General features: G+C 51.0%; 6 protein-coding genes and 1 long non-coding RNA gene across 18 annotated transcripts; 5 read left to right on the top strand and 2 right to left on the bottom strand.

Annotated features, from left to right (window-relative positions):
- The first annotated feature begins 24,826 nt into the window (after positions 1-24,826).
- On the top strand, positions 24,827-36,504 carry ALOX12 (arachidonate 12-lipoxygenase, 12S type). 7 transcript variants are annotated; one of them, XM_089900539.1, is made up of 14 exons: positions 24,827-25,049; positions 25,646-25,847; positions 27,144-27,225; positions 27,312-27,434; positions 27,551-28,067; positions 28,780-28,863; positions 28,948-29,091; positions 29,885-30,094; positions 32,540-32,626; positions 32,848-33,017; positions 33,511-33,632; positions 35,486-35,586; positions 35,709-35,879; positions 35,995-36,504. In XM_089900539.1, exons 1-14 carry the CDS (start codon positions 24,915-24,917, stop codon positions 36,172-36,174), a joined length of 2,328 nt encoding a protein of 775 aa, XP_089756665.1. In that variant the 5' UTR covers positions 24,827-24,914; the 3' UTR covers positions 36,175-36,504. The 7 variants fall into 7 exon arrangements, with proteins under 7 accessions (XP_089756665.1, XP_022451844.2, XP_089756664.1 ...); XM_022596136.3 differs by lacking the exon at positions 28,780-28,863 and having other exon boundaries at positions 24,830-25,049; positions 27,551-27,654; positions 27,907-28,067; XM_089900538.1 differs by lacking the exon at positions 24,827-25,049 and adding an exon at positions 25,057-25,532.
- Positions 35,520-39,868, bottom strand: LOC111185977 (uncharacterized). The gene is made up of 4 exons (XR_002647713.3): positions 39,297-39,868; positions 37,984-38,747; positions 35,812-35,892; positions 35,520-35,632 (listed from the first exon to the last, which is right to left on the bottom strand). It is a non-coding gene; the product is annotated as an uncharacterized LOC111185977 (long non-coding RNA).
- On the top strand, positions 38,386-39,910 carry RNASEK (ribonuclease K). Its single transcript, XM_022596135.2, has 3 exons — positions 38,386-38,616; positions 39,314-39,390; positions 39,769-39,910. Exons 1-3 carry the CDS (start codon positions 38,539-38,541, stop codon positions 39,908-39,910), a joined length of 297 nt encoding a protein of 98 aa, XP_022451843.1. The 5' UTR covers positions 38,386-38,538.
- Positions 39,911-40,345: 435 nt separating this feature from the next.
- Positions 40,346-43,173, top strand: BACC1 (BPTF associated chromatin complex component 1). Of its 3 annotated transcripts, none has more exons than XM_022596128.3 (6): positions 40,350-40,483; positions 40,661-40,755; positions 41,396-41,497; positions 42,179-42,369; positions 42,604-42,708; positions 42,911-43,173. In XM_022596128.3, exons 1-6 carry the CDS (start codon positions 40,463-40,465, stop codon positions 42,913-42,915), a joined length of 519 nt encoding a protein of 172 aa, XP_022451836.1. In that variant the 5' UTR covers positions 40,350-40,462; the 3' UTR covers positions 42,916-43,173. The 3 variants fall into 3 exon arrangements, with proteins under 3 accessions (XP_022451837.1, XP_022451836.1, XP_022451835.1); XM_022596127.3 differs by having other exon boundaries at positions 42,907-43,173; XM_022596129.3 differs by lacking the exon at positions 41,396-41,497 and having other exon boundaries at positions 40,346-40,483; positions 42,907-43,173.
- A 5,532-nt stretch (positions 43,174-48,705) lies between these two features.
- On the top strand, positions 48,706-56,428 carry BCL6B (BCL6B transcription repressor). 2 transcript variants are annotated; one of them, XM_022596109.2, is made up of 9 exons: positions 48,706-48,811; positions 49,362-49,552; positions 49,773-49,994; positions 50,104-50,451; positions 50,772-50,896; positions 51,457-51,621; positions 51,712-51,842; positions 51,960-52,097; positions 52,488-56,428. In XM_022596109.2, exons 2-9 carry the CDS (start codon positions 49,374-49,376, stop codon positions 52,602-52,604), a joined length of 1,425 nt encoding a protein of 474 aa, XP_022451817.1. In that variant the 5' UTR covers positions 48,706-48,811; positions 49,362-49,373; the 3' UTR covers positions 52,605-56,428. The 2 variants fall into 2 exon arrangements, with proteins under 2 accessions (XP_022451817.1, XP_089756671.1); XM_089900545.1 differs by lacking the exon at positions 51,457-51,621 and having other exon boundaries at positions 48,707-48,811.
- A 78-nt stretch (positions 56,429-56,506) lies between these two features.
- On the top strand, positions 56,507-66,136 carry SLC16A13 (solute carrier family 16 member 13). Its single transcript, XM_022595791.3, has 4 exons — positions 56,507-57,347; positions 57,498-57,641; positions 58,622-59,359; positions 60,006-66,136. Exons 1-4 carry the CDS (start codon positions 57,149-57,151, stop codon positions 60,200-60,202), a joined length of 1,278 nt encoding a protein of 425 aa, XP_022451499.1. The 5' UTR covers positions 56,507-57,148; the 3' UTR covers positions 60,203-66,136.
- Positions 61,186-63,607, bottom strand: SLC16A11 (solute carrier family 16 member 11). Of its 3 annotated transcripts, XM_089900546.1 has the most exons (5): positions 63,353-63,607; positions 62,903-63,110; positions 62,491-62,634; positions 61,561-62,328; positions 61,186-61,473 (listed from the first exon to the last, which is right to left on the bottom strand). In XM_089900546.1, exons 2-5 carry the CDS (start codon positions 63,102-63,104, stop codon positions 61,244-61,246), a joined length of 1,344 nt encoding a protein of 447 aa, XP_089756672.1. In that variant the 5' UTR covers positions 63,105-63,110; positions 63,353-63,607; the 3' UTR covers positions 61,186-61,243. The 3 variants fall into 3 exon arrangements, with proteins under 3 accessions (XP_089756672.1, XP_022451494.2, XP_030619172.1); XM_022595786.3 differs by lacking the exon at positions 63,353-63,607 and having other exon boundaries at positions 62,903-63,122; XM_030763312.2 differs by lacking the exon at positions 63,353-63,607 and having other exon boundaries at positions 62,940-63,048.
- Positions 66,137-67,370: the final 1,234 nt, after the last annotated feature.

Here is a 67,370-nt window from a genome sequence, read left to right as displayed (position 1 = left end):
CCCCCGCTCGCCGCAACTAGAGAAAGCCCATGCGCAGCAACAAAGACCCAATGCAGCCAAAAATAAATAAATAAATTTTTTTAAAAAAAGGTACAGTAAGGACTTCCCTGGTGGTGCAGTGGTTAAGAATCCACCTGCCAATGCAGAGGACACAGGTTTGATCCTTGGTCCGGGAAGATCCCACGTGCTGCAGAGCAACTAAGCCCGTGAGCCACAGCTACTGAGCCTGCGCTCTAGAGCCCACGAGCCACAACTACTGAGCCCACGTGCCACAACTACTGAAGCCCGCACGTCTAGAGACTGTGCTCCACAACAAGAAAAGCCACCACAATGAGAAGCCCAAGCACCACAATAAAAAGTAGACCCCGCTCACCACAACTACAGGAAACCTGCGGGCAGCAACGAAGGCCCAACGTAGCCAAAAATTAATTTTAAACAAAAGCACAGCCTTCAGTAGCTTCTTCAGAAAGGATGCATAGGAGGGAAATGCTTTGAAATGTTGCACACTTGAAAATGTCTTTATTTACCCTCAGAGTTGATTGATAATTTAGCTGGGTGGAGAATTCTAGGTTGGAAATCATTCTGCTTCAGAATTTTGAGGGCATTGCTCTTTTGTCTTCTTGCTTCCAGTGTTATTCACTGAAGAATGAAAAGTCAAATCTGATTCCTAATCTCCATCTCTCTTTTTCTCTCTCAAAGATTTTTTAAATCTCTTTGCCCCCATGTTCTGAAATTTCATGATGATGTGTCTTGGTGGGTCTCTTTTCATCCTTTTTTCTGGGCATTTGAAGGACCCCTCAATCTGGAAACCATGTCCTTGAGCTTGGTAAATTTTTCTGTATTGTTTTACTGATGACTGCTTCCCCTAAATCTTCTCTGTTCTCTCTGTCTGGAACTCTATTATTCAGATATTGAACCTCTCAGACTTACTGTTTTAATCTTCTCACTCCTATTTTCCATCTCTTCATCTTCTTCAGGATTTCCTCAAGTTTACCTTCCAACTCTTCTATTACATTTTTTGGGCCTCCTATCCTGCTTTAACTTTTAAGGGCTTTCTTTTTTCTCTTAATATTTATAATTATATCATCCTGTTCTTATAACACGAGTGCAATATATTCTCTTACCTTTATGAGTATATTAGTGATAGATTTTTGAAGTCTTCACATCCCTGTATCCTGAGTGGTTGTTTGTTTTGTTTCACTTTGTTTTTCTTTTGTCTTGGGCTCTATCTTCAATGTCAGAAGCAGCATCTGATTCTTTTGGGAGGAAATGCCTCCACCCATATTTTCAGTCCATGCAGGTGGACTCACCATTTGCTAATTCTTTTGTCATGCATAATATACGTAACCTGCCTGGGCTTTAGTTTCTTCATCAGTTAAATGAGGATGATGACAGAATCCATTTTATTGGAGTTGTCAAGAGGATTAAGTGAAATAACACAGAGGACACTGATTTTGAGTCCTTTTCAGGCTTGGGGAGGCTAAATTGCCCAAGGTTACACATCTAATCACAGAAAATTTAGACTCAGATTCATGATTTACACATAATTAGCACTCAATAAATTTTAGCTATCTAAACCACTATTAAGGTGGCACTCACACCACCTCTCAGCTGAAGAAGAGGAGTACGTGACCCAAGCCTGGCCAAAGAGATTCAGCATTGGGATTTTTGCTGGAATGATTTGAAAGGAAAGACTCTATTTTTGTTAAGACTTTCGCATTGGTAAAACATAATCCCAGAGCTGCTACTAGCCCTCTGTGATGGTTAATTTTACATGTCAACTTGACTTGGGCCACAGGATGCCCAGATCGCTGGTTGACCCTTATTTCTGGGTAGTCTGTGAAAGTGTTTCCAGAAGAGACTAGCATTTGAATCAGTGGGCTGAGTAAAGCAGATGGCCCTCCCCACTGTGGGTGGGCCTTATCCAATCCGTTGAGGCTGAATAGAGCAAAAAGGTACAAAGAGGTTGAATTTGCTCTCTGCCTATTTAAAGTCCTGTCCTCAAGCACTCCTACTTCTCAAGCCTTCAGACTCAGACTAGAATCTATGCCATCTGGTCTCCAGCTCTCAGGCCTCTGATACACCATCAGTTCTCTTTGGTCTCCAGCTTACAGATGGCAGATCATGGGACTTCTCAGCCTCAATAATCATAGGAGCCAATACCTTATAATAAATCTCTTTTTAGTATTTATATTCATATATAATTTATAACAATATATAACTTAAGGTTTCCTAATTTACACAGACAGAGATCTGGGGAACGTGGAGGAATGGACACTAAGGGTGTGGGATAATAGTGGAAGGAACATAAAATTGGATCAGGCCAAATTTACTGATACGGGCTTGCTAGGCAGAGATTCTGCATTTAGTTTGCAGCTTGGGAAGTTAGAACAGTTTGGTTGGTTGGTTGGCTGAAACACGGGCCAAAAGGTGGCCCACAGTGGGTGAACTGGAAATGATGAACCTGCCTTGGTTTAATGTCGAGGAAAGGATTCAAAGGATTAGGGAGATTGGAATGTTACAGGGCATTTGTCATTTAAGGCCTACTCACCCACTCTGGGAGGGTCTGGAAGACAGTGAGAAGGAAGTTTGTGAGGGGAGCCCCAGCAGCCTGGAGGAGCTCTGAGATTGCTCTTCTCTGTAGGCCAGACCTCCCAGTGGGAACTGCAGCCACTGAATTGGGAACCCTAAATGTGATGGGAGTAACTGGATCCCAGGATGGTGGAGGCCAAGTGGTAGCACTCAACCACCCAAAGGCGAGATGGGCTTGGCTACCATAATGGATAGCAGAGTCAAAGTATTAATAGAAGAGTCTGACTCTCATAGACCTAGGTGGCTAGTTGATGGTGGTGTTCCAGAAGTGAAATAGATAGGAAGCCTACTAAATGCTTACTTGATCTATATGAGCAAAAAAATTCCAGGTCTGGTGAACAAAAGTCTAACTGGAATAATGGTCCCACAGTCAATTCCCAGACTTGAGCCAGTTTACAGACCCAGAACCCGTCGAATGAAGGGGAGGCCAGTCCCCTTGAGGAAGGACCCTCGTATGCTGCCAAAAATTTATGCTGTTGATCTTTCTCTCAGCCTTCCCCCAAAGGGACCTTCAGCCTTTGCCAGAGTAATTGTGCGTTGGTGGAAAGGAAATAATCAGACCTTTCAGGGACTTCTGGGCACTGGCTCTGAACTGAAATTAATGCCAGGAGACCCAAAATGTCACTGTGATCCACCAGTCAGAGGAGAGCCTGATGTAAGTCAGGAGATCAATGGAGTTTTAGCTCAGGTCTGTCTCATAGAGGGCCCAGTGGGTCCTTGAACCCACCTTGTAGCTATTTCCTCAGTTCCAGAATGTGTAATTGGAATAAATATGCTCAGCAGCTAGCAGAATCCCCCCATTAGTTCCCTGACCTATGGAGTGAGAGCTATTAGGGTGGGAAAGGCCAAGTGGAAGGCACTAGAGCTGCCTCTACGTGGGAAAACAATAGTAAACCAAAAGCAGTACTGCATTCCTGGAGGTATCGCAGAGATTAGTGCCACCATCAAGGACATAAAGGATAAAGGGGTGTTAATTCCCACCATATTGCCATTCAACTTGCCTTTCTGGTCTGTGCAGAAGATAGATGGGTCTTAAAGAATAATAATGGATTATCACAAGCTTAACCAGGTGCTGTTTCCACTAGCAGTTACTGTACCAGATGTGGTTTCATTGCTTGAGCAAAGTACTGTGTTGGCCAAAAAGTTCCTTTGGTTTTAAAGTAAGAATAAGACATTTTTCATTTTCACCAAGAGCTGTATTGAACAATGTATTCACTGTTTTGTTCCACTACCTTCTGCCATTTTTCAGGCAACTTTATAATTCCCTCTTCCTAAAACTTTTTATTTCTTTGAGCAAAGAACTGTCCAGGTGCCTTTTATAGTCTTCCAGGGAATTGAAATTTTTTCCATGAAGAGAATTTTGTAAAGACCAAAATAAATGGAAATCCGAAGGTGCAATGTCTGGTGAATACGGCGGATGAATCAGAACTTACCAGCTAAGCTGTATCAGTTTTTGTCTGGTTATCAAAGAAACATGTGGTCTTGCATTATCCTGATGGAAGATTACGCGTTTTCTGTTGACTAATTCCGGACGCTTTTCATCAAGTGCTGCTTTCAGTCAGTCTAGTTGGGAGCAGTACTTGTTGGAATTAATCGTTTCGTTTTCTGGAAAGAGCTCATGATAGAGGACTCCCTTCCGACCCCACCATATACACAACATCACCTTCTTTGGATGAAGACCAGCCTTTGGTGTGGTTAGTGGTGGTTCATTTCGCTTGCGCCACGATCTCTTCCATTCCACATTATTGTACAGTAACCACTTTTCATCACCCATCACAATTTGTTTTCATTATGTGTAAGGAGAGAATCACATGCAGAAATACGGTCAAGGAGGTTTTTTTCGCTTAACTTATGTGGAACCCAAACATCAAAGCAATGAACATAACCAAGCTGGTGCAAGTGATTTTCAGCGCTTGATTTGAATATTTTGAGTATGTCAGCTATCTTCCGTGCGGTATAACGTTGATTATTCTCAATTAATGTCTCAATTTGATTGCTAGCAACTTCAACTGGTCTACCCGACCATGGAGCTTTGCCCAGCGAGAAATCTCCAGCACGAAACTTAGCAAACCACTTTTGACAAGTTTGATCAGTCACAGCACCCTCCCCATACACTGCACAAATCTTTTTTTGCATTTCAGTTGCGTTTTTACCTTCCTTGAAATAATAAAGCATAATATGCCGAAAATGTTGCTTTTTCTCTTCCATCTTCAATATTAAAATGGCTATACAAAAATTCACCAAATTTAATGTTTTTTTTTAAAAATGCATGCTGATATGATAGCTTTCATAATACAATCTAACAACATTGTTTCCAATGAAGTTAAAGACAACTAAGTGCTACTACAGCCATCTTACGGAAAAGACCGAATGAACCTTTTGGCCAACCCAATAACACATCTCTTGGCACCTCGCATGCAGCTACTGATCTGGCAAACGCCTTTTTCTCCACCCTGTCAAGCAGTCTGCTTTCAGCTGTCAAAGCCAACAACAGACCTTTCCGATGCTACCTCAGGGATACACCAACTCTCCAGCCCAATGTCATAATTTAGTTCTCAGGAATCTTGATCACCTTTCTCTCCCACAAAGCTATCACTATGGTCCACTGCATTGATGACATTAATCTAATCAGACCTAGTGGGCAAGAAGTAGCAACTACTCTAGATTTGGTAAGACATTTGCATGCCAGAAGGTGGGAAATAAATCCAACAAAAATTCAGGGACCTTCCACCTCAGTGAAATTTCGAGGGGTCCAGGGGTAAGGGGCATGTCAAGATATTCCTTCTTGACATGCGATGCTGTTTGGAGCATTTGACAGCCCCCTATAGGTGAACTGCAGTGCAGGCCCTTAGGATTTTGGAGCAAAGCCCTGCCATCCCCTCCAGATAACTACTCTCCTTTTGAGAAACAGCTCTTGGCCTGCTACTGGGCCTTAGCAGAGACTGAACGCTTGACCAAGGACTCCCAAGTTACCATGTGACCTGAACTGCCCACCATGAACTGGGCGTTACCTGACCCACCAAGGCACATAGTGCATGGCAGCGCTCCATCATCAAATGGAAGTGACATATACATGATGAGGCCTGAGCAGGCCCTGAAAGCACAAGTAAATTACATGAAGATGTGGCCCAAAGGTCCATGGTCCCCACTCCTGCTGCCCCTTCTCTCTCCCATCCTGCACCTATGGCCTCATGGGGAGTTCTCCATGGCAGCTGACAGAGAAAGAGAAGACTCTGGTCTGGTTTACAGATGGTTCTAGAAGCACAATATGCAGGCACCACCCAAAACTGGACAGCTGTAGCACCATAGGCCCTTTGGGGACATCCCTGAAGGACAGTGGTGTGGGAAGAACTTCAGTGCACCTGGCTGTTCACTTTGCTTGCAAGGAGAAATGGCCAGACACGTGATTATATACTGATTTATGTGTCCAGTGGTTTGGCTGGATGGTTAGGGACTCAGAAGGTACATGATTGGAAAATTGGTGATGAGGAAACGTGGTGAAGAGATATATGGGCAAAAAACCATGAAGGTATTTGTGTCCCATGTGAATGCTCACCGAAGGGTAAGCTCAGCAGAGGAAGATTTTAATAATGAAGCGGAAAGGATGACCCATCCTGTGGATGCCAGTCTCTTTCCACAGCCAGCCCAGTCATCACCCACTTGGCTCATGAATGAAGCAGCCATGGTGGCAGGGGTGAAGGCAATGCACAGGCTCAGCAACACGCACTTCCACTCCCCAAGGCCAACCTGGCTGTGGCCACTGCTGAGTGCCCAACCTGCCAGCAGCAGAGGCCAACACCTAGTCGTCGATACAGCACCATCCCTGAGGCGTCGATACAGCACCATCCCCGAGGCGTCGATACAGCACCATCCCCGAGGCGTCGATACAGCACCATCCCCGAGGCGTCGATACAGCACCATCCCCGAGGTGATCTGCTAGCTACTTTCCGGCCTGTTGACTATACTGGACAACTTCCATCACGGAAGGAGGACCATTTTGTTCTTCCTAGAATAGACACTTACTCTGGATACAGATTTGCCTTCCCTGCACACAGTGCTTCTGCAAGAACTACCATCAGTGGACTTGCAGAATACCTTATCCACTCCCATGGTATTCCACACTGAAATGCTTGACCAAGAACTCACTTCACACATTAAAAAAAAAAAAAAAGAACTTCACAGCAAAAGAAGTTCAACAATGAGCCCACACTCATGGAATGTACTAGTCTTAACATGCTCTCCACCATCCTGAGGCAGCTGGTTGGATGGAACAGTGGAACGGCTCTGTGAAGACTCAGTTACAGTGCCAGCTAGGTGGCAATACCTCTCAGGGCTGCAGCCAGGTTCTCCAGGAGGCTGTATATGCTCTGGATCAGTGTCCAATATACAGTGCTGTTTCTCCCATAGCCAGGATTCACGGATCCAGGAATTGGGGTGGAAATGGGAGTGGTACCACTCACTCTAACCCCTAATGACCCACTAGCAAAGTTTTAGCTTCCTTTTCCTGTGACCTTATGCTCTGCTGGCCTACAGGTCTTAGTTCCAGAAGGAGGAATGCTTCCACTAAGAGATATAACAATGATTCCAATGAGCTGGAAGTTAAGAGAGCCACCCGGCCACTTTGGGCATCTCATGACTGAATCAACAGGCAAAGAAGGGAGTTACTATGCTAGCTGGAGTGATTGATCCTGGCTGCCAAGAGGAAATTGGACTATCCACGATGGAGGTAAGGAAGAATATGTGTGGAATACAGGAGATCCCTTAGACATCTCTTAGTATTACTGTGTCCTAAGATTAAGGTCAATGGAAAAGTACAATCCAACCCAGGCATGACTACTAATGGTGCAGACCCTTCAGAAATGAAGGTTTGGTCATCCTACAAGTAAAGAATGATGATGACCATCTCAGGTGCTTCTTGAAGGCAAAGGGAATACGGAATGGGTAGCGGGAGAAAGTAGTTATAAATACCAGCCACGTGGCCAGTTAGAGAAATGAGGATTGTAACTGTCATAGAGGATTTCCTCCTTATTTTGTTATGATTGTGTGGGAGTATCTTTGTCTTCTTTCCTCTCTTATTTCCTTATCATGCAACATAAGATGTATTGACTTTAAATCATAATATTTAAGTATTGTTAATTCTACATCATACTGTTTAAGTTAGAGGGTAACAAGGACAGTAAACATCACTGAAGGACTTTACCTCCCCTTCTGAGGAAGGGGCTAGTGCATTTTCAGTTGTATGGACAGTTGTGTTGTGTCAGGTGGAATTAAGCCTTTGTGTTTTTTTTGTTTTTTTTGCGGTACGCGGGCCTCTCACTGTTGTGACCTCTTCCGTTGCGGAGCACAGGCTCCGGACGTGCAGGCTCAGCGGCCATGGCTCACGGGCCCAGCCGCTCCGCGGCATGTGGGATATTCCCGGACCGGGGCACGAACCCGCGTCCCCTGCAGCGGCAGGGGGACTCTCAACCACTGCGCCACCAGGAAGCCCAACCTTTGTTATTCTTTACTTGGAGATTAGTATGGTTTAAGGAGATATGTATGAGTGTCAACTTGACAGGGGGTGGACTTGTGATGGTTAATTTTATGTGTCAACTTGACTGGGCAACAGGGGTGCCCAGATAACTGGCTAAAAATTATTTCTGGGTGTGCCTGAAGGTGTTCCAAGAAGAGATTAGCATTTGAATTAGTGGACTGAGTAAAGAAGACAGCCCTCCCCAGCGTGGGTGGACCTATCAAATCCATTGAGAGCTGAACAGAACAAAAAGGTGGAGGAAGGCTGAGTCCACTCTCTACCTGACAACTTGAGTTTGGACATCAATCTTTTACTCTCAGCACTCCTGGTTCTCAGGCCTCAGACTCAGCCTAGAATCTACACCATCAGCTTTCCGGGTCCCCTTGGCTCTGTTTCTCTGGAAGACACTGACTAATACACCCTCTTTAACAGCTCTCATGGAGAGTCTATGTGAAAGTAAAACCAACACAAAATACAAATTAAGAGATGGAAATAGATTTCTCGTGATGATCCATGAGTGCCTGGACCCAACTTGCCTGATGTATTACACGCCCTGACTTTCTAGTACTATGAATCAGTACATTCCTTTTCTTTCTCTTCAGCCACTTTTAGTTCAGTTTTCATCACTTGCAAAGACAAATTGCAATACAATGAGAACATACCATTCTGAACCTATGTATTTCACTTAATGTATCGTTATCATATTTTCATATGATTAAAACTATTCTCCAACATTATTTTGTTTGGTATTATAGTTTATTTTTATCAAGCCCATAGTGTGAACAGATACATTGTTATTCATTTTTCAATATTATAGATAACATTGATATTAATACCCTCATAGCTAAATGTTTGTGCCTATCATGATTGTTTCCTGAAAATAAATTCCTAGAACTGGAACTTCTGGGCCAAAAGTTATGGAGGATATTAAGACTTTGTTACATATAGTAAAAGTGACCCCTTGAAAGGTGATGCCAATTTATTCTCACACCAGAAACATATGGGAATGCCTGTTTCCTCCATCCACTGCCTACAGTGGGTAGGATCTTTCTTAAAATCTCTGCTAAGTTAATCACATACACACAAAAGTGATATCTCATTTTACTCTGCATTTCTTTACTGAGTTGCCTGCCTTGTATAGATTTTTCAATATTGTGCTAGATTCAGTTTGTTAACATTTAGGAATCCTGCATCTATATTCTGAAATTGGTTCTTCTGGTATTCTATTTTCTCAGGCTTATCAGGCTTTTCTCTAGCTTTATAAAATAAGAAATACAGAGGTTTGAAGATGGACAAACCTGAGATGGAGTCTAAATTCCATGATTAGATGTATAACTTTGGGCAATTTAATCTTCCTAACCCTGAATAGGGGTGCCCACTGGGAAAGGAGCCAATTAAACCTCACAGAACCTGGAAAGGCTCAGCCCTTGGAGACTCTAGGTACCACAAAAACAGCAGGTGAGACATGAGGCTAAAATTAGGAGGTGCTTGGACATGTGTTACTGAGGGATCAGACCACTACTACCTTCCCTCATGTTCCATATTTGCAGGCTGGCACCTTCTGTATAAGAGACGGGAAGTTTACCTTATGAAGAAATGAGATGCTCCAGATTTGGGGAGACCAGGTAGAGTAGAGGAAGTGGGGTGAGGGATGGGACTGAACATAGGGAGATTAAGTGAAACTTAACACTGAACGGTGGGGATCCCAGTCCTTCCCCAACCAGCTCCTCGAATTGTGAGCAGCTCATAACAAAGCAGGAGACGGGGCACTTTCTGCAGAAGGAAACTGCTTCAGAGGAAAGCCCTCCCTGCTCTAACACTTAAGGGTATTCCCAATAACAGAGCCCTTTCACTTACCAGTTTCCCTGTGTGAGGTCCATGTGTCCACAACCCTGCCCACGTACTCAGAGCTTCCGGTCAGAGTTATAATGCTGCACACCTGTGTGAAGAGATAGCCAAGAAACATAAGACATTTGAAGAGAAAACAAATACGAGAATTTTTACTTTTTATTATAACATTTTTATTATAACATCTTAATTATATATATTGTATATAATTATATAACATAAATGTATTATAACTCATTCTTTTAACTTTACTATAATTTATATTACGACACTATAACAAAAAGAAATAGTCAACTGAAATAATTTAGGGGGAGAGGAGATGCAGAATAAACCCTTTAAAACACCCCTCTTTATTTTTTAAATTAATTAATTAATTTTATTTATTTTTAGCTGCGTTGGGTCTTCGTTGCTGCGCACGGGCTTTCTCTAGTTGCGGCAAGCGGGGGCCACTCTTCATCGCAGTGCGCGGGCCTCTCACTATCGCGGCCTCTCTTGTTGCAGAGCACAGGCTCCAGACGCGCAGGCTCAGTAGTTGTGGCGCACGGGCTTAGTTGCTCCGCGGCATGTGGGATCTTCCCGGACCAGGGCTCGAACCCGTGTCCCCTGCATTGACAGGCAGATTCTCAACCACTGCGCCACCAGGGAAGCCCCTAAAACACCCTTCTTGACAGAGGTGAACACTTGTCCCCTTCTCCTGATATTTCTTTGATGAGGAAGAAAGTTAATCCATGCAAAAATGACATATCTCATTGGTAATTATGGGAAGATTAAAAGGGAACCCTTGACTCAGCTCCACCATTTTTTTCTTCTTGGGAGCCAGTGGGCCTACAGGGACCATGAGTTCTCCATCACTGCCCTCCAAACTTTTAGTTGTACAGAGAAGGGTGGAAGACTCAGTTTAGGACTGTGTTCTGATTACTATTGCTTTATAACAAGTTAACCCAAGGGAACTATACTCAGTTTTGTTTTGGTTTTTTTTGGCCACACCACGTGGCTTGTGAGATCTTTGACCAGGGATCGAACCTGGGTCCTTGGCAGTGAGAGCACAGGGTCCTAAACACTGGACCGCCAGGGAGTTCCCTATACTCAATATCTTATAATAACTTACAATGAAGAAGAACCTGAAAAAATATATATATATAACTGAATCACTTTGCTGTATACTTGAAACTAACACAGAATTGTAAATTTACTATACTTCAATAAAAATAAATAAATCGAATAAATATGAATATAAAGATGTGTATATGTATGTATGTATATATATAACAAGTTAACCCAAAACGTAAAGGCTTAAAACAAACATTTTCTTTTGCTCCCAGATTCTGTGGGTCAGAGATCCAGACGGGGCCAGCAGAAAAGGCCCATTTCCGCTGCATGACCCCTGGGGCCTCAGCTGGGAAGGCTCCAGGGCTGGAAGGCCTGACTGCTGGAGGCTGGATTCACATGGAGGCGCCTTTACTTCCATGTCTGGTGTATAAGGCTGACTGTCTGCTGAGACCTCCGCTTGGAGCTATTGATCGTAGCACCTACACGTAACCTCTCACTATGGCCTGGGCTCAGACTTCTTACCTTACAGCTCAGGGCTCCAAAACCAAGTGTTTGGCAAACAAGGTAGAAGCTGCAAGCATTTATTCTTGGCCTCAGGATTCACACATTCATCATTTCCATCACACTCTATTGATTACAAGGGAGTTACAAACCCGCCGAGGTTTGGGGCAAGGGAAAGACATAGACCCGCACCTTCCAAAGGATAGTCTCACAGAATTTCTGGGTATCTTCTAAAACTGCCTCAGGGCATAATCTTAAAGACCGTAACATCTGATGCAAGGGACAAAAACATTAAAGAAATAAATGAGGAGGGGCTTCCCTGGTGGCGCAGTGGTTAAGAATCGCCTACCAATACAGGGGACAAGGGTTCGAGCCCTGGTCTGGGAAGATCCCACTTGCCGTGGAGCAACTAAGCCCGTGCACCACAACTACTGAGCCTGCGCTCTAGAGCCCAAGAGCCACAACTACTGAGCCCGCGTGCCACAACTACTGAAGCCCGTGCGCCTACAGCCCGCGCTCCACAACAAGAGAAGCCACCGCAATGAAAAGCCCGCACACCGCAACAAAGACCCAACGCAGCCAAAAATAAGTAAATAAATATTTTTAAAAAAGAAAGAGGGCTTCCCTGGTGGCGCAGTGGTTGAGAGTCCGCCTGCCGATGCAGGGGACACGGGTTTGTGCCCCGGTCTGGGAAGATCCCACATGCCGTGGAGCGGCTGGACCCATGAGCCATGGCCACTGAGCCTGCGTGTCCGGAGCCTCTGCTCCGCAACGGGAGAGGCCACAACAGTGAGAGGCCCGTGTACCGCAAAAAAAAAAAAAAAAAAAAAAAAAAAAGGACTTACTCCTTTATAAAATAAATCACTGAATACACATATAGTGTTGACGCTGTGGCCTGAGCAGGAGTTGTGACATTTTTGGAACATGAATCAGTGAAACCTTCATGATGTTACCGGCTTTACATGCCACTTTTTGATGTTGGGTGGAGACCACAAAACTGCTCACAGATTAGTGCTTTAGAGTGGATTTGTGTGAGATTTAGAAAACCACACTCAAAATACACCCCCCAAAACATACTGGTTAACTATTGTCACTGCCCACAAAAATGTTTCCAGATGCCAGGAACTATGGGAAAGATAACAAATATTACTATGAAATTAACATAAACTAGTTGGCCAGTGGACAGGTGCTCTCTACCTAGTGATGAAAAGATTTGGAATATTATCTGTGAACAAATACAATTGGAATGGGAGAGGCCACATCCCAAAAAAGGAGACCTACTCTTTTTTTTATTGAAGTATGGTTGATTTACAATGTTGTGTTAATTTCTGCTGTACAGCAAAGTGATTCAGTTAAACATACATATATTCTTTTCCATTACGGTTTAATTACAGGATATTGAATATAGTTCCCTGTGCTATGCAGTAGGGCCTTGTTGTTTATCCATCCTATATATACTAGTTTGCATCTGTTAACCCCAAACTCCTAATCCTTCTCTCCCCCACGCCCCCTCCCCCTTGGCAGCCACAAGTCTGTTCTCTATGTCTGTAGTCTATTTCTGTTTCGTAGATATGTTCATTTGTAAGAAGACCTACTTTAAAGTAGTTCCTCTAGGACAGCTGGTGGACAGAACTGCCTTGCCACCCCTCCTAAGCTTAGCAGGCAGGCACCAGGGCAAAACCTCACCACCGCCATGCCCCCTCCAAAAACAAAAAACAAAAAACCCACCACAGTTGTCCAGAAAAAAAAAAAAAATTTCTACTTCCAGTTATATATAAGGGGGAAAAAAGAAATATTAAATAGTGAGCCAAAGTGAAAATATAAGGCCAGTCACTGGGCAGTCTTCCCATACCCAAATGCAGTGGCTTTTAAACTAACAGACTCACCCAGAGAGGTTCTAGAAATAGGGAAAAGGCCAGGAGATGCCAGGCTCCCGCCCCTGAGAGGAGAAGGTCCCAGCAATTAAGAAAAGAGTACCATCTGGAAAAGGACCCTAGGAAGATAGTGAGAAATCCACATCCAAACTCACACAGATCCTGGGCTGCCTGGGGAGAACACCGCTCACAGGCTGGCACACTGTTTTAAGTCACTATCTCTTAGACCCAGATCACAGGCACCCAGGTGCTCCAGCCTACAGACTGTGTCACTGTCTTACCCCTTGCATTTTCCAGGATTCTTTATATCCATGTAACAGAAAGTCAGTTCAAAGTGGTTTTTAAAAAAGAAAAATCTCTCTTTGTGACTTCCCTGGTGGCACAGCGGTTAAGAATCCGCCTGCCAGTGCAGGGGACACAGGTTCGAGCCCTGGTCCGCGAAGATCCCACATGCCACGGAGCAACTAAGCCCATGCGCCACAACTACTGAAGCCCACGCCCTAGAGCCCATGCACCACAACAAAGAGTAGCCAGCCCCCGGTTGCCACAAGTAGAGAAAGCCCGCGTGCAGCAACAAAGACCCAACGCAGCCAAAAAAAAAGGAAATGACAGGACTTCCCTGGCGGTCCAGTGTTTAGGACTCCATGCTTCCACTGCAGGGGGCATGGGTTTGATCCATGGTCGGGGAACTAAGATCCCACATGCTGCGTGGTGCGGCCAAAAAGATAAAAAAGGAAAAGACATGGATGACATTGATTCGTTCCTGTAATTTGAAAAGTCAGGAGCAGTCATGTGGCTGGATCAAGGGGTTCAAACAGTATCATCAGGTCTCAGTCTCTCTCTCTCCCTCCACGACCCAGCTTTGCTTTCCTCCATGTTGGCTTTAGTCTCTGTTAGGGTTTCTCTAAGTGGAGCGCACTGCAGTCAACAGGCCTATAGTCTACAAGCTTGGGAGCCACGGTGGAAACACAGAGACTTCATTCTCTGTATTTCCATCCAAGTCCCAGAAGTAAGCATCTTTGGCTCTGATTGGCCCAGCTTGGGCCATGTGTCCACCTCTTAACCAATCACTGTCCAAGAGGATATGATACTCTCCTTGACTGGTGTTCAATGGGTCACTTATCAGTAGACAAGGATCAAAATCATTAGGCAACCTGAGATTCACCAGCAATCCATAGTTGATTAAGGGCAACAACAGTCAACACACACACACACACACACACACACACACACACACACACACACACAAAACACACACCGAGGAATCTCTGGCAGACTGAGCAGACTTTCAGATTTTGCTCTCCTCAAGATAATAATGACAAGTACTAACCCATTACACTTAAAAAGCTTCCCTGAGGAGTCTGGAGTTATTATGAGCTAATATATGTAAAAAAGCACTTAGAAGAATGACTGGCCCAAAGTAAATACTACAGAACTGTTAACTGTCATCGTGGAAGAAGGATCCTGGAGACGGAAAAACATCCTAATAGGCAGGGTGGAGGTAAAGAATAGTTTAATCTAAATATTGAAAGGAGGGACTTCCGTGGTGGTCCAGTGGTTGAGACTCCACACTTCCACCACAGGGGGCACAGGTTCGATCCCTGGTCTGGGAATAGGATTCCCTGGTCCGGGAATAGGATCCTGCATGCCATGCAGTGGTGTGGCCAAAAAAAAAAAAAAAAAAAATTGAAAGGGGTGTAACCTAATTTTGTAACAAACTGGTAAAACAGGATATATTGGTTAAACTACTTTTTGCTTCTTTGATCAGAGTTTAAGAATCACAAGACTGTTTTAAAATACCTTTTTGGTCATCGCTACTGGGGGATTTGGTAGAGAATAAATACACAATACTGATTACAAGACGATGAACTGATAGATGCTGGTGTCCACCCTCCTACAGCAAACTTAACCCATAATGGAAATGAATCTGAAAAATACACACACACACCCCTGAATCACTTTGCTGTATACCTGAAACTAACACAACATTGTAAATCAACTATAGTCCAATTTTTTTAAAAAAGAATAAATAAAATAATGGATGATTAAGAAAAAATGTCAAATGGCTCCTGGGTGTGCATGGGGCAATCAGCACAGATCCCCAGAAAGGCTCAGAAATTAGAGTACCAATGATCCCTGAAGACAGGGGTGTAGGTAAGACTGAACACAGTAAGACTGACTGAAAATCTGTATGAGAAGCAAGCAAACGGCCCCCATTAATCCTGGGTTGGGTATGAGGGTACTGGGGGTCAAGTTAGCCAGAGAGCAATTTCTGGTGGCAGAAACAACTGCAAAAACTTTTCAGCGGACTTCCCTGTTGGCACAATGGTTAAGAGTCCACCTGCCAATGCAGGGGACATGGGTTCGAGCCCTGGTCTGGGAAGATCCCACATGCCATGGAGCAACTAAGCCCGTGTGCCACAACTACTGAGCCTGTGCTCTAGAGCCCGTGAACTACAACTACTGAGCTAGTGTGCCACAGCTACTGAAGCCCATGCCTAGAGCCTGTGCTCCGCAACAAGAGAAACCACCGCAATGAGAAGGCTGTGCACCACAACAAAGAGTAGCCCCCGCCCCCCGCAACTAGAGAAAGCTGGTGCTCAGCAACAAAGACCCATCGCAGCCAAAAATAATAAATAAATAAATAAATTTATTAAAAAAATTTTTTTCAGAATATATGTAGATGCCTAGTAGTAAGTCTTACAACTGATCCTGTCTTTAAAATTTTAATATTTTGTTGATTGTGGATTTTTTGCATTAATTTTTATTTTTTCAAATATTTCATTAAAATACTATTTACCTTGATTACCGGGTTTTGGAGTGCACCTTAAATGCTGCACCCAAGGTACGTGCCTCACTCACCTCACCCTAGTCCCTGCCCTGGCTACCGCCTTTTCAAACCCTCAGTACAAATCTGTTACATGGAATAGCTTTGGGTTAGTGATCACTTTATTTATTTATTTGTGTGTTTATGTATTTGGCTGCGCCGTGTCTTAATTGCGGCATGCAGGATCTTTTAGTTAGGGCACGTGGGATCTATTCCCTGACCAGGTATGGTACCCAGGCCCCCTGCACTGGGAGCGCAGAGTCTTAAGCACTGGACCACCGGGGAAGTCCCTAGTGATCGCTTTTTTTTTTTTTTTTGCGGTACGCGGGCCCCTCATGTTGTGGCCTCTCCCGTTGCGGAGCACAGGCTCCGGACGCGCAGGCTCAGCGGCCATGGCTCACGGGCCCAGCCGCTCCGCGGCACGTGGGATCTTCCCGGACCGGGGCACAAACCCGTGTCCCCTGCATCGGCAGGCGGACTCTCAACCACTGCACCACCAGGGAAGCCCGTGATTGCTTTTAAATATGGTTCAGCACAGGGTAGAGCAAAGAGCTTCATCAGCAGTAGATAAGACATGAAAATTATCTGGTAATCAGTGTGATTAAGAGATCTGAATACTACAGGATTATAAGGTAAATGTTAGAACAAAGAGTTTAGGCTGGTTTAGGGATGTTGGCAGGGATCCCACAGAAGGAGTAGAATTTGTGTATCCCTTGTACCCTCTGATGAACCCCACAACTCATTTGTCCCTTAACCTTTGTTTCTCTAAGATGGAGTGAGAAGTCCGAGACTCCATGGGTCTGGCCTTGCAGTTCAGTCCTGAAAAGAGAGGCCAGAGGTTGGAGATTGGATCCCTGAGAAACAGAGATTAGCAGTGGGGTCTGCAGGAAGGCCCAGGATTAACCTCTCAACCTCTTTACAGAAATGTTGAGAAGAGCCAGCTTCAGAACAAGTAAATCCAAGTAGTTTCAGGATGTCAATCTCATGGAAAGGGAATCTAGGAGGCCTTTCTTAACACCATGTTTACATAATATGCTAACTGGTAACATACAAGTGTGGGTCCATACCTGTTCTACCACTGATGTTGGGGCGATAAGAACGAGGGAGGGGCTCACGTCAGCCTCTGCCAGACGGAGCCTCAGAATAATGTTCTGGATGATTCCAACCTTTGATTTGTCTTGTATCAGCAACCAAGCAGAGTACTGCTAGGGAAGTCACACCCCAAGTCATGTCTCTCTACCTTTTTTTCTATGATTGCCCCTTTACAAAGCCTTTAAGACACCTTTATTTCCTGATTGCTTTCTGCCCCTACTACATGAGATTTTAATACCTTGGTGTATCTGTTTGTGTATGTGGCCCTTCGAAGGGCCACACACCATTGTAATGTCTACAGTGCTGTGGCCCCACCCCCTGTGAGCATCCATGATCTACAGCCAGTTCCTCCCCACGTTTTCTGGATTTTATTTCTTCCCTCGGGGTCTTCCCCTCAACACTTAACAATCCCATTCTCCGGCATCTCAACTTCTACCTCTCATGGTGCCTACTGGTCACCCATCTCCAGCCATGGCCCCCTCTCTGTTCCCTTCCCGGCCTTATTTCTCGAAGGGCACACCACACTCTGATCTGCATTCTGCCTCTGTCTCTCTACCGAACCTGTTCTCCATAATATCATAAATGAACTCTGCGCCCCTCCCACACACATACTCTTCCACCCAGCAATCCCATGTAAAAGAAATCTTACCAGCACCTGCCTAGGAAATACCAAAACTGAATGCTGTGTTTCACCACAACTCTTTCTAACCAGCCAAAGATTTTAAATGGTTATGAATATTGAGTAACACTGCTATGCCCAATCCTTAGTGAACCTAACTTAAGACTCTCTTGGAATGATGGGACTTGTCTTCACCAACCATGTACAAACCTGTGGACTCTCTCCGGTCTCTCCAGGGTACAAGCTTGCAACTTTTAATCAGCATAAACATTATGAACAGCCCCTTTCTAGCAGTTAGAAATCCCTGACTTATGCCCCTCCGTGAAAGAGTCAGTCAGTGTCTCCCCTGGTGGGTTCTTCTGCCTGACAAGAAAAGACACTCGGCTCTGTGAACTGCTTTTATCTATTCGTTTTATTTTGTTCTTGTTTTTGTTTTTTTTAATTTGGTGGTATTTTATCCTTTGTACCTTTTCTTGGACTCAAACCCATAGAAATAAAACCACCAAGTACATAAGGATATAAATACAAACATGAGGGCTTCCCTGGTGGCGCAGTGGTTGAGAGTCCGCCTGCCGATGCAGGGGACACGGGTTTGTGCCCTGGTCCGGGAAGATCCCACATGCCGCGGAGGGGCTAGGCCCGTGAGCCATGGCCGCTGAGCCTGTGCGTCCAGAGCCTGTGCTCCGCGACAGGAGAGCCACAACAGTGAGAGGCCCGCGTACTGCAAAAAAAAAAAATACAAACATGCCCTCTGTAGCATGTATCATATGTCAGAAAAAGTGGAAACTGAATGATCATCAGCAGAGGAGTGGTTAAAACCACTGTGGAGCACCATGCAGCTGTTAAAAGAACGAGTCCAAGGAATTCCCTCCCTGGGGGTCCAGTAGTTAGGACTCCGAGCTTCCACTGCAGGGTCACAGGTTTGATCCCCGGTCGGGGAACTAAGATCCCACGTGCTGCACAGCACAGCAAAAAAAAAAAAAAAGAAAAAAAAAAGAATGAGTCCAAGGTATAACTACTGAACTACAGAAATGTCCATGAAACAGATCTCTTAAGTGAGAAATGCAAGCTGCAGGGCAAAGTGTACAGTATGGCACAGATTTTTTAAACAACCAGAGCCAGCCACTCCTAGAAGTGTATTCATGATTGAAGATGATTCCATGAACCCACAGAAACTTGAGAAGACTCTTTGGGCTTGACTTGGGATCGGGGTGGCAGAGGTGGGAGGAAGAGTGGGACAGGCAGCAAGGGGGCAAGGATCTGCCAGTTTTCTTCTCTCTGTAGGTACATAGCTCCCTGGGAGCAAACCTTCTTTGACTCTCCTCTGAGCCTTAAGTGTCCCCTCTCCAGCACCCTTTGAGGTCCCACAAAGGCTCTCTCCTTCCCATCACACCCTCCCCATCTCCCACCCCTACCCCAATACTCCCTTGGTCGGCAGAGCTGGTGGATGAGGAGGACGGGGCAAATGGACCTCAAGGGCCCAAGACACTACCTGGTAGGAAAGAGAGTGAGACTGGAATTCTTTTTCACACTGTTTAATATTAAGTAAGTTATCTCTGAGAGACTGAGAAGGTTCTAACAGAGATCCGACAGGAGGAAAGAACCCTAAAGTTCCCGAAAGGGAAGCCTCTGTGAGCAAAGTCATCTGGTCAAATGGCCAGGCTCAATACCAGTGCCTAAAGGTTTAAGGGGCTGAGGCTGGACATGGCCCTGACCCAGGCCCCTGGCACCACAGTCACACTGGAGGACCCTGCCCAAACCTGTGTGAACTAAGACACGGGTCCCCAACTCCTGGGCCATGGGCCAGTACCTGTCCGTGGCCTGTTAGGAACCAGGCCGCACAGCAGGAGGTGAGTGGTGGCTGGGCGAGCTAGCAAAGCTTCATCTCTATTTACAGCCACTCCCCATCGCTCGCATTATCGGCTGAGCTCCGTCTCCTGTCAGATCAGCAACGGCATTAGATTCTCATAGGAGAGCAAACCCTACTGTGAACTGTGCATGCGAGGGATCTAGGTTGTGTGCTCCTTATGAGAATGTAATGCCTGATGACTGACGTGGAGCTGAGGCGGTGATGCTGGCGCTGGAGAGCAGCTGCAAATACAGATTATCCTTAGCAGAGAGGTCTGACTGCACAGAGGCCATAATAAATCAATTGCTTGCAGACTCACTTCAAAACCCTATCAGTAGGGACTTCCCTGGTGGCGCAGTGGTTAAGAATCCGCCTGCCACAGGGATATTAGCTCGGTGCTTTGTGACAGCCTGGAGGGGTGGGATAGGGAGAGTGGGAGGGAGGGAGACGCAAGAGGGAAGAGATATGGGAACATATGTATATGTATAACTGATTCACTTTGTTATAAAGCAGAAACTAACACACCATTGTAAAGCAATTATACCCCAATAAAGATGTTTAAAAAAAAAAAAAAATGCAGGGGACACGGGTTCGAGCCCTGGTCTGGGAAGATCCCACATGCCTCACAGCAACTAAGCCTGTGCGCCACAACTACTGAGTCTGCGCTCTAGAGCCCGTGAGCCACAACTACTGAAGCCCGCATGCCACAGCTACTGAGCCTGCACTCTGGAGCCTGCAAGCCACAACTACTGAAACCCACACACTGCAACGAAGGGTAGACCCCGCTCGCCGCAACTAGAGAAAGCCCGTGTGCAGCAACGAAGACCCAACGCAGCCAAAAATAAATAAAATAAATAAATTTTAAAAAACAAAAAAAACCCTATCAGTGAGTAGCAAGTGAAAACAAGCTCAGGGCTCCCACTGATTCTGCATTATGGTGAGTTGTATAATTATTTCATTATATATTACAATGTAATAATAATAGAAATATAGTGCACAATAAACGTAACGTGCTTGAATCATCCCAAAACCATCTCCCCACCCCGCCACCCCAGTCCGTGGAAAAACTGTCTTCCGGGCTTCCCTGATGGCGCAGTGGTTAAGAGTCCGCCTTCCAATTCAGGGGACACGGGTTCGTGCCCCGGTCCGGGAAGATCCCACATGCCGCAGAGCGGCTGGGCCTGTGAACCATGGCCGCTGAGCCTGCGCGTCCGGAGCCTGTGCCCCGCAATGGGAGAGGCCACAACAGTGAGAGGCCTGCGTACCACAAAAAAAAAAAAAAAGAAAAGAAAAACTGTCTTCCACAAAACCGGTCCCTGGTGCCAAAAAGCTTGGGGACCGCTGAACTAAGAGTTGGGAAGCCCGAGTGTGCATCACTGTTGTGGCCTAGGCAGTGGTCCCCGTGGCACTAGAAAATGACCCATCAGATGGTGTAGGAACAATGTTTCCCTAGTTCCACCAGTGAACAAGAACAGAAGCAAGTAACAGCACTCAGAGCGGGGTCGGGTGGGGAGTGCTGGGCTTCCTGCACATAGGGGCAGGGGGTACTCAAATTACTAAGTGGAAAAACATGTGATATGTCTACCCTGAAATCAGAGCCTATGTTTAGTTTAAAGTTACACAGTTTATAAAGCCGTGTTTGTATGTCCTCAAGGAACAAACACAAATTTCTCTAGCCCCGTGCCAAATATGGGCTCCAAACACTCATATAGCGGGGACAGTGGAGTTATCCTCGAGCCGACCTAAGTCTGAGCCACACTGGCACAGGAGAAAGGAAGGGGGTGAAATTATTCTTGTGTTTAGAACACTTTAACAAGACTTTTCGGCTATGAAATGCAAGGTCCGTCCCCCTCACCCACAGCCCCTGGGGTATAACCTAGTGAGAGAAGCTTTTTTTTTTTTTTTGCGGTACACGGGCCTCTCACTGTTGTGGCCTCTCCCGTTGCGGAGCACAGGCTCCAGACGCGCTCAGCGGCCACGGCTCACGGGCCTAGCCGCTCCACGGCATGTGGGATCTTCCCAGACCGGGGCACGAACCTGTGTCCCCTGTATCGGCAGGCGGACTCTCAACCACTGCACCACCAGGGAAGCCCAACCTAGTGAGAGAAGCTTTGATCAAGAAGTTGAATCTGGGACTTCCCTGGTGGTACAGTGGTTAAGACTCCATGCTTCCACTGTAGGGGGCACAGGTTCAATCCCTGGTTGGGGAACTAAGATCCTGCATACTGCAGGGCACGGCCAGAAAAAAAAAAAAAAAAAAGCTATTAAATTATTCTGCAAAGAGAGGTCATGGGAATGTGGGATGAAAAACAGGGCCCTGGAAGTATAGAAGAAGAGAGTCTAGCTTTGGGGTGTACACTGGGCTTCCCTACTGCAAAGGGCCCAGCAAAACCCCGCCCCTGGTCCTTCCTGTGGTAAACAGAAGAACAAAATGGTAATTGTATAGACCAATAAACATTTTAAAATAAGAGGCTTAATTCTCCCTGTTGAAAATAAGAGACTTCTCCCACCACCCCTTTCTTAGAGCACTAACTTTAGAAAACTTGTAAGCTCTTTCTCTGCCTCTTTGAAATGTCTGTAAGTCTTTTTAGAAGCTAAATCAGCCTCGTGCAGCTTTAGGATCCAGGGATGTCTCTCCCAAGGCCCTAGGAGCCATCTCTTCAAAATGGAAATATTAGGAGAGAGAGCACCCCTATCTCCCAGTTCCTATGGGAGGGTAGGATCCTAACTGAGGTGGGCTCCTTGCTCCAAGTTGCAAAACTACCTCCTGTCATAAAGATACTTTGTTTTTCCTGCAATTAAGCCTATTAATAACACAAAGGATCACCAATTACCGTAAAGTTAGGATGAACCTGTGTGACAAATGGTGCTCTCAAGCCTCTTACTTGAGGACTAGTTACTGTTTATCTTGAGAACATGCGTGTAATGGCTGTATCTGTTTGGCTCTATAACAGGGCGGGATACCTTATCTCTACAATCTCTTAGCAGATGGCCTGTGACGCACATCACATTCTGGTAATGCTTATTCAAATATAAAACTGTTTTCTTTCCTCCACTACCTTTGTGGAGAGGTTTTCCTGGGTTGGGAAATTTTGTTTTTAATTATATTCCCCAACATAATGCATGTGCTTAAAAAGGAAAAAAAAAAGTGGGAAGGTCTTGAGATGTAAGACCCCTAAATGGGACGGACATGGAAAACCAGTGGGGAGAGACAGAGGAATTTCTAAGCGTGACGCTGACATTCAACTGAAAATTGTTTCCAAAATGTAAATAATAGCATAATAGCAGCATATACATACAGAGACTACTGTCAGGCATCGTTCTAAGTGTTTTACACATTAACTTAATTAGCTATGTAGTAGTTTGGATTACTGCTCTTAATTATTCACGCCCCACCCTGCCTCTGAGAACTCTCCAGTGGGCAGAAAAGGTATCACGGAACAGCAGACAAGCAGGCTGAAGTTTGGACTGGTTTTGGAAGTAGGTATGATGCAAACTCTCTTTTCTAGCTAAAAGTGACCCTTGAAGGGCATGTGTGGAAAGGCCAGATTCAGCTACTCCGTAAGATGGGAATGTGAGCCACTCTATTTGGATATTACAGGATACCCCAAACTGGAGGACACTGGGGGCCAGCATATGGCAGACACCAGCCCTGAGCACTGAGGATGTAGTAAGCAGGAGTGGGCCCAGAAGATAAGAAGGGGAAGGGCACTCAGTAAGGATCAGACACTTCCGTAAGGTTTGCAGGCTGGGAGGCAGGACTGGAATCCCTCATTCCCACCAATGACCAACATGTCAAGTCATTTTTGAGGGTCTGGCTCAAGAAAGCAGAATTTACCTTGCCCTGGCCTAGCCCAGCTGCCAAACACATCCACTGTGAGCCAGATGCTTAGAATGACTTGGGTCAAGAAGACCTGGAGAGGGACCTGCAAGAGGCTTCCTGGGTGGGTGGTAAAGCCTGAGCCCTGAATCATCCTTCTGACATTTACAAAGTCCTTAACCAGCACTGGCCCCACCGCTGCTCCCTGGTTTCCTGCCCTGAGTGCCACAAAGGACCAGGAAATAGTGGAGGGGGGGGAGGAGGGGCAGTGAGCAGTACAAAGACAAGAGGGAAGACGAAAGAAGTAGAACTTCATGACTAATAAAATCTTTACACCTAATTTTTTAGAAGGAAATTGAATTCTGGTGGGGAAAGCAGGCACCACGGTCAGTGAGGCCGGAATAAAAATTTACCTGGAACCTACAGAAGGGAAAGAGGCTGCATTCATTTGGAAGGGACAAAGTCCATGGTAACTGCCCACAGATGCTGGGTCCCCTAAGTGACTCCATACTGCAGCCTAACACCTGGTCCCTAACATTCTCATCAGCCACTATGAAGGTTGGACAAAAGGAGGCTTTCACTGCCCTGCCTCAGTTGGGCCTCCCTCAGTATCTGGTGTGCCCAGGGTCCTAATCCAGCCATGTTTGATATGAGGCTGGGGGTGGAGGTGAGGGGGCAAGTCTTTCAGCTGTTACTTTTCCAGGTTTTAGGCAGCCTGGGGCACCTCTGGTCATTTAATGAAGGACTGGGCTCAAATGAGGTATAAATCAGGAACTGAAGACTTACTGGGCTGCACTGGGTCCAGAGCAGGACATTCCACATGGGCCCAGCACAGCCTAGCAGGCCGGCCTTCCAGGGCTCAGCCCATGGTCTTTCCCGGGTCCCAGCCCAGAAAAGCTGAGGCTTTCTCCTGCGTTTGGAAGACTGACTCACCCCCTCTTCCTCCTAGCTCTCCTAAAGGCCGGGAGACCTCAGGAAGTGTCCTCATCCTGCTGCCTTCAACCCCGAGGCGCCTGGCCCCAGGCCTCCCCCGGAGGTTCAGAGAAACCCCGGGCGCCTCCATGCTCTCGGCCTCACCCAGGCGGAGGCCCCTTCATCGCCCCACAGCTCCACTCGGCCCGGGAGGGACGGCCCTTCCCCGCAACCGGCTCAGCGGCTCGCAGGTTCGGGCTAGTCTGGGGCGGGGACTGGGAGCATCTGAAAGTGGTGAGGAGGGCGGGGACGCGGGCCCCTCTTTAAAGGCCCGGGACCTGAGGCGCCTCGATACCGGCCGGCGACCCCGAGAAGCGCGCCCCATCCGGCTCCCTTCGCCTAAGCCGCCGGGGCTGCCATGGGCCGCTACCGCATCCGCGTAGCCACCGGGGCCGCACTCTTCGCCGGGTCGCACGACCGCGTGCAGCTGTGGCTGGTCGGGGCGCGCGGGGAGACGGAGCTGGAGCTGCAGCTGTTGCCGGCGCGGGGCCAGGTCAGCGGGCGGAGCGGGGACAGACCCCGGCCGGGACGCGGGAGGCCGGCGAGGGGCGGGATCCGAGGGCGAAACGACTGCGGAACCGTGCCTGCTGGGACTTCCAGGTGTTGGGACGCCCGGGCGGCTGGGCCAGGAGAGGATCGGGAGCCAGGACCCGGGCTGAGCGCATACCCCTTCTCCCTTCCCGCCGGCCCTGGTCCTCGCAGCCTCCAGCTCCTTCTCCAAATGACCCCAGGCCAGTGTCAATATAGGATCAGAAGTCAAATGGGACGCTCCTAGGAATGAGGGAGCGGGGAGAGCTCAGTCAAAGGACCGATGAAGGTGCTGATACTCAGACATCAATTCAAGACACTGCGGGCCACGCGCCACGCTCCCTCTTCCTCCCGGTGCGATGGGGCGTCAGACACACCGCGCAGATGTCCGGAGGAGGGAACGAGGGAGGCTGTCTTTGGAGGCCTTGTCAACGGAGCCTCCACAAAGGTCCCCTCCTCTCCTGTCCCTACCGCACCTCTGACCCCCCAACCCCACCCCCGGCAGGCAAAACGGCCTCTCCTGGGACCCTGCTACTAAGTCTCCGGGTTCTGGTCCCACAGGAGGAGGAGTTTGAGCATGACATTCCCGAGGACTTGGGACCACTGCAGTTCGTGAAGCTGCGCAAACACCACTCCCTGGTGGACAACGCATGGTTCTGCGACCACATCACGGTGCAGGGCCCTGTAGCCTTCCAGGAGGCCACCTTCCCGTGCTACCGCTGGGTGCAGGCCGACAGCGTGCTGTGCCTGCCCGAGGGCACCGGTGAGGGGCAGTGTCGGGAGAGGGGATGCAGGGCCTGGGGAACTGCTGGGGAAGGGGTGGGGGAGGGCTGCGGAGGGTCAGAGGGCCTTGATGAAAGTGAGTGTTCAGCAGGTTAAGTGTGGAGAAGACAGGACATTGGAAAAAAGTTATAAAGTACCAAATTTATACACAGAATAAAAAAGGCTGCAAGTGGGGCTGGGCAGGGACATAAGTGATGTGCAGATCCCATCCTCCAAGAAGATGAGGACACGGGATGGGAGCTGCCGCAATGATGGGAAACAGGAACAAGTTAGGGCAGGGACAAGTTAGGGCAGGGCAGGTAAGGGTAGCACATGGAGTAGGGGATGGGGGTGACCCCTAAGAGGAGGCAGCTAAGGGAAACAATAAGCAATATGACTTGGAGAGCTGATTTGGTTGGGAAAACATGGAAGAAAACCACGAGGGAGAGGGTGCACACTGACAGGTGGGTGGGAATGAACGAGGACAGCAAATACATAATTTGTTACCATGGGAAATAAGAAAGATGATTACAGAGGCAAATGAGGGCAAGGGCAATTAAGGATGGAAACACGAAATACATCACTTTGAGACAGGTGAGTGTAAATGCGGATAAGAACAGGAACAAGTTGATAATATAGACTCTGATGGTAAATCTCAGAAGAGTGAAGTCAGGGAAAGAAAGCAAACAGCTGTTCCTAAAGCCTTTTGAGGACAGTTGAGGTGTGGTAGGTGAGGGTCAGGAGATGAGAAATTAACCAAAGCAATATATAGTAGAAAATAGGTATGGGCATATGAGTGATTGAGATTTTATCACCTTTTTTTTTTTGGCCACGCCGCATGGCTCGTGGGATCTTAGTTCCCTGACCAGGGATTGAACCTGTGTCCCCCCCGCCCCCCACCCCGGCACAGTGGAAGCACAGAGTCTTAACCACTGGACCACCAGGGAATTCCCAAGATTTTATCACCTTACTTAAGGTGATTTTTTCCAACCATAGATACTGATGAAATAGCATCAGGTGGGGAAAGACGAGTTAAGGGACGAGAAAGGGTGTCAAACATGAGATTGTTGTCTCAAGACAAGAGACGAGGGTTGAGATTAGCAAAACCCAGAGTGCAAAGTTGGCAATGATAAGATAAATGTGTCTCAGGAATCAATGGAGTGAGGCAAGGCCAGAGATAAAAGCAACAGAGCTTGACTGAACACATGGCCTATGATGGCGGAAAGGAAGATGAGGACGAGCAGAGGAGAGCACAGGACCACACAAACCGTGGCCAATTGTCTTAATGTCTCCCCAGCCCGCCTGGCAGGAAACAACGCATTGGACGTGTTCCAGAAACATCGAGAGAAGGAACTGAAAGAAAGACGTCAGATATACTGGTGACCACCCACCTACAGGGCCTCTCAGTGGTAGCCCCCGTCACTGACCTGGACACCCTCCCTGAAGCCTTGTCCCCATCTCCTAGCTGGGCCACATGGAAGGAAGGGTTACCCCTGACAATAGCTGCGGGCTGTGAGGAGGATCTACCTGCCAATATGAGATTCCATGAGGAAAAGAGGCTGGACTTTGAGTGGACACTGAAGGCAGGGTGAGAACAGGCCTGGAGCTCAGAGTGGCGAAAGGGCTGGGAGATCCAAAAACGGTGGTCAATGGTGAGCGGCTGAGGGACTGGCAAATGGGTTCATGGCTCGATTCCTGTCCTAGGGCTCTGGAGATGGTCCTCAAACATGCTTACACCCTCCTGAGCTCCTGGAACCGCTTTGAGGATTTTGATCACATCTTCTGGGGCCAGAAGAATACCCTGGCTGGTCAGTGGTTCCCAGGTCTCTATAACCCCTTGATGGCCCCTTTTGATGACCCGACCTTCACACTCCACAGCCCCTCACGAGACCTCCCAGATGAGAATATATTGTGCTGGGTCATTTCTCAGAGGCCCCAGATGAAAAGGCAGGGGCTGGATATGGGATGGTCATGTGCCTGGATCACTGGGGTAGGGCCTGGAGGAGGGACATCCCGGCTGTGTAAACATCCTCCTCCTACACTCCACCCCGACCCCACAGAGAAGGTTCGCCAGCGTTGGCAGGACGATGAATTGTTTGGCTACCAGTTCCTCAATGGCACCAATCCCATGCTGTTGAGACGCTGCACCTCTCTGCCCTCCCGGCTAGTGCTGCCCTCGGGGATGGAGGAGCTACGGACCCAGCTGGAGAAAGAACTCCAGGTACCCCTCCCACCCTGTGTTGTTCTCTCCTTGGCAGTGTGGCCAGAAGTAGTGAAGGGCAGGGACCAAAGATGAGTCAAGGAAGGGAGGCTGTGGTAACCTACAGACCCTTGGTCCAGACTCCAGTGCTAGAAAAACCTAGAGGTGATAAAGTATGTAGGGAAAATTATGAGAGGCTCCCGGTGTAGAGGGGAAACAGGGTAGATTCCCAGGGTGCAGATGGGGCCAGAGGTGTCAGCAGGGACAATGACATTCCCTGGCTGACGTCAGTGCTCTGGACAGCAGTGTTCATGGGCAGGGAGAAGGGTAGAAAATGTGCCATCAGATGGGGAGAACTGCGGGGGTTACTTGGGTTTGGAAGAGGTGAGCTACATGTGAGGAGGACGAGCGAGGCAGGATGTGAGCATGCCGTGTGCATGTATGCACGTGTGCACGTGTGCGCTGGACTCTGCGGCAGGGCTGGGCAGGGGAGCCTCTGTGGATTACTTGGCAGAGAAGGTGAGTTTTAGGGAGTGAAAGAGCATTTGCTGAGCTGGTGACAGCTAAACACAGGTGTTCAGATCATCGAGGGATAGTGGGGAAGAGACCTGGCCATCTCGACAAGGGGACAGCTTGCACACGGGACTGAGCAGGCCTGGTTCTAAAATCAGATCTGCCACCACACATCCCTGGGCAAGATGTCTACCCTCACTAGGCTGTTTCTTCACTTAAGATGAGAGGAATCGGGCCAGATGCTCTGGTTCTGCCGATAGGACTCTGCAACCGACATAGGATGATGGCAAGAATTCAGATAAACGTCTTGAATGTCTTCCCCCTTTGCCCTGGCCCTCTCGGGTTAGACTTCGAACTCTAATGATGGATACATTCCTCCTTTTCCCAGAACAGTTCCCTGTTTGAAGCTGATTTCATTCTCCTGGATGGAATTCCAGCCAATGTGATCCGAGGAGAGAAGCAGTACCTGGCTGCCCCCCTCGTCATGCTGAAGATGGACACCAGTGGGAAGCTGCTACCCATGGTCATCCAGGTGGGGCGCCCTCGGCATCCGCCTCCCAACACTGCTTTCTGTTCACCTCCGCCTCTGCTCCCAAGGAACCAGCCCCTGGCTCTTGACTCCCAAACTCCATCCTCACACAGTGAGACATGTTCTCGTGTCACTCCGCTTAAAGCCTGGTTTCTCCTGACTCACCCAACTGGCAGGACTTGTTCAAGAGTCATAATGGCCTTTTGGAGTTCTCGTCCTATACCCGATGGTTCTCTAACTTTAGTGTGTATCAGAATCACCTAGACAGCTTGTTAAAACACAGCTTGCTGGGTCCCAGCATGAGACTTTCCAATTCAGTAGGTCTGGGATGGGGACTGAGAATTTGCAGTTCTAACAAGTTCCAAAGCGATGCGGATGCTGCTAGCTTGGGAACATACTCTGAGAATCGCTATTTAATCTCTCAGTCCCCTCTCTTTTCTCCCACTGGTCTTAATAGTTAGTTAACAAATACTGTCAATTATCTCCCACACCCAGCTTCCCCTTCCATCCCCCACCATAACTCAGACCCCCATCACGTTTCTCCCAGACCACTGCCAGGATCTCCTCCCTGGACTCCCTGCTTCAGACTCCCCTGCATTCAACCCGACGACCATGGTGCTCGCACAGTGCCACAGCTAGTGAGAGGCAGGGTGGGAGAGGCCTCATTCCTCCTCCTAGATTATACCTCCTGGACGCGATAATCGTACTTACTCATCTGTTTCCCCAAGACTGCTGGCCGTAATGTCACACATAAAGTAGGAGTTCAATGAAGGCTTAACTTCTCTTTTTCTCCCAGATCCAGTCTCCCAGCCCCAGCTCTCCGACCCCACCACTGTTCCTGCCCTCAGATCCTCCACTTGCCTGGCTCCTGGCAAAGTCCTGGGTCCGAAATTCAGATTTCCAACTGCACCAGCTCCAATACCATCTGCTGAACACCCACCTGCTGGCTGAGGTCATTGCTGTGGCCACCATGAGGTGCCTCCCGGGGCTGCACCCGGTCTTCAAGGTACAACCTCTACCCTCCATGTCCCCCTTCACTCAGACCCTAGAGAAAGGAAACAGCCCAGTATCAAACGATATTGCAGCAGCAAAACAAAATTTTTATCACTCTGTGAAAGAAAGAGGTGAGAACAGAAGGAAGACTGCATCAATATTTTGAGACTTGTGGTTTAATTAAGTCAAGTCACTTAAGGTTTCTTCAGGACATATTACTAAGGAAACCCTCTGAAATTCTCAGAGATCTGACAATCTAGCAATGGGCCTAGAGTACAGCTGGAATATTGCTAGTAAAACAAAAGCCTTGATCCTGCCTTAGGAGATTTACGATTTAGCCAGAATGACAAGTGGTGCCCATAAGAACTACCCAGAGAACAACAGCTGGATCTAGAATCTGAAACCACAAGAGACAGCGATAAACACTAGAGTACTGATGGAGTATGTTCCACCCCAACTGAGTTTGCTAAGTAGGAGCAGGTCAAGAGGCAAGGAGAGCGGCACAGCAGAATCAGAATTGGGGAAGGGAGGGCATAGTAGCTGCGGCAAGCCTGGATATCAGACCGGAGACAGAAAGGTCAGAGGTCTAAGCTCCTGCAACACCCAGAAGCCCAAGGGTGGGTATTGCAGACTGACCTAGAAATCCTGTCATTTTATGAAAGAGTGAGCTCAGCATCTATTGCTCAGCAGAAGGCAGTGACATAAGGCTTGTGCTTGAGTAAAAATGTCCTCAAAATCTTGATGACACTTTAGATATAGGGAACAAGACAGAGAAGGGATGAACCTGATACAAGCTTATGAACCAGAGCAATTGTCAGAAACAGGGAAGCCAGGAGAGAAGCCAGTTGGGAAGCAAAAATGAGGTTCAGTTTGAGGTACAGGGAGTCATAAATGTTGGTAGGACATGCAAGTGAGCACCTGGCAAGGAGAACGACTGAACTGTGTTTCAGCCGGGGGCCTCGCCCGACCCCCAAGCCTGGCCAACAGTGGCTGTGGCCTCTCCGAGTCTGGGGTGACACAGACAAGATGGAGACCAGTGTGATGGGCAGCATCTTGGATTTTACTGATCTCACGGTGCTCCTGCACCACCGTCTCCTGCTCACCCTGAAGAGGCTAAGCCTCTAGGCACACTGAAAATCCCCCTTTACGAGTTCAGCCCTCTGCCCAACTATCTCCATGCCCACAGCGACGTCATGGCAAACAGCTGCATCGTTATCAGTACACACAGGAGAGCCAGGCCAGCAATGTCCCAGAGGTGACCTGCACAGGCTGTGGTTTCGGACTGCCGGGGTCTGAAGCCTGAATCCTGACCTCTGTGCTTCCCAGACGTGAGCTCAGTGTCCTCAGGTCTAAATGGGGATGACAGGAGGCCCATCATGGGGTTGCTGAAGGCTGAAACGACCTAATAGTGTGACACAGGCTAAAAGCTAGAAAAAATTAGTTCTTGCAATGATTTGTTAAGAGTTGTTTGTCCCAAGGTATCTCTGCTCCTCATGTGGACTGTGGGCTTTCCATGACACTCAGCACCTTTCACGAACTTTGTGAAAAGTTTCAGTCCAATGTGAGCTGCTTTGACCTCCTGGCACCAGAGTTATCTCTGCCTCACACCCTGTGTCCAGCAACAGCTCAGATAAATACCAATGCTACGTGAAACCTGTACATAAACTGGGTGTAAATGAAGACAAAATAGTCTGAGATAAAAAGAAATGCATGTGAGGATGAGATGGCCGTTTTTAATAGCTAAGGAAAAGCCATTTCTTGAAAAGCTATAAAGTATAGACGGGACCTCACTGCCTAATTGGGGGTGGGGGGAGATTTGACGACAGCCGCTCTGCTGCTTACATACGTGGCTCAGTATGGCTCCTCTATCTCCCTAAGGGAACCCACCCCCCAAAAAACCAACAGTGAAGCGACCAGGGGGTGGAGGCGTGGCTTTGGTAAGGAGTAGAGAGGCTAATTTAAGCTGTGAGGTTGTAAGTGACAGAGTATAAAAGCAAATTAAAAGGGGCTGATTCTCAAAGGCCACCTACACCCCAGGTGGAAATCATAAAGATAAGCGATAACAGCTAGTATCTAAGGGCTTCTGTGTGGACTAAAAACTCTTCATACATCACTCCCATAAGCATCACCACAGCCTCCTGAGACAAAAGACCCTATTATCACCCGCTGTTGACAGGCGAGGGGCTAGACAGGAGATAGACAGGTCAGCACTTAGAAGGTCTGGTACCTTGGATGAGTATCAAAGTGAGCGCTGAAGTGTAGAGTGAAACCCAGGTCAGTCTGGCTCCAGAGCCTGACTCACAGGGGCAAAAAGATCACGAGAGTGAGTGATCACAGAAGCAGGAAGAGAGGAGCCTGTCAAGGGAGGAAAGCATCAAGAGTAGCCTCCATGCTGCCTACAAGGAAGGACCCAAGCATGTCCTCCATAAACCACCCCCTCTAATCTCCCCCATCCCAGCTCCTGATCCCACACATCCGCTACACGATGGAAATCAACACCCGGGCACGGACCCAACTCCTCTCAGACGGAGGTATATTTGATAAGGTAAGGAGGGGATGGGGCATGGGGCTGCCTCACCGTCTGACTCTCTACGATTTCCTGCCACTTTCAAGATCCCAGACCAACCTGGGTGAATGTCCTGACCCTTAAACCCATGAGCCTGTCCCTTTATATCTACGTCTCTAAATGTGAAAATGCCACACCTGAACCCCTTATATACTGTGTGCTGGCTTCCTCCTCAAGGCCTCGCATCTCTCTTGTCCCAGGCAGTGAGCACCGGTGGAGGGGGCCACGTGCACTTGCTCCGCCGGGCCCTGGCTCAGCTGACCTACTGCTCCCTCTGTCCTCCCAACAACCTGGCTGACCGCGGCCTGCTGGGAATCCCGGGTGCTCTCTATGCCTGCGATGCTTTACGGCTCTGGGAGATCACTGCCCGGTGGGTGAGACGGGGAGCCGAGAAATGCGGCAGGGGAGAGGGCGAGTGGGGCTCTGGCCTGAGGTCAGCATGGGGCAAAAGGAACCTGAAAACAAGAAGGTCCAGACAAGAGGAGCAAAGGACTGGATCCTGGGGAGAGATGAGGAAGCGTGAGTCAGTGCGTTACGGCCTGAGAAGGAGAAGGCTGGGGACAGAGAACCTACGTTGGGAAAGCTGTGGACTGGGAGGCGAAGGGATCTGGAAAAATCAGGGGTTTTGTCAGGGAGAATGGCTGTCAACCATGTATAGGGATTCCTAGAACTAATGACCCACGTGTCCTTCCTCTCTAGACTAGTTTGTAGAAAGAGTTGGGAATGACCCAAAAGGCAGGTCTTGAAGAATCTATACTCAGACATATTGAGAGTCAGCTGGGCAGAGACCATGGAAAAGTGCAGGGGTCAAAGGCCGAAGCTTTCTCATCTCAAGGAGCTCACCTCCCTTCTCCCCTGGACAGCTACGTGGAGGGGATCATCCACCTTTTCTACCACGGGGATGACGTCGTGAGAGGGGACCCTGAGCTGCAGGCCTGGTGTCGGGAGATCACTGAGGTGGGGCTGTGCCAGGCCCAGAACCGAGGTGAGAGCCCTCCCCAGGGACAGGAGCTCCTTGGACACTCTGCCCAAGCAGAGTCTGGGTTCAGGACCCCAACCCCTCATGCCACCCCCTCTCCCTCCACATGTCAAACATCTGAATCCCATTCCCACCTCCTAAGACTCAGGACAATTCTAGATACCCCAGGATCATCCTCCGCAGAGACCCTGGCCATCAACCTTTACTTCCACCCCATCCCCTAACCTGCCACAGCATGTGACGCCACAGGGCCAGAACCTGAGCCAGCAAGGGATCTGCCCAGGCCCTGCTGAGGCTCACGTTCTCTCCTCATGCTTGTCTATTCCTACTTGAGGATATAAATGGGAAGATTCTTCCACCAAAGCCCGTAATGACCCCTTCTGTTCTCCTTCTTCTCCTCCTGCTTGCTACTGTCCAGCACACGCATAGAAAGTCCAGGCCTACTGCACGCTGACCACAGTGCAAGGTCATTTCTAGATGCAAACACAGTGCTCTGCGCGCTTTGGCTCAACCCTGAACTCGGTGCCCTGCCCCTTGGGGCTCACATTTCTTTGGCCAATCCAGCCTCTCCCCACTGCTGCTAGGATCCAGCCACCGTCTTTAGGACCCCAACTGCATTCTAACCTCTGGGGAAGAAACAGCCTTTCTTGAGCTCTTCCTAGATTCCTCCTCCTCTTTCTCTCACACGTGGGCCAGCCTGGACTCTGCTCCAAATTGTCCTTGCGTCCCCGCCCCTCATACTTTGCACCAACATCTCTGCCTCTGTGGGACAACTACAAACATTTGCTGGGGAGCCGCTATGGCCGGCCTCTGAGGGTGCCGTGAGCAGTAACACAACACCCACCCTCTGGAGGGAGCGTCTCCCTAGGGAATCTGTGTCTGCACTACCCCCTTCCAGGACCAAACTTTCTCTAGTACATCTCGGTATGTCCCTTGGGCTCCACGTGCTACCAGGAGACCCCTCCTCTCCCTGGCCATCTTTTCCCCAACCAGTATCCACCTTTGGAAAATGAAAATAAACATCCACATGTGAACTTTAACCTCCACTAAGTGCCTCTCATTCTCTCTTCCTCCACTGTCCTTCAGTTCTCATAGCTCACCTTCGCCTCACTTTCCCAACAGACTCTTTGGAGAAAGTGTGCTAAAAACGGCCTGAGATTAGCAGTCAGGAACCCAAGTTCAAGATCAGCCTCTGCCTTCTCCCAATTATGCAGTCCTGACAAGCAGTTTAATCTCCTTGTCTTTGGTTTTTGTTTTTTTTTTTAATCTACAAAAGGGAAGTGATTACATTTGTTCCACTTAACTGACAGGATTTCTGGGTCTCTGAACCCCCCACCTCCACTGTGAATTGAATGGCCTGACATACTCTTTGCGGAAAGCCTCTCTTGGCTATGACCCTATAAATCTATGACTTCGCTTATCCTTCACATTATAATTCAGACACTTGTAATTCCCTACCTGGGAATAGGAGGAAGCATCCCTAAATTCTCAGCCACTTTTTGAGGCAGAGGATTTTTGACCACTCAGAACTTTTCAGCCCCCAACCCTTCCAAAATAACAATACTTATTATTTATTGAGAACTTGTTCCACACCAGGTGATTATCTCATTTATAAAATAGGTATCATCTACACTTTACAGGTCAAGAGGTTGAGGTTCAGAGAAGTTAAGTAATTGGCCTAAGGTAACCCAACTATATTACTTGAATCTGAATTGAAATCCATGTCTGATGCAAATATATTTGAATAAATGAACTAAACAAACAACAATCAATTCCAAAATGTAGACATCCCAAGTCTTCGGCCTTTATTTCTCTCTTCTCAGACTGTAGCCTCTAAATCCTGTTTCTTTCCTGCCCAGGTTTCCCCATCTCCTTCCAGTCCCAGAATCAACTCTGCCATTTCCTTACCATGTGTGTCTTCACGTGCACTGCTCAGCATGAGGCCATCAACCAGGGCCAGGTATGGAGAGCTGAAAGCCCAGGTCCTTGAAGGCAAGTGTCTGGACCTTGGGATGCCCAAGGGAGAGATGGGGGTTCAAACCGTAAGTACCAGGATCCTAGGGTTGCAGTTTCTTCCCCCAGCTGGACTGGTATGCCTGGGTCCCTAATGCCCCATGCACAATGCGGATGCCCCCACCTACCACCAAGGAAGATGTGACAATGGCCACGGTGATGGGCTCACTACCTGATGTCCGACAGGCCTGTCTTCAAATGGTCGTCACATGGCATCTGGGGCGCCGCCAGCCAGACATGGTAAGAGAGGACCCTGGTGAAAGGGAAATGACAGTTGGAAGGGAAACAGAAGAGTGAAGGGCTAGGCTCTAGGTGTGTCTGACTCAAAACTGACTGATCCTTTGTTCTTTCTTAGGTGCCTCTGGGGCGTCACAAAGAAAGGTATTTCTCAGACCCCAAGGCCAAGTCTATACTAAACCAATTCCAAACAGATCTGGAAAACTTGGAAAGGGAGATTACAGCCCGGAATGAGCAACTTGACCTGCCCTATGAATACCTAAAGCCCAGCCTCATCGAGAACAGCATCACTATCTGAGCTCTGGGACACCCCCACCGGGAAGACTGCAGATCAGCTCTGGGACTGACAGTTCCATATTGAGTTTCATGGTTTCCTAGTCTCTGCTGCAGAGGCTCTATTTCCTCCCCCAATTAAACCCCCTACATCTGCATCCCATGAGCCCAAGGGCCTTTACTTTTCTGTAAAGGGCCTGATAATATGTTAGGCTTTGTAGGCCACACAGTCCGTCACAGTAACTCAACTCTCCTATTGTAGCACGGAAGCAGCCACAGGCACCGTGTGGTGTTCCAATAAAAACTTTTTGTGTTTTGCTGTGTTCCAATAAAACTTTATTTACAGAGAGTGAAATATGAACTTCCTGTGTCACAAAACATCCTCCTTTTGGTCTAGTCAACCATTTTAAAATGCAAAAACACAGAACAAAACCCTGTGCTTCGCTACAGGGATGTGCACAGGCTGCAGGCTGGATTTGGCCCTGGATTTGGGGCAGTACCTGCACAACGGTACCCTGCCGTAGCCTGAGGCACTGACCTTACTTGCAAAACATCCAGAGAATGGTGGGGTGGGTGGGGAGGGTGAGGAAGATTTCTTGGAGAAATCGACTACCTCAACTAATTCTCCTTTCCCAGGAGCTTGACTTCATGCCTGGCCAACTTAAAAATTCCTGACTCTTCTTTGGCAACTTTGTCTCCACCCCTGTGTCTCCTATTCACACACCTACCCCAAAAGTCCCTGAATGAGAATGGTGCCCCTAAGGCAAAATAAAAACTTTCACCCCCAAATGGCTTCCTTCCAAACAGTCTCAAACAAAAGAGACAGGAGGGCTTCCCTGGTGGCGCAGTGGTTGAGAGTCCGCCTGCCGATGCAGGGGACACGGGCTCGTGCCCCGGTCCGGGAAGATCCCACATGCCGCGGAGCGGCTGGGCCCGTGAGCCATGATGGCCGCTGAGCCTGCGCGTCCAGAGCCTGTGCTCCGCAACGGGAGAGGCCGCAACAGTGAGAGGACCGCGTGCCGCAAAAAAAAAAAAAAGAAACACGAAATAATGTCTCAAGGCCACTATCCCAGGCTCTTCAGTACTCTGGGGTCTCTAAGTGTTTCCCAGGTTCCAAGTTCTCTTTCACGACCCTTTTAAGAACAATCTACACAAAATAAATGGAAAAATACCACAAAGTTACGCTAACCACTGACAGTATTTGTCTGGTTCTGGGGTCTTGGGATCAAAGTGACCCCTCTCAATTACGCCATGACCACTGTCCTCACTAGAATAGGTACAACATACTCAGTGCAAAACTGTGTTCTTCAAACACCACTATTTCCCTGAATAATTATTACAAATCTGTTTTTCACCAGTGAGGTATACAAACTTTTTCTTTGGAGGGTATGATCCATTCATATTTTTTAAATCTTGTACTCTACCTTGTTCAAAGGACCTATGATCAGTTTCCTTGGTTTACGGTAGGGAAGAAAATTGACATTTGTGTGTACTTATTCCTTTCTCCAGCACATTTGGCAGGGCCACTCACCTTAACAGCTTGTTCATTGAATCTGCTTTCCTTGGACTTTTCCTAACGCCCATATTTTTCCTGGATTTGGCAACCACAACTCTTCAGTATTTCGTGTTTGGTAACAAAACGTTACTTAAGTATATCCAATGCCAAGAACCCTCAGCAATTTTAAAGCGTTCTAGCCAGAACAGCACGCTTGGGCTCGGGAAGGGGCTCTATGTCTTCTTTTACTGTGTCAGAGTGTCTATTTTAAAGGGTAAGGATGAGTAGAGAGGAGATAGAGGCGTTCTCTCTCGGTGTAAATCTCTATGTCTCACTTACCACGTCTCCATCACAGGATACCACCCGAGACTAAGGTATCTGAGAGAAAAATGACATAATTTCAATCCTCGGCTGCTGAGAGCGCATCGCCAAGGTTACCAGGAGCTCCGCCAGAGATAATAGCTTTCCTGAGGCCGGGCTACCATTTCTTCCTCGTCACGTGACTTGCCAGACTTGGTCACATGATATACTGGCTCCTCCCATTCCAAACTGGAGAGGGGGGAAATCCAAGAAACCGGAGAACTTTGCTCCTGCAATACTCGCACCCCAGCTACATATGGGTCAATAAGGGATTCCCGAGGGGCCGCTACGATTTCAGAAACACCGCCCTTTCCCGCCGAAGTCCGAGAGGACCCGGAGGCGCCAGCGTTCTCCGCCTGCTGCCCGCCAGCCCGATGGTTGGGCCCGGAAGCCACGCCCCCTCAGTCGCTCTCCCTGCTCTCGGTCCTCCGCGAGCCCCCAAGTCCAGCTCTCTTCCCCCCCCCGCTCATCGGGGCTTCCTCTCACCGCCTTCCTATCTGGCCCACATCTAGGCGATCCCCGACTCCCTTCTTCATGGCGTCGCTTCTGTGCTGTGGGCCCAAGCTGGCCGCCTGCGGCATCGTCCTCAGCGCCTGGGGAGTGATCATGTTGGTGAGGGGACTGCCCTGTGACAACCGGAGAGGAGAGGGCCTGAGGGGCCCGGGTGTTGGAGGGCTGGAAGGCTAGGAGACACCAGGCGTTTTAAAGCAGCAGACAGGCCGGAGGGGGTGGTTGATTAGCCGCTGGCTGGAGAACGAGACAGAACTGAATTGAGAAATGGGGAATTGGAAGGGAGAGGGGGAGCTGAAGCTTGGAATGGGCCCCGGGGCTGGTCAATTTGGAGTACCCTCAAGGTAAGAGGAAGAAGAGCTACGTTCTTGAGAGATCCTTGAGCTGAATGGAGGGCAGTGGGGAAAGGGAGAACTTGTTCCCGAAATGGATAGCTGGGCCTTGTTTCCCGAGGACTCTACCCGACCCACTTCAGGAAGAAGTAATATGGAGAAGTGCCGATTCCCTTTGACCCCCTCCTCCCTGTCCCGTGATAATGACGCCTCCGGAGAGGATGATAATCTGGTTCCTGGTTGCTCATTATTCCTAACCCTTGCCCCAGCCAAGTCTTCTCTATGTCACCATTCATGCCCTGTTCCGGATGACTGGAGTCCAAATCCGGCAACAGCCATCCCTAATCCCAGCTCATTCTGGTAATTCCCATACCCAGATGTTGTGGCAACATTCGAAGTGGGAGGAGTTCAGGCAGTGACCAGGTCAGGTGCCTGAGTTCAACAACCTACCCTTTCCCTTTTTGCAGATAATGCTCGGAATCTTTTTCAATGTCCATTCCGCTGTGCTCATTGAAGACGTTCCCTTAACGGAGAAAGATTTTGAGTAAGTGGAGAGGCGTGGGAAGTGGTCAGAATCATGGGCGGGGAATTGCAGGAGGCTGGATGCTTGGGGCCCAGAGGCTAGGGAACTGGCTCCTCTGTTTAGCGCACAGGAGCAGTCTTGGGAGTCAGACCCCAGCGGCCATCCTAAACCCACCGCTTTAGGTGTGGCTTCTTTAGGTATTTTCCTTGATTTCTCTGTGCCTCCTCCACCTATGCAAAGTGTATGCTATAACAGAACTCACCCCATAGGGTTATGAAGATTAAGATAATACACGTAAAAGCGTTTAGAACGGTTACCCGGCACATAGTAAGTGCTCTGTAAATGTTGCCTGCTGTTAATAATGTTTCCGATATTTCTCTGCCTAATCCCCACCCCTAGGAATGGCCCCCAGAACATATACAACCTTTACGAGCAAGTCAGCTACAACTGTTTCATCGCCGCGGGCCTTTACCTCCTCCTCGGAGGCTTCTCTTTCTGCCAAGTTCGGCTCAATAAGCGCAAGGAATACATGGTGCGCTAGAGCACCGTCGCGTTCCCCCTCTCCAGCCCCCTCCTCTATTTAAAGACTCTCCCCACCCAGTCACACCCGCCCCACCCCCAGTCTGGCGCCCTCTGCGGACTGGGTTTCCCTGGCGATAGACCGAATCCCTTGTTCTTCAACCTCTGGCGCCCGGCTCCAGTGGAGGGAGGTCGGGGCTGGCCGTTCCCTGCCCCTCCGGCCCCCTCGCCTTGTCTCGTTACACAATAAAGAGAAACTGCTCTCTTAAGCCTCGTGTGTGTGCATGGGTTGAGGGGCAGGCATCCGGGCTGGAGATCGGACTCCAAATAGGGAGTCCCGACCCCTCGACGGAAGTGGAGTGAAGCCGGGCCGGAAGCGAGGCGGTGTCTTCCACTCTCCTTCCCGCGCGCCGAGGCGGTGAGGCGGTGAGCGGCCGAGCTGGAGCCAATCAGCTGCGGGAAGGGGCGGGACTTCCTGCGCGGGGGCAGGAGCCGTTCGATCGCCCTGCTCTCCGTGGTCCCGGCTCCGAGGTAGCGGCGGCGGCAACGTCTCCGTGAGGAGGCGCGCGGGGCCATGACGTCAGCGTCTACAAAGGTTCGACCTCCCTCGCGGACAGCGCTCCCTGGCGGCCACGGGAGGGCGGGGCCCCCAAGTTGGCTCCCGGCTCTTCCATCCCGGGCGGGATGTCCAGCCTGGGGTGGGGCTAGGGGCTCCGGGCGGTCCGGCGCGGCACTGTGCGCCGGCCCCCCGTAATGCTGCCCCGCCCCCCAGGTCGGAGAGATCTTCTCCGCGGCGGGCGCCGCCTTCACGAAGCTCGGGGAGCTGACCATGCAGCTGCATCCCGTGGCCGACTCTTCCCCCGCGGGGTACGTGAGCCCGGGCTGGGAGATGGACGCTGAGAGCGGACGCTGGGTCTCGATCACAGACACCGACACTCTCTAGGGCAGGGACAGATGTTAGTTTCCCTTTGTGCCTGGCACAGCGCAGAGTAGGTGTTAATAAATGATTGTTGAATGAATGAATGACAGATAAACCACAGACCGAGGCTCATAATCCGGACTCATTTCACAGCTCTACCCTGCTGCGAACTGGTAGACCATAGACCGCCACCACTACCCACACCACCCCACCCCCCAAATCATGTGGAATTCTGTCAGACTGCAGCAGACTGTGTTTAGAGGCTCTGTCTGTAAGACCCCCACTTGTTGGATGGGTTTCAGTGGGCTGTTTACATAAGCAGCTGTTTCACGTTGATGGGGGAGAAGTTTTCTTCTAAGGTGGCGGTTGTTACAATATCGTGTGGTTGGAGGTCCGCAGGGTTCCCACGGCGCCTTAAGAATTTTTTTTTTTTGCTTTTGTTTTTGTTTTTTTAAGGAGGACCTCTTTATGCAAGGGGCCCCAGGCATCGCGGGGAGGAGGCTGGTTGCTGTGGAATGCGTAGCCTGTGGGCTGGCTCCACACCCCTCTTCCTCCCACTTTCGCTATTCCCTTCTCCCCTTCTGACAGTGCCAAGTGGACGGAGACGGAGATAGAGATGCTGAGGGCTGCTGTGAAGCGATTTGGGGACGATCTTAATCACATCAGCTGTGTCATCAAGGAACGGACAGTGTGAGGGAGGGTTGGCTGGCAGAGAAAGGGCGGGTGGGCAGCTTTCTTCCTCCATACCCATTGTTCCATCTTCCTCAAACTCCCTTCCAGCTCAACATCTTTCCTACTTTGTTGCTAGTTTTGTTAGCAACAAAGTCCCTGGAGAACTGAAAGAATAAAAGAATTGTCACAATTGGTCAGAAGTCACTAAAATGCTGTGGTAATCAGGACCTTACAAGAATACGATTTTAGGTTTCCAGAGACACCCAATACTTGAATTTGGTAATAGGAAGTCCCTGGTTATTTATACAGATCTTTTGAGACTCTACTGTGGTGTTTCCAGGGATATTATGATTCTGAGCTAGCGGATCAGGATCTATTAATAAGTCTCAATCTCCTGGTAGGTCACCCAGGCTTACCTGGTAGCCTTCCACATTCATACATCTCTCCCAGAAGAGAATTAGAAGACGGGCCTTTCCCACTCTCAGTTGGACTCCACTCTTCAGGCTCCATTTGCCCTAAGTGGCTGCAAGGCTTCAGGAAAACGAGGACCCTAGCAAAGAGTCAGGGCCCTCACCTGGATTCTTATGAAGGGGCTCCCCAGTGTTCTTTCAGAGTGGCCCATTGCCCCTGTCCTCCCCTCCCTGCTTCCCCTAGCCTCTCTGATGACTCCCTTCCTAGCTTGCTCTCTCTTCTCTTCAGGGCTCAGATAAAGGCCACCGTGAAACGCAAGGTATATGAAGACTCCGGCATCCCCCTTCCAGCTGATTCACCCAAGAAAGGGCCCAAGAAGGTGGCATCTGGTGTTTTGTCACCTCCTCCAGCTGCCCCTCCACCAAGCAGCTCCAGTGCCCCTGAGGCCGGCGGTCCCCCCATAAAGAAACAGAAGACTGGTAAGGGCTGTGGAGTTGCTGCCTGGGGATTAAAGGTCCTATCTGAGGTTCAGTGAGAGAGTTGGGCTTGGGTCAAAGGACAGATCTCTTTTCCTCTCCCAGTGAAGGTTCCCAGAGGGTGGCTGGGGTAGGGGAGGGAGGGAGGAAGAGTGGGAGAGCTTGAAACTTGGGGAAGTGGGCGGGTGGGGGAGGACCATCAGGGAACCTAGAACCTAGGTTGTGCCCCTCTCCCAGATGTGACACTCAGTGCTCTGAACGACTCGGACGCCAACAGTGACCTGGTGGATATCGAAGGGCTAGGAGAAACTCCTCCAGCCAAGAAACTCAACTTCGACCAGGGTAGGAGTCCTCCTCCTCCCACAACAGCTGAAGGGGTGGGGGAGGGTCTCAGCAGGATCCCCCTCCCAGGGGCTGTGGAAGAGAAGGTTCCCTCCTGTGCATGCAGGGGATTGGGTCTGCAAAGAGCTGGTGCTCTAGGGAGGTGGGAGTCATACTTGGGGCTCGCCCCATCTCGGCCCATTTTACTTCCTGTTCCAGACAGCCTGACCCTGGATTCTGGCCTTCTCTTGACCTCCGCTGATCCTCCTCTGCTCTCTTGCTGAGCCTTCCACCTCTCACCCCTCTCACTGTTCACCCTGGACCTGTGGACCGGTTGGGACTCTGAGCAAGGCCTGCATGAGAGAGGGTGGAAAGGCTGCCGGGTGGCCCACCTTGCTGTTGCTGTATGAGCATCTTCCTTCAACCCCTATGACCCCCAACTGATGGACATTTTTATACGGAAAACAGTAAAGATCTCCCTCTCAGCTTGGTGCCTTCAGCCTGACATTACTGGAGTGCAAGGGACACCTCCCTCTCTCCTTAGACCCCGGGGGCTCAGCCCCTCCTCAGCGGCTCTCACCACCCTGCCTGGAGCAGCACAGCCAATATTGGCAGGCTTTCTTCCCAGTGCCAATATTTCTGTGCTGCTAGAGCCAGGGGAGCTGGGTGTGGGCAACAAAGGCTCCACTTTGCTCTCTGAAGGCAGCACTTACTCCGGGGTCTCTGGCAGGCAGTACTCCTGAGACTACCCTAGGGATTTCAGAAGGGTAGCTTCCAGTGATTTCACACCTCCATTTCCACCCTCATCCCCCACCCCCGCCACCTCACCAGAAGGCCCCAGATGTTTTTCGTGTCGCTTCTCCAGGGTGGCCTCCCCGGCCAAGCCTCAGTGGTGCCTCCCCCACCCTCGCTCTAACACCACAGTGTGGTTTGGACGTGGCCACAGTGCCGTACAAACCACAGTGTGCTGCTGGGGCGGGAGCAGGACTGGGGTGGGTTGAGAAGAAGGGAGCACGAGGCAGTGCTGTGAAGACCCCTACCACCAAGGGTGGGAAGGCTTAAAAGGCAAACATGGCCCCAAGAAGCGTTGGGGAAAACAAGAAACCAGAGCTAGAAGCTGAGCAGGCAACTGGAGGGAGAGGGGCCTAAGGGGTGAGCTCGCAGTGTAATAAGACTGGAACCATCTTCCTTGTAGGAACTCTGCTCAGGGGATCCCTAGGGTGGGGTCAGAGGCAGAGGAAGCAGGGAATGACTGGGGGGGACCAACAGACTGCCTCTCGACTCAGCAAGGGCAGGGACCCAAGGCTTCCTGTGTCCGTTCCTCCCCTCCCTGGGTCAGAACCCAAGAGAAAGCAAGGAGAGACAGAAGGCCAAGGACAGCAGGGTTGGGAGTTGGCAGTCCAGAGGTGGTGGGGCCGGAACATGGTCGGGAGAGGGGGGCCGGAAGTCGCCCTGGGCCCTGGGCCTGCCACAAGATGGAGGCCATAGGCAGGAAATGGAGGCCAGGGGGAAAGGGGAGCAGCAGGGCACAGGAAGAGGGCCATCTGGACCTGGGGGCCAGGTAGTCCACCCCCAGCACTGTCCCCACTCCCCGTGGACCCCCAGGACCCAAGTCCCACCCCCCGCAACAACCCCCCCCAGCCCCTTCACCAGGCCCAGGAAGGCAGGCCCACCCCAGAAAGCCACGTTTAAGCTGAGACAAACATGCCTCTCCCCACCCCCACCCTAGGCCTTCCCTCAGCCTTTCTCTCCTGTCCAGGACTTGATTTTTAAAAAACACCCACCAGAAAGCAAAATCCAAGGGCCAAGATCCCTTCCGCAAATCAAAATAATATCCCCTAAAACCCAAAAGTTATCCTCCTACCTCCCATCCCACCCTTTACCACCCCCACCTTCCGACACACCCCCCAAAACTCTTAGCAATCAAAAAGATCTAAGATGGTGGCGTAAGCAGAGTTCAGGCCCCGGGGGATGCCGGACCCCCTCGGTCGAGACCCCTATCTGTCCAGCATCGAATCCTGCCAAGGCCTTCTGCTCCTCACGCCACCCCCCGTAACCCCCAAACCGAACAGCTGCCCCCAACTCCCATCCTCGGCAGAGCCTTTGTGGGGATGAAACAGAAATCAAACACTATACTAACGGCTGGGGGTGTTGGGGGGCCCTCTGGCCTGTCTTTGGTTTCCATCTGGGGGACTCCAGTTTCGGGGTGTAAGAGAAAGCCTCTCCAATCATCCCCCCAGTTTCAAGGCTGACAAAGCCCGACCCCACCCCAGCACGCACCTCCAAACCTCCCCCCCAACCGCCACGTCTCTCCTGAAAACAGGGGACACTTTCCTCCCCACTTACCTCAGCTACTCTCCCCTGAGATCCTGGTCCCCTATTTTGAAGGGAACAAAATTTGGGGTGCATCCCTCACATTTGGGGTGCAGGAGAAAGGAGCCGCCCCAGTCGCATCGCTGGCCTCCTTCCTCTCGGCTGGCTCAGGGAGTGGGGAGTGCCCTAGGGAGGGGGGACCCCCACAAGAGAGCACATGAGGGGGCTCCTCCACTCCCAGTCAGAATTGGGGACACCCCCCCCAAACCCGTCCCAGCCCATCCGTCTCCAACTCGGCGGGAGAGGCAGCTGCAATGCCCCAGTCAGATTCCCCCAACACTACATTCCTCACCCCATCTAGAGGGGTCCCGGGGGCCCCAAAAAATCCCAAAAAAATCTAGGATGTTGGCTGGACGGTTCTGGACTAGCTCCCCAAATTTGGGGTCCTCAGATCCCCCCGTTTTTTCAGGAAAATTCCGTCTTTCACCTGCCTCCCGCCAGCCCTGCTCTGTCCCGATGCCAATTTTGGAAGTCACTCCCTCCTTCCTCCTCCCCGTCTCTCCAGGCCCCCCCCCACCCCCCCGCTCGGGGGCTAGGGTCCAGGACACCTGGCTTCCAGGCCGGGGGAGGGGGGCACTCCTCGAAGGGCTAGGGGCCAGGAGGTCAAGCTCATAGCCCCAGTCTTAGGGAAGCAGGAAAGCCCGATCCTCCCTTCCCCTCCCCCCTGGCTGGTCTCCGTGGTGGTTTAGGAAAGCCTGGAGGATTGGAATCTGCCATTGCTGTTGCACAGGCAGTTTTTTTCCTTGGGTTGGGGGGGTGGGCGGTGGGAGGGAGAGAGGGGAGGAGAGCCAAAGAGAGCAGGGACCGGGGTGTGCAGAGCTGGCCTGGATTACCCCCCAGCCCCTGCTGCCGTGGGGAACCCCCCCCCATCTCACCCACACTCCCAGTCCTCTGTCTGCTTTCTGTTTGGGGCTCTTATCCTAGAAAATCAGGGTACAAGATTCCCCTCCTTGTACCTCACTACCACCTCTCCTTGCACAGTTCCAACAGACTGCCCTAGTCAGGGGTGTCCACTTTACCACAACACACTCCATTTCCCCCCCATCTGTCCCCAAACCAAGGTATGTGCCCTTAAGAAATTGGGGTTCAGAGTTTGAAACCACCTTTTCTCCCTCAGATCTATCCAGGCCACATAGAAATAAGGGGAGATACACTCCCTTTCCAAATTTCGTCCTTCAAATCCTGGGAATATTTGGAGGTTCACTAAAGAAAGAGACTTCTAGAATCTGGGGTGAGCGGGAGCTATAAGCAAAGGAATCCCAAAGCAGCATCATGCTCCAAATTAAGTGAACCCTAAAATCAATCTCACCTCACGATCCATCACTCAGTTACACCAAATGCACCCAAAGAGTGGCAAAACACCCCAAAATAAGGACACCCCAAAACTTTAGTCTCCTACCCTGGGCCCTCATCTTGTTTCTCCCCCTGGAAAAAGCCTCCTGGCTCTCAGTGCATACACAGAAATATCCCCCTCCTCAAAGTAAGTTTGCACAACATTCAAATATAAAGCTTTGCTCCCCGGCAAGGACCCACAACCACAGAAGGCCTTCAGACTTGCTCCCAGGTTCCTATTACGTTCCACCTCAAGCTAATAAAAACCCCAAATTGAATTTCATGTCCCCCCAAATATAATCTGAACCTCAAAACTTATCTGGCACCCCAAAACAGACTGCACCCCAAAACCAGCACAATTACTCCACTTGAAATCAGATTGTCCACATACACTGATGACTATGAATCCCCAAAACAAAACCCTCATCCACCTCTGAAAAACACCTAGCGGGTTCCCCTGATATTCCAAGATGACAAACTCCAAATTGTGGGTGTCAGAACCCCTAGAACTAACGTAGCTTCAAAATCAGCTCCATACCTCAGACTTACTACTGGCCCTCAACCCTGAATGCAGGCTTCAGGGCCCAGAACAAACTAACTCAACACCCCATAGTAAACATGCACCCCACAATTGACAAATTGACCAGACAAGACAAAAGTAACTCCATCCTGATACCAAAGGGAGCCCCCAGTCTAACTCCCACCTCCAACTGGGCAGAGACCAAAGCAACCCTCATTTGCAAAAGCCACCTCACCACCGTGAATCCCCAGTGGTTCCCCATTCCCAGTTTCTCAGCAGTTCTTTCCTGCACCCAAATAAAGACACCCTCACATCTGAAGGGGAGGGCCCCAGGCCTCGATATGCAGCTCCACGGATAATGGTCAGTCATTACTGGGCAACGGTAGACTCTCCTGAGCCCAAATGCAAGTCCCGCTTTGCAGCTGAACTCAGCTCTTGCCCCACTTCTCCAAATGAACCTTGCCCCACCAACTCTCCCCAAACAAAATACGAGGGTGTGACTCGTGCTTATCTTCCAGATCAGGGACTTAAGTTGGGGTTATCAGCCCCTCCTGCCCTCTCTCCCTTCTTTTACCCTGAGACCCTCCCTGTTTCCCCTCTGTTCACTGCACCCAACTTTCATATTAATGTTCACTAAAAAGTCACCTCTAAAGACGGATAATAGTATCTAGCTTAAAAGAATAGAAACCCTGGGCTCCCAGGACTCAGATCCCGCTCCTTGTCCCACCCATTTCCCTTGTTCCCAAAGCCCGCGGATTTCTCACCCCAGGCAGAAAACCCATCCTCGGAGGAAAGTCCCCTCTGTCGCCTAACTCTCCCTCCCTCCGCCCAACCCTAGTCCCCTGGACAAAATAAACCAGAGCAAAGAGGGGGAGAACGAAGGTTTCAGCCGCTCAGACCTAATCGATCCTGCGCCCCCGTTTGAGTGGACCCCCAGCCGGGTGGAGAAGACGGGCGAGGCGAGGCTAGTGCTCGTCCGCCCCCTCGTGGAAGGAGCCAAACATTGCCGAGCTTTGCCTACTTGCCGCGCTGGACCCCGGCGTCCCGCCAGCCTCCAAGCGTAGCCGACGGGCGGATGCCCGAGGCCCTAAAGATCTGGGAGTGGGGGAGGGCGAAAGGGCTTTGGGCGGGAGTCTGTCTCGCTGGATCCCTAAAAGGATTCAAAAGAGAGTCGGGAGCGAAAGACCGGACCCTAGGTCTCCTGAGCGTCGTCTCTCGGCCCCCACCAGGGGCTTTCCCCACCTCCTCGAGGGGAAGCAGCTGGCGGAGCCGTCCGGTCGCAGGACAATGGAAGGAAACGAACTAGAAATCATATCCGCCCCCTCCCTACCGCGCCCGGCCAGAGCCCCTCTTTTGCAGGCCCCGCTAGAGGAGCCTGTTGAATGACCACACCCTCCCTCTGTCTGAGACCCCACGGGAGCCCACTATCACCTCCCCAAACCTAGTTCCTATTTGGGCTCCCCCTTATCTCCCTTAATACCGTACACTGGAAGGGGGAGTTTTGCTGTATTCACTCTCCTGTAACAGGTTCCTTCCTAAAGCCAACACACCAATTGTCGCTGTCCCAGGCCCCCCGACGACCCAGGTCACCCATATTTCCAATCTCAATATCCCCAACCTCCTCCCCAATTCCAATGTCCCATCAGTTCCACTTTCAGTGGCCCAAGACCCCTTACGTTACGACCACCTAGTGTTTCTGAGGTCCCGCCCTGGAGCCGGAGACCCCGCCCCGGGTTCGCCATCTGGAGAGCGAGGGAGGAAGGAAGGATACAGACCCAGGCGTTCACCCCACCTCCACCCCCGCCCCCGACATCCCGGCCAGATAAAGGAGCCGAGGCCAAGAGGGGAGAGAGACCCCGCCCCCCTTGAGAAGAAAGCTGAAGCCCCTGCAGGACGGGGGTAAGAACCAGAGACTGAGGGAGCCAGACTCCTGGGTCCCCCTAAGAGGGTTGGGGCTTGTTGATGGTAAGAAGACAGAGGCCCAGAAATTGAGCTAAACTAGGGATCCGGGACTAGAGAATGGACTTTCGTGATTCGGGGAAGGGAACTTCGATTGGGATTTGGAGGGGTGTGGACCACGGGTCATCTGGGGTCTCCAGGCAGGATCGGACTCCTGAGGCCAGGCGCGCGGTGGGGCAGAGGGGAAATGGGGGTGCTGGAAGGGCACTGGGAGTCTAAGTAAGGGCGCTGCGGGCCGGATTCCTCACACTTGCCATCGACGCCGCGGTGTGGGAACCTTCAACTCGCTCCAAGCGCTGTGGAATCTAGAGGAGGAAAGCGAGCGATGCTGTGGTTGAGGGTAGAAAGAACAAGATGAATTAAGTGAGGCTGCGTGAGCCGGGGCCGGGGGCTTGGCTCTAGCTGCACCTCAGCAGGAAGAGGCAAACTGCGGAAGGGCAGGCGTCTTAGGACGGCCTGGATCCCTGAGCCCTCTCCTTGGCACCCGCAGGCCTGCGTCGCCATGGGCTCCACCGCTGCCCCGGAGGGAACGCTGGGCTACGTCCGCGAGTTCACTCGCCACTCCTCCGACGTGCTCGGCAACCTGAATGAGCTGCGCCTGCGCGGGATCCTCACTGACGTCACGCTGCTGGTTGGCGGGCAACCCCTTCGAGCTCACAAGGCAGTTCTTATCGCCTGCAGGTTCGAGGGGTGGCTCAGGGGTGGGGTGGGACCAAATGGAAAAGGGGCGGAGCCCGAAGGTCTTTGGGAGGGAACCCGAAGCCAAACCTTCCAGAAGCAGGAGGCGGGGCGTCCGCGAATTGGGGGCGGGGTGAGAGTGGGGGAGGCGGGGCTTTGTACAGGGGCGCGTGTCTCCCTTGGTTCCCCAGCCCCTAACATGACCTATCTTTCCTCTCTCCAGTGGCTTCTTCTATTCAATTTTCCGAGGCCGTGCAGGAGTGGGGGTAGACGTGCTCTCCCTGCCCGGGGGCCCCGAAGCCGGAGGCTTCGCTCCTCTTCTGGACTTCATGTACACTTCACGCCTACGCCTCTCTCCGGCCACTGCACCAGCCGTCCTTGCGGCCGCCACCTACTTGCAGATGGAACACGTGGTCCAGGCATGCCACCGCTTCATCCAGGCCAGGTGAGGGAGCCCCAACTCGGTGTTCCTCATGGGTGAAGTGGCATCCTAGGTGTCAAGGGCAAAGACCAAGATTAGGAAATAGCACTAATGTCCATCGCACTTTTCTCAGCTATGAACCTCTGGGCATCTCCCTGCGGCCCCTGGAGGCAGAACCCCCCACGCCCCCAACGGCCCCTCCGCCAGGCAGTCCCAGGCGCTCCGAAGGGCACCCAGACCCACCTACTGAGTCTCGCAGCTGCAGTCAAGGGCCCCCCAGTCCAGGCAGCCCAGACCCCAAGGCCTGCAACTGGAAAAAGTACAAGTTCATCGTGCTAAACTCTCAGGCCTCCCAAGCAGGGAGCCTGGCAGGGGAGAGGAGTTCTGGTCAACTTTGCTCCCAGGCCCGGCTCCCCAGTGGAGATGAGGCTTCCAGCAGCAGCAGCAGTGAAGAAGGACCCATTTCCGGTCCACAGAGCAGGTACAGAAACTGGAACCCCCCACAATTTGTAGAGGCAGCCTCAGCTCAGAGGCACAGCCATTGGGCCTGGGTGGTCAGGAACAGGGAGTGAAGGAGTGGGCTTCAGAGACAACAGCTCACCTTAGGGAGTTGGCCAGAGGTCAGGCTTACTCTGTAGGGTGGGACTTGAGCAGTGAAATTGGATATGGCACATTGGTCCATAGTGGCTCACCTCCAGAGGGTAGGCCTATGGCAACAAGTCTTCCAGGGGAGAACCCCACCACCGCTGCCGCCATATAATCTCTTCTAACCCTTTTCTCTGGGCCTTGACATCTGCCTAGGCTCTCTCCAACTGCTGCCACTGTACAGTTCAAATGTGGGGCTCCAGTCAATACCCCCCATCTCCTCACACCCCGGGCTCCAGAGACCACTGGGTCACACTCTGGGCGGGCTCATCCACCACCAGGTAAGAGCCCCTCCTTTTACCCCCTTCTTGGATTTTCTCCCATGGCTGCTCAAGGCCAGTTTAAAGGCCCAGTCCATTTCCTGCTGATTAGAATCACCTAGGGAGCTTTTAAAAATCCTATGGCCCAGGTCACACCCCGTAGATCAGAAAGTCTGCAAGTGGGAGCCTGGCATCAGTACTTTTTAAAGCTTCCAGTGAACAGCACTGTTTGGGAACTTCTGGCCTATTTCCATCCAGGCCTGAGTGGTCAGCCCAGGGCTTGGCAAGGCCTCTCTGGCAAGCTGTCATCCAGAGTGGTGCAAGAGAGGAGAGAGAAACAGAAACTTCCACCCACGAGTAGGGGCCCCCACCTACCACCACCGCTATTGGAGTGATTAGCAGAGTACTCTGGAATCAGACAGACATGGAGTCAGATCTTGGCTTGTCCTCTCAATAACCATGTGACCCCAAGCAAGTCAAATGAGCCCCAGAAGCCTTAACAGTAAATTGGGAAAAAGAAAACCCGCTACCGTGTGGTTTGAGGATTCACTGGTATTGTCATTACCCACCACCCTTCCCAGGAAGTGAATTTTTCAGCTGCCAGAGCTGTGAGGCTGTGGCTGGGTGCTCATCGGGGCTGGACCCCTTGGCTCCTGGGGATGAGGATAAGCCCTACAAGTGTCAGCTCTGCCGGTCTGCCTTCCGCTATAAGGGCAACCTGGCCAGTCACCGCACGGTGCACACAGGTAGGGGAGGAGCAGGGAGAGGGCCCTGGCCTTGGTGCCCACAGCCGTCCCCTGGTAGAGTCCCTGACCTCCCTTCCTCCCTGCCTCCAGGGGAAAAGCCCTACCACTGCTCCGTCTGCGGAGCCCGCTTTAACCGGCCGGCTAACCTGAAAACGCATAGCCGCATCCATTCGGGAGAGAAGCCCTACAAGTGTGAGACGTGCGGCTCGCGCTTTGTACAGGTACGGCGCCAGTTTCAGAGACGGCTCGCAGGCAAATTTCCGAGAGGGCGAGGTGGGCCGAATGGGGAGGGTTCTGTCCCTCCCATTGGCGCTGTCTGAGGTCCCCTCCTCTCCCAGGTAGCGCATCTGCGCGCGCACGTGCTGATCCACACCGGGGAGAAGCCCTATCCTTGCCCCACCTGCGGGACTCGCTTCCGCCACCTACAGACCCTCAAGAGCCACGTTCGCATCCACACGGGAGAGAAGCCTTACCACGTGAGTACCCGACCTGGCTTGACCCAAAGCCTTGGAATTACCTTCCGTTTACCGAGGGGCGGAGCTCTGAAAGGAGCCGGCCCAGCGGTTCTAGACCTCTTCGAGGTGGGCGGTGTCCTTGTGAGTAAGGGGCGGGGCCGAGGGTAGGGGTGGCAGGTATAGAAGTTAGGCTCCTGGACGGGGCGCTACCCTCCTGGGGAGGAGCTGAAGGATGGAGAAAGATTTGCTGAAGAGGGCGGGGCGTAGCTCCTAGGCCTTCCCCTGAGGATTTGGGAGCATGTAGGGACTAAAGAGCTTCTCTAAGATAGAGTGCTGGGCGGCTCTCCTTTGCTCAACACCTAAAAGGTGGTCGTGGTTGGGGAGGGACCTGACTCAGCTGTCCTCCGACAGTGCGACCCCTGCAGTCTGCATTTCCGGCACAAGAGTCAACTTCGGCTGCATCTGCGCCAGAAACACGGAGCTGCTACCAACACCAAAGTGCACTACCACATTCTGGGGGGGCCCTAGCTGAGCGCCTGCCCAGGCCCCACTCCCTTCCTGGAAGACAGGAGAGCTGCGGCTCACGCCTGGGTTCGCTGTCAGGCTTGGGCATAGGGGTGTGCAAGGCCCCTCGATGTCAGCGACTTGCCACCACCTTAATTTCTCACTGGGGAGAGCAGGGGTGGCAGATCCCAGCTTGATCTGCCTTTGTTTTGCTGGTCAAAACCTCTTCCCCACGATCACAATTGTTTCTGAGGAGAGAACAAGCTAGGAGCTGGAGGAGGGGAGAGACTGGAGGCCTGGTTTCCACCTGCAGCCCCCATCTCATTCGGTTTATCTGTAAATATAATTTATTGAGGCCTTTGGGTGGCACCAGGGCCTTCATTCTATTGCATTTCTCATGTCCCTCTTCCACAAGTGTGATCAAAAGTGACCTGAAACACAGAATGTGAGGTCATGGCTCTGCCGGCAGAGATTAGCACTTGGCTGCCTCCTTTGGCGTGAGTGTTTTATATTATTATTGTCATAACTTTTATCTTTAGAGTTGTTCTTTTCCTATTTGCTTGTTGGTTTGTTTCAAATGGAGAAAGGGGTTCTCTGTGTCCTACCCCTCCAAATCTAGGTCTGGAAACGTTATCTGTTCTAGGGCAGCTCTGGGAACATGTGGGTTTATGGAATTGGGTCAGGAACCCTCTCTGGTATTCTGAATGTTGTAGGTTTTCTAGCAGGCCAGCACTGGATTAGACTTTTTCTGTTCTTCAAGGGTTACAGGAACCTATGGTGAGCCTGAAGTGGAGGTAATAAGTACCTCCTAGAGGCAGTGGGTGTGGGGCCTTTGTCAGTCTTGGAGCTGGGGGGATGATTACAGAGGCTTTCTCTTATGTTCCTAACTGTCCCATTCGTCTGATCACCTAGGTCTGGCTCCACTGTGTCTGTTTGATAGAACTCACCCAGGAGCTTGAGTTGGGCCCACAATCCTCCCACTAGGACCCATTCTTAGCACTGAGTTGATCCCTCCATGCAGGAGAGATCTGAAATTCCTCACCAGAGGTGATGCAATCTTTTCTGATTCTGCCCAGTCTCTAAGAATGTTATGACCTAGGGGAGGATCATGAAACCCTTTATCTTGACTAAACAGTAAAGAGTATGACTCATCCTTTACTGCAGAGGTTGTCTGAGTTTGAATGTTCCTTGGGGTTCTACCTGAGATGAACCTCTTCTTCCTTTAGTAGGTTTTCGGACATCTTCTGGCAAGTGTCCAGATTCCAGAAACTTCTTTGCCTCTAGAAGTCACAGCTGCTTGGTAACTTTCTTACCTTAGAAAAGCTGGGTCTGTGACCTGGTCTTCCTGTCACTGCATTCCTGTCCGGAACCAGTGAAAGCACTAGAACCTTCCACAGGGAGAGAAAAGGGGTTGAGTTCCACTATGGATTTTCTGTAGTTTGGGATTATGATCGGAATTACTGTTGGGATTAGAGATTTAGAAGATTTAAAAGACTGACTGATGGACCCTCTAGTTGACCAAGTATCCAGGTAGGATTAAGAGGTTGGTTGAGGGGCAAAGTCTCTGGTGTAGGCCAAGTAGGTAGAAGGTTAGGAATGGGTTGCTTCTTAACTGTGTGGAATGTCTGGAATGTTAGATGATACTCTGAAGCCTTGATTTACAGTCCTGCCCCTGTTGCCCTGGGGGATTAGGGACATGGGGTGGAAGGTAAAAAGCACTTTGAATTTGCAGGGTGGAGGTTCCTCAAGACAGGTCAGTACTAGTGGCTGTCACTTGGGGACTGGTGAGAGAGCTACTCTTCTCCCTCTTTGCCTCTTACTCCCCACTGCAGAATTGAAGGAGGTAGGGAAAGCAGAGGAGAGAGCTGAGAAGGAACCATGATTTTTTTTTTTTTTTTTTTTTACCAGATTGGATGGGCAGGTGGAGAGTGCCAAGGGGTGGAGATGTTAGATCTTGCAAGATCAGAATCATGGAATAAAGAAGCCTCTCTGTGCTGCCTTTTGTGTCCTGGGTTCTTGCCTGTGGGGATCTGGGGACTGAGGGTTCTGAAGCTGGGGAAAGAAGGTATCCTATCCTTCCTGGATACCATCTTGGATTCTGTGCCCATCCCACGGTCCCATCCCACCAGACATTTTAAGTGGCCCTTGTTCTCCCCTTCCCTGCCCTTGCCTTCCGGATCATTGTGTAGGAACCAGTGACTTCATGAAGTTTCTCCGGAGCCACCTGCATCCTACTGCTCTGAAGTCACTTCCTGCCTGAGGTGTGGAGGCAGCAGGGAGAAACCAGGAAGCCACTAATAATACCAACATGTTGGGGGATGCATCTGTGCAGGGGAACTTAATGCCTGGACACCCTCTACCACCACCACCACCACAGAAAATGGATAGGACTTGGGTGCCATAAGGATAATAGGAGCTGGAGGTGGCAGTGAGAAGGCTGTGTGGTTAGAGCCAGCGTGCCAGCTCTACCCCTCCCCCAGCAGCGGTGTCTTGGAATCCATCCAGTGCCTAGTACACACTTCTCTCCCACCCTTTCCCCTGTCCTGTGTGTGTCATGGGTGCACAGCCTTGTTCTACCCAGAGGTTAAGGGGTCACTAATTCTGATAAGTGGACTTAAATTTTGGACTTAAATTCCTTTTGGACTTAAGTTCCTCATCCATGAAATAAGTCCATTAGCATGGAAGGAATAAGTTCCTTCCAACGTTTACAGTTTGTGGTTGTGCTTCTTAATCTTTTAAAACCCATGACCTGGGTTAGATTTTTTTTTTTTAAGCACAAAACAAAGATACTAAACTAAAACCTTCCTTCCCCTCCCACTGCAGCTTATCCCCTGTTTAAAATAAGACCAGCTTAAAATAAAATAAAATAAGACCAGCTAATATTACTTAACTCCTACTACATGTCAGGCCCTAAACTAAACATTTTAGTGTATAGATTTTCTAATTCAACTCCCCTGACAACCCTAAAAGTAGGTACTATTATTAGCCCCAGTTTACAAGTGGGGAAACCAGCTGAGAGGTTCAATGTCTTGGCCAAGTTAAGAAGTGATGAAACCAGGATTGGAACTATGATTTGATTCTAAAGACTGCGCTCTTAACCGCTCTGTTATACAGCCACACCAATTTCTACATCTTTGGTACAGTCCCCACCAGCTAAAGTTCTAACTCCACTTAAAAAAAAAAAAAAGCTTCTTGGGTATGATTACTTTTATTTCCCACGTATAAAAGTATACGGCTCAATATGCTTTTTAAAATTACACAGCCTCCCTCCCCACCCCAGCCCCACTTGTCTGGGTATGACCCCTTGAGTTCAAGGTCAGTGTCCTAAGGATCTTGAAGCCAAGTCATTATAGTGCTCTATAAGGCTGGAGGAACTGGGTACTGGTTGGGTAGGAGGGGCTGATTGCGCCAGTGGTCATGGCTTGTCTCTAGTCTATCCCATCATGAGATCAAAAGCTGTGATTAGGAAGTGGTTGTTACTAGAGGGCAGAGGAAAATGTTCCAGCCCCACTGAAGACGAGGGCTGGTGGGGCTCTGAGTGAGCTCAGAGTTGCACTTCCTCTCCCCAGTTATTTTTGGTCTCTGTGACCCGTACGTTTCCTGTTAGTGGGAACAGAAGGGACAGGAACGAGTTCCCAATACAGAAATCAACGCCAAGAGTCCAAGAGCCCAGTCCCCTCTCTCTTTCCTTGGCCTTTGAACCCACTCAGGAATCCAGGCATCTAGATTCTAGTGGCCTCAGGCGCTTGGCCAGGTATTTTACCTTATCTCATAATCCCTCCGCACCACCCACCCCACCCTCGCCCCGCTTTTCAGCTCCCGGGCCCCTCATCAAGCAAGTATGTGTTTTCCTCTCCTGAGCCAGTTTACCAACTACTAACGCCCACGGACTCCTTACGTGCGCATCTCCGTGCTGAAATCTGGTCGAATTGGCCCGCTAGTTGGACAGGAGACCGAAGCTACCTCCTGGTTGGTTCCTGGGTCACCTAGGGCCCGTCTATTTAGCCTGCTAAAGTCCCCTCCTCACGCCTGCGCCCCACTCACTGCCCCAGAACAGGTTCTAAAGCCCGCCCTGCCCTTATGGCTCCGCCCCCTTCTGAGGAGTCCCGCGTTCTCATTGGTGAGCTACAGACAGGGATGTTGGCCGGGCTGGCCAGGTGCAGACACTTCCAGTGATAAGATAGATAATCCACCCTGAGACCTCAGGGATGGGGCCCAAGCTCAGTGCTGCCCCCTGGCTCCTAGACCGAAAGTCAGTCCTCTCCTCCGTCTGTCCCGCCCAGGCCTCGACTCTCGACTCACGGCCAGCGGAGCCACGCCCCCCGGCGCTGAGCGCAGGGCCAAGCGCCAGCCTGGTCTCCCTACCTATATCGCCCCCGCTAGGGGAAAGGCGCAGGCGCCTCACGCAGCCTCTCTGCAGCTTTCAAGCCCTCGTTGGTACTTTCCTCTCTACCATCCTCTCTTCCCTGCTCGGCTGCGAGTGGTCCGGCTGGGTGGGTGGGCAGAGGTGGAACGTCCTGAGCCCTGCTCCGGAAGGGGCTTAAGGCGGCAGCCCTGTTACCTCCCGGATGGCACTTAGGGCCGAGCCCCCCGACGGGGGCTGGGGGTGGATGGTGGTGCTCTCAGCGTTCTTCCAGTCGGCGCTGGTGTTCGGAGTGCTCCGCTCCTTCGGCGTCTTCTTTGTGGAGTTTGTGGCTGCGTTTGAGGAGCCGGCAGCGCGAGTCTCCTGGATCGCCTCCATAGGAATCGCGGTGCAGCAGTTCGGGAGTGAGTGCTGCGCCTGGGTCCAGAGTCCTGTGACCCTCGACCCTCGGAAGGGAGAGGAGATGCGGGGACGGTAAAGGAGATGGTGGGGGTGGGGTCAGTGCTGGAGAAGGACGCCTGAGATCTTCTCTCAGAACCCTTCCTCTCCTCCAGGCCCAGTGGGCAGTGCGCTGAGCACCAAGTTCGGGCCCAGGCCTGTGGTGATGGCTGGGGGCATCTTGGCTGCGTTGGGGATGCTGCTCGCCGCCTTTGCTACCTCCTTAACCCACCTGTACCTGAGTATTGGGCTGCTCTCAGGTGAGACCCTGGGCAAGGGCGGGTCAAAAGCCTGAGTCTTTTTGGCCTCTGGACTTTTACCTTCTTCCTGCTCCTTCCAAAAGGCTTAGGGAGACGCTGAGAGAAAGTTTTGGCTAGCACCTGTGCCCAGAAGGCAATTTTGTTTTTAATTGCATCGGTTTATTTATGGCTGCGTTGGGTCTTCGTTGCTGCGCGTGGGCTTTCTCTAGTTGCATCGAGTGGGGGCTACTCTTCGTTGCGGTGCGACGGGCTTCTCTTGGCGGTGACTTCTCTTGTTGCGGAGCACAGGCTCTAGGCGTGCGGGCTTCAGTATTTGTGGCATGCGGGATTTATAGTTGTGGCTCTCGGGCTGTAGAGCGCAGGCTCAGTAGTTGGGGTGCACAGGCTCAGTTGCTCCGTGGCCCTTGCTCCTTCCCAGACCAGAGCTCGAACCCGTGTCCCCTGCATTGGCAGGCGGATTCTTAACCACTGCGCCACCAGCGAAGTCCCCCAGAAGGGAATTCTTAAGAGAGGTGACTAAAATGATAAACAGGTTAGGGGAAATCAGGAAATTCAAAGACACAAGCCCAGGGCTAGTGGGACTGGAGTGTAAAAGGAAGAATTACTGTAAAATTGTGTCAGATGTGAAAGCTGTGAAATAGATATCATTATCCTATTTACAGATGAGGAAAGGCTTTAAGCTTATGCAACTTGGCAAGTGAAGTTCACACAGCCAGAAATGGTAGAGCCCAGGTCTAACTCCAGAGTTCTATGGTAGTTAACTTTGCAAACATTCCAGAGTCCCGTAAAGTATATTACCCCCATTTTGCAGATGAGATTGAGGCTAGGAGATTAATAGACAAGGTCATACAGCTAGAAAGTATCAAGCTAGGGTTGTAATTAACACCTGTGCTACATTCTGCTGCTGGGCAGTGTTGGGATGATTGTGTGCCCTGAGCTCCTTATGGGTCCCTCAACCCCCATTTCTTCCTTTTTGACAGGATCTGGCTGGGCCTTGACCTTCACTCCCACCCTGGCCTGCCTGTCCCGTTACTTCTCTCGTCGGCGATCCCTGGCCACCGGGCTAGCACTGACGGGCGTGGGCCTCTCCTCCTTTGCTTTTGCTCCACTCTTCCAATGGCTGCTCAGCCAGTACGCCTGGCGGGGGGCCCTGCTGCTGGTGTCTGCCCTCTCCCTCCACTTGGTGGCCTGTGGTGCTCTTCTCCGCCCACTCTCCCTGGCCGAGGACCCTGTCGTGGGTGGCCCTGGGGCCCAACTTGCCAACCTTCTCCATCATGGCCCCTTCCTCCGTTACACCGTTGCCCTCACCCTGATCAACACTGGCTACTTCATTCCCTACGTGCACCTGGTGGCCCATCTTCGGGACCTAGATTGGGACCCACTGCCTGCTGCCTTCCTACTCTCAGTGGCGGCTATTTCTGACCCTGTGGGGCGTGTGGCTTCTGGGTGGCTAGGGGATGCAGTCCCAGGGCCTGTGGCAAGACTCCTGATGCTCTGGACCACCCTGACTGGGGTGATACTGGCCCTGTACCCTGGGGCTCAGGCTCCCACAGCCCTGGTGGCTCTGACTGTGGCCTATGGCTTCACATCAGGGGCCCTGACCCCAGTGGCCTTCTCCGTGCTGCCTGAACTGGTGGGAACTGGAAAGATATACTGTGGCCTGGGACTGGTGCAGATGGTAGAAAGCATCGGGGGGCTGCTGGGGGCTCCTCTATCAGGTAAGGGGACTGGGATTTCCAGGTGGGTGTGGGCTGCCACGTCATGCCATTCAGGGAGGTAATTGACATTATAGTGTATGTGAATACTGCCCTCTGGTATGGAACATACACAGCCTGCATGGACAATCACAGCAGCCCTGAAATGGGTCCAAGGTGGCAGGGTACCTACAGTTGGGGTCTTCAGAGGACCTGGTCAGACCCGGCCAGACATAACATGCCAGTGTCTGCCTTTTCCCTTGGCCCAGTGGGCTCCAGGCCAGGGGTCTGAGCCATCTGGTCAAAGTTCTCCAGGCTCCTGATGCCAGAACCTTCAGACCCTTAACATTTTCCTCTTAACTATTAACTGAAGGCATGGAAGGGAAGGCCACAGCTACTGGAAAGAAAGGCACAAGTGTGCCTGACTCCATCCGGATCCCCAAATCCCCACTGACTGGTTCAGAGATCCTTTCTGAAAGCAGGAAGGTGGTTGAAATGGCCTTTTGAGGCCCCTAGGGAAGGCTGAGTTCTCGAGCTCCTCCAGTCCTACCTTGAGAGTTCTAATTCTTCCAAGATGATGGGTTAAGGATTATTTTCTTCCCTCCACCCCAAAATGTGTCTGAGTCCCAGGAAACAGATCACCCATGTGTATTTTCTCTCTTGAATCTAGGCTACCTCCGGGATGTGACAGGCACCTACACAGCTTCTTTTGTGGCGGCTGGGGCCTTCCTTCTTGCAGGGAGTGGAGTTCTCATCACTCTGCCCCACTTCTGCCTGTCAGCTCCTACCTCCAAGCCCCAGGACCCTGTAACAGAGGCACTGGATACCAAAGTCCCCCTGCCCAGGGAGGGGCTGGGAGAGGACTGAACTACAGGAAGGGGGAGTCAGACCCAGAAACCCAGGGGTTGTTGGCTCCAGGTCTTCTGCCCCATCTTGGCACCCACAGAACCACAGTGCCTTAAGCATCGTTATCTGCCTCCTCCCCCCCAGAGCAGGCCTGGGGCTCCTGCGATGTGTGTGCCAACCCTTTGTATTTTGTCTTATCTCTTCTTTGCTCGCACAACGTTTTCTGAAGGATCCAGGAGTTCAGCCTGCTCCACTGAGCTGTGAATCGACTGTGGAAACTCAAAGGCCAAGAGACTTATCATGTTTTACATGTGATCTCTAGTGTTGCCTCCCACATTTCTTCCCTGAAGACAGATCTTTGGGAAAGAGGGATGCCCCTTTGAGATAAAACTGAATAAGGAAACCGGACAATAATCAGAACCTCAAAAAGAATTGGGGCCCATATGCCTGGGCTGGCTGATTGGGGTCACGCTGGGGACTGGAGGGGAGGTATCCAGGAGCTCTGGTGACCCAGAGCATTTAACCCTGGACTCTGCTCTCTGGATCACAGTTCCTCCTACTTGCCCACTGACCTCCCTCTTTCCCACTATCCCCTGTAACTTAGGAAAGAAATTAAGAAAATGGTGAGGGACATGTGGGGGGTGCTAGCTGGGGAGGGGGAGATAAAGCTAAGAGAGCTGAAGTCTGGGTCTGGGATTCTTATGTTTTCATCAGGCCAGTAGAAGGAGACTGAAATGCAGGAGAGAGTTATCTGGGAAATGAGGATGGGGCAGCTAGCACCCATGAGCACCCCCCTCCTCCAACAAACTGAAGCTGATAGGCAGACAGTTTCTCAAAGATTTCCTGTTATAATGGCAAGAACTTGGGCAAAGAGAAATGGACTGACTAGACAAACACCCTTCCTGCCTCGCACGGCTTAGGGGGATCCTGTTCCTATCAACCAGCCTTTTTGGATATTTTAAGTAGAATGTTTGCAGCATCCTAGATTGCCTAACAATTGGAGCTTGCAGGAAAAGCAGATAGAAAGTCTTTATTGGGGGCGAGGCTCAAACAAGAAAATGGTCAACAAGTGCTGTCCAGAGTGGAGTGAGGGCCTCCTGGGGGGAGCAGGGTAACCTGAGGGTTGGGGAGCAGCTCCCCCCTCTCAGGGGGTGGGGTGCCTGGACGTGAGGCTGGACGGCAGGAGGGCAGCGCACTGGGCAGCCCCATGTAGATGAAGCTGCCAGAGAGGATGAAAGAGCTGCACACGAGGAAGGAGGCGGTGAAGTCTCCCGTCTCATCCCTTAGGAAGCCTGAGAGGAGGGGGAAAGGAACTCAGAGGCCTCCGTGCCCAGGTGCAGAGGAGGGGTGCGAGCGGATCTGCTGGCTCAGGCCCTTACCTGACAGGGGAGGGCCCAGAAGCCCCCCCAGGCTCATCAGCATCATCACCAGCCCGGTGGCCTGCACCACACCGCCGACGCCCACCAGCCCCGGGAGCACGCCGAAAACCAACGGGGCGTAACTTCCGGCGCTCAGCCCGTAGGCCCCAGCCGCGGCCAGCAGGGGGCCCCCCCAGCTCTCCTCGTTCCCCACCACCGGCACCAGACCCACCGCCAGCAGCCCTAACCCTGTCAGGGCCCCGAACATCGCCAGCAACCGCGGGAGGGGCACCCAACCCTGGTCCGCCAGCCACCCGCAGAGCAGCCGGGCGCCCGCGTCCCCCACGGCAGCCACCGCCACCACCAGCACCGCCCCATACCCCCCCAGGCCCCGATCTAAAGCGTGAGGGGCCAGGTGCACGTAGGGGACGAAGTACCCGCCCCCCACCAAGGCCGTGCCTAGAGCAAAAACTAAGAAGGCCCGGCGTGTGAAGAGACCTAGGCCGAGGGCAGCTAGCGGGCTTCGGGGTGGGCCCAGGGGGTCTCCAGGGAGCGCCAGGGGTCGCAGCAGGGCGCCACAGGGGGTGAGGTGGAGGGTAATGGCGCCAAGGAGGAGCAGGGCGCCCCGCCAGCCGAAATTATCGAGGAGGAGCTGCAAGGCGGGCGCCAGAAGCAGCGAGGAGGCCCCGTTGCCCGTGAGTGCCAGCCCCACGGCCAAGACTCGACGGCGGGAGAAGTAACGGGAGAGGGTCCCGAGGGCAGGGGCGAATACCAGGGCCCAGCCGGAGCCTGCGAATGGATAGGACCGGGTGAGGACAGGAGCTGGGGATGCCTGCCCCCACCATCCCAGCTCGGCTGCTCGCAGGAGGCCCTCGCGCCCTCGGCCTCCAGCTCCCGACACGCTCTATCTCCACCATCACCCCTGAAGAACCCGGGAATCCCTCTCCTCACCAGCAAGGACGCCCAGGCCAAGGTAGAGGTGCAGCAGACTGCGGGCGAAAGCCGAGAAGACGAAGCCGAGCGAGGTGAGGACGCCCCCAACCATCACCACGGGGCGCGCCCCCCAGCGGGTGCTCAGGGCGCTGCCCACTGGGCCTGGAAGGAGGCGGAGTCAACGGAAGACACGCTCCTGGACCCCCAAACTCGCTCCAACACTTCTCATTGGCTGTTTGCCTGGCCTAAACTTCTCCCCCTGCCTAATAGCCCCTCCGCCTTGACCTCAAGACCCACTATATTCTAGAACTTAGGTACACTGGTCGACCTTTCTTACGTTGTCTGGTCATCAACCAGGTGTGTCCCCCACCACTGCACTCATGGCCCCTCCACCCCGGTTCCCGCCTCCCACCTCGGGGCCCCCCCTCACTGGCTGCCTGCTGCACGGCCAGGGCCAGGGCGCTGACCCACGCAGTGTCCTGAGCGCTTCGGTCAAAATGCTCCGCGAGGTCAGGGAGGGCGAGGCCCAGGGAGCGTAACAGTCCGTAGGAGAGCCCATTCACCGCGAAGGCTGCGGCCGCCACCACCCATCCCCAGCCCCCGTCCGGGGGGCCGGCTGGCTTGGGGGTCATCACCGCCTGGAGGAGGGGGACCACCTGTGAGAGAAGTCTCCAGGTCTGTGCCTCCTTTAGGGACCCGGGCATCCCTGAGATCCAGCTTCTGGCTCTTTGCCCAGGGTGGGCACGTCACCCTGAGCACGACAGGACGGAGACGGAGGAGCCTAGGGACAGAACTCCCGGGTTCGCGCGATCCCGGGACGGGATGACAGCCGGATCCCCCAGGCCTGAGACTCCCCCTCCCACACACCAGTCTCCCTTACCCGACCTCTCCGGGCGGTGCGGGGAGAGGAAGGGCTCGGCCCGCTTTTCTCCCTGCTTCCGGGGCGGGCGGGGCCCCAGAGGGAGCAAATATAGAGATGGAGCCCAACTTGGACGGGCTCTCAAGGTAAACAGAGAGCTCCACAGGGGGGCTGAGCCACCTGGGACGGGGGGGGGTACGGAGGGCGGGGGCGAGCTGAGACAGCCAATCCGCCGAGCCGCGGGTGAGGCCAGACGCCGAGTCCTACGGGGATTGAATTATCCACTTACACCCCCAACCCCGGGGAAGGGAGGGGTGAGGAATGAATGCCGCCACGCCCACGCCCACGCCCACGCACCTGCCGCCGGCTGTGCACCCGGGAGACGCGTGGATTGCAATCTCCAGCCTGCCCAACGTCGGTAGGCAACGCACGGAAATAGGGGTAGTCCTCCCAAAGCCTGAGTGGATGAGTACTTTCGTTCTCAGGGAACGTTGCTGGAGAACCTGGTAAAAGCTCTCGGATGTTAAATCACCTCCACGGAGTGTATGTTGCGTGCTTAACAATAATATGCCCTCAAGGACGGAGGAGAAGGAAGAGGACTTCCTTATGATGGGCCAGGGACATGTACACATGTCATCTTTCATCTTCACAATCACCCTGTGAAAAAGGTGTTCTTCCCATTTTACAGATGAGGTAACTGAAACTTAGGGAGGTTAGGTGACTTGCCCAAATCACTCAGCTTAAAAAAAAAAAAAAAATGGTGGAAATATTTGAATTTGGGTCTGTCCAACTGCGGAACCATACAAGAACAGACCTAGGACTGAAATAGAATCCGCCACCATGGAGGGAAATGGCCTGGAGACAGTTTGATGCCAAACTGACCTGGAAATGGTAGAGCCTTTGCAGAGCCAGAGAGTTTATGATTCTGAGATAGGGGTTACTGGGAATACAAAGGATTCTTGAGGTCAGAATCGCTGAAGACTTAGATTAGAATTTTAAAAACAAAGTTAAGAAATCCGATAATTGAACCCAGGTATTGGTTTCTTGAAAAAATTTTCCTTTTTACATTAGAATTAAGTTTACCATTAATTTACTTCAGCTGTTTGATCAAGAGATGTGTTCTTTGATTTAATTTTCCAACAGTATCAGAGAAATTGGCAGTTTACAGTTTGGCGTATGCAATATCCGAAAGCCACATGGTGGCAGTGTTTCCTAATGGTTGAGAACATTTCTACAAATAAAGAAAAGGAAAACAGCTTCTTAATCAGTGAAACTGTAAACCTAACAACATGATCTTCGAGGGCTCTCCACTGCCTATAGGAGGTAAAAAAAACAACAAAATTCTCTACTTTGGGCATAAGGCCTTTCACAATCAAAGGTAGACTATCTGTCCATCCCATCTCCCTCCCCTCTCTCCTACACCCTTCCATCAGCCGCCTGTATGGACATTCCTAGCTTTTTCTCACTCCTAAAGTTTTGAATATGTCATGCCCTTTGCTTGAAATGGCCTGGATGGGGTACAGGAGCCCTGACACACACACCCTAGGAAGGTGGTCTCACCAGCTTCCCTAGCTGGGTGTGCTGTTGGGAAAGGCACCTGGGAGACAGAGGCAGCATATCCTCAGCCAAGGGGAAGGCACGGAGCCCACTTCCCGACATGGCCGGTGAGGACTCTGCTCCAAGCTGAATGAGGCCAAGTGAAACAAATCACTCCCTCTCCATGGTGAAGTAGAAATGCAGGGCAGTCAAAGAGAAGACTGGGTCGTCAGGGTCTGGGAGTGACACTGAGCACCTTTACAGGATACTTATGAACCAACAGGGCATCCCAGAGCCTGGGGCTAGGGTGATTGGCTGCGAAAGGGCACATTCATCTTCTACCTCGTGTTCCCTGTATTCTTAGCCAGACTTACTATCACTAAACACATCTTTTGCTCATGGAGCTGTGAATGAAAAATATTGTCTGCCATAGAGTAAACAAAGGATATTGCAGCCATCAAGCCATCACATTACAGCCACCCCAACAGTGAGCCCTGAGGGAACTCACGATGGAAACAGGATGCCCCCTATCAAACCATCAGACACTGCAGCCCTCCACCCCCAACAGTGCACCCTGAGGAGACTCAGGATGAGAAAGCCCAGGATACTGGCCCCAGATGGCTGAGATGCGTATCAAAGGAATGATTTCAGTGAGCCCAGACTCTTGCATCTTCCCATACATGGAAAAGTGCTGAATTCCTTAAGATATCTGGTTTTCTTTAATTGACATTAATCTTTTGATGTTCCGACTACCTGGTCTTTGTTGCAAAAACTCCTGGATATCCTGGCTCCGCCCCTTGCCTCTTCGGAGCAATCTCTGAGTTATCTGCCATACTGTGTCCCGACTTAAGTCCTCAGTTTCGTCTGCTGAATAAAACATAACTCTCAACTTTTAGGTTGTGCATTTTTCTCAGTCAACAAGCAAATATAGCAATGAGGTTGGGAGAATGAATTCCCAAGCTAGACTTCGTGGGTTTGAAGCCCATCTTTGCCACTTATTAGCTGTATTACTGTAAGCAAGTTATTCAACCTCTCTGTGCCTCGATTTCTTCATCTCTAAAATGGGGATAATAATAGTAGCTACCTGATAGGATTGCTATGGGAATAAAATGAGACACTGTGTATACATGTATGAATAAGGGACTTAGAACAGTGCCTGGAACATGATATATGTCAGCCCCTCTTGTACTCCTGCCCCTTCCCCACTGGCTACACCTACTGATGCCTCAAGGTTAAAGAACCACATTGGTCTGGTGAGTTCTCAGTAGAACTACACAGCTTTATAAGACGTGAATGGCTACAAAGAGAGGTTAAATGGATTTTTTCTCTTAGTGGTGAGTGGTTTTCTTAGCATTTTCCAAAGTTTAGGAGAAAATGCTGGTCTCCCTATCTCAACTCTAAAAACAAATGAGAAGAAAAGGAGTCAAAATAAGTTTTGTTCATTCACTTCCTCATACAAAATATTTATAGACACCTACCATGCCAGATGCTCTGCTTAGGGCTAGGGATACAACTATGAATGCTACAGTCTCTCCCCTCCAAGCCCCCACAAAGAGAAAAAGTGAAATAAAGACATCTCAACACAACGAAAGGGACGCAGACACCATAGAGTGGTGCATGGGAGGAATTGACTCATTCTGCTTGGGCCTGCTGGGAAGGCTTCACAGAAGAGGAGCTCTTTGAGCTGGGTCTTGAAGGATGAGTAGGAGTTTGCCAGATGGCTGTGTGGGCAGGGGCATTCCAGGCAAAGGGAACTGCCTGTGGAAAATCACAAAGGCATGAACCAGCTTGGCACATTGTTTATTGTTTGGGGAGCTGTAAATAGCAGCTGTGTGGAGAACAGGGAGTGTGTAGGAGAATAATGTAGGACGAAGCTGCTGGGGCAGAGGGTCCCATCATGAAAGGCCAGGCCAAGGAATTTAGATGTTTTCCCGGGGACTGATTCTTCTCAAAGTTACCCCTGATGCAGCAGTCACTAATATCCACTAATACTGGAAGCTGATCACAGAGGGGAGAGGACTCATACCAGAATCAGAAGGGTCAGGAGAGTCTGGGGTGTAGACCTTTTGTGCAGGGGACGTTTCTTTGAACTATCTTGTTTTACATTGAAAATTTTGCATCCTGCTTCATAATCATTGATGCATATCTTCATAGGAAAGTTATGCTTTAAATGACTAGATAAATTATTTAAGTTTTTCTTCCCAAGTCCTCCTCTGGGCAGAAGCCACCTCTGGGAAGTCATCCCAACCACTGATCTGCGTTAGGTGCCTCCCCCTCTGCCTACTCACCCCATCTGAGCACTTTTCAGCCTGCAGTGACATCATCCTTTTTGCCCTCCACCCCTACATTGCCCCTACACCCTGAGGCCCAGGAGGTGGGACCTTGCATTATTGATCTCTGGATCTTTGACACCCAAAGGTACCAAAGGTGAATACAACTCACTGCATGAGAGAAACACTGAACACGGGACCCACTGAATGTGTAGACTCGGGGCCTTGTGCTC

Source organism: Delphinapterus leucas, chromosome 19, assembly GCF_059928025.1.
Source record: "Delphinapterus leucas isolate spDelLeu-1000000601 "Yukka" chromosome 19, BTC_Dleu_Yukka2, whole genome shotgun sequence".
Classification (NCBI taxonomy): Eukaryota; Metazoa; Chordata; class Mammalia; order Artiodactyla; family Monodontidae; genus Delphinapterus; species Delphinapterus leucas.
Note: the sequence above shows the minus strand (reverse complement) of the source record. Positions and strands in the feature narration are given on the sequence as shown.

Coding starts and splice junctions, on each gene's coding strand:
- ALOX12 (XM_089900537.1), top strand. CDS start 25,469: ATGTCCGGAGGAGGGAACGAGGGAGGCTGTCTTTGGAGGCCTTGTCAA. Junction 25,848..27,143: donor GTGCCTGCCCGAGGGCACCG/GTGAGGGGCAGT, acceptor ATGTCTCCCCAG/CCCGCCTGGCAGGAAACAAC. Junction 27,435..27,550: donor GAGTGGACACTGAAGGCAGG/GTGAGAACAGGC, acceptor TTCCTGTCCTAG/GGCTCTGGAGATGGTCCTCA.
- RNASEK (XM_022596135.2), top strand. CDS start 38,539: ATGGCGTCGCTTCTGTGCTGTGGGCCCAAGCTGGCCGCCTGCGGCATC. Junction 38,617..39,313: donor CCTGGGGAGTGATCATGTTG/GTGAGGGGACTG, acceptor CCCTTTTTGCAG/ATAATGCTCGGAATCTTTTT. Junction 39,391..39,768: donor TTAACGGAGAAAGATTTTGA/GTAAGTGGAGAG, acceptor CCCCACCCCTAG/GAATGGCCCCCAGAACATAT.
- BACC1 (XM_022596127.3), top strand. CDS start 40,463: ATGACGTCAGCGTCTACAAAG. Junction 41,498..42,178: donor GTCATCAAGGAACGGACAGT/GTGAGGGAGGGT, acceptor TCTTCTCTTCAG/GGCTCAGATAAAGGCCACCG. Junction 42,370..42,603: donor CATAAAGAAACAGAAGACTG/GTAAGGGCTGTG, acceptor CCCCTCTCCCAG/ATGTGACACTCAGTGCTCTG.
- BCL6B (XM_022596109.2), top strand. CDS start 49,374: ATGGGCTCCACCGCTGCCCCGGAGGGAACGCTGGGCTACGTCCGCGAG. Junction 49,995..50,103: donor CACCGCTTCATCCAGGCCAG/GTGAGGGAGCCC, acceptor CACTTTTCTCAG/CTATGAACCTCTGGGCATCT. Junction 51,843..51,959: donor GCGGCTCGCGCTTTGTACAG/GTACGGCGCCAG, acceptor CTCCTCTCCCAG/GTAGCGCATCTGCGCGCGCA.
- SLC16A13 (XM_022595791.3), top strand. CDS start 57,149: ATGGCACTTAGGGCCGAGCCCCCCGACGGGGGCTGGGGGTGGATGGTG. Junction 57,642..58,621: donor GAGTATTGGGCTGCTCTCAG/GTGAGACCCTGG, acceptor CCTTTTTGACAG/GATCTGGCTGGGCCTTGACC. Junction 59,360..60,005: donor GCTGGGGGCTCCTCTATCAG/GTAAGGGGACTG, acceptor TCTTGAATCTAG/GCTACCTCCGGGATGTGACA.
- SLC16A11 (XM_089900546.1), bottom strand. CDS start 63,104: ATGACCCCCAAGCCAGCCGGCCCCCCGGACGGGGGCTGGGGATGGGTG. Junction 62,635..62,902: donor GGCCGTGCAGCAGGCAGCCA/GTGAGGGGGGGC, acceptor GCCTCCTTCCAG/GCCCAGTGGGCAGCGCCCTG. Junction 62,329..62,490: donor TGGCCTGGGCGTCCTTGCTG/GTGAGGAGAGGG, acceptor ATCCATTCGCAG/GCTCCGGCTGGGCCCTGGTA.